The 72,089-nt window shown below is 39.9% G+C and overlaps 1 protein-coding gene and 1 long non-coding RNA gene across 9 annotated transcripts; both read left to right on the plus strand.

Annotated features, from left to right (window-relative positions):
- The first annotated feature begins 3,098 nt into the window (after positions 1 to 3,098).
- On the plus strand, positions 3,099 to 39,863 carry rgs14b (regulator of G protein signaling 14b). Of its 8 annotated transcripts, none has more exons than XM_057850512.1 (15): positions 3,099 to 3,297; positions 17,930 to 17,951; positions 18,081 to 18,232; positions 18,322 to 18,414; positions 22,232 to 22,375; positions 22,466 to 22,642; positions 22,757 to 22,835; positions 22,916 to 23,013; positions 27,999 to 28,217; positions 28,403 to 28,476; positions 32,193 to 32,319; positions 32,507 to 32,588; positions 37,806 to 37,861; positions 38,556 to 38,646; positions 38,995 to 39,862. In XM_057850512.1, the coding sequence occupies exons 1-15, from the start codon at positions 3,178 to 3,180 to the stop codon at positions 39,231 to 39,233; spliced, it is 1,773 nt and encodes a 590-aa protein (XP_057706495.1). In that variant the 5' UTR covers positions 3,099 to 3,177; the 3' UTR covers positions 39,234 to 39,862. The 8 variants fall into 8 exon arrangements, with proteins under 8 accessions (XP_057706495.1, XP_057706492.1, XP_057706497.1 ...); XM_057850509.1 differs by having other exon boundaries at positions 28,400 to 28,476; positions 38,995 to 39,861; XM_057850514.1 differs by having other exon boundaries at positions 28,400 to 28,476; positions 38,556 to 38,625; positions 38,995 to 39,861.
- A 4,146-nt stretch (positions 39,864 to 44,009) lies between these two features.
- LOC130924143 (uncharacterized) lies at positions 44,010 to 53,931 on the plus strand. Its single transcript, XR_009064833.1, has 5 exons — positions 44,010 to 44,152; positions 52,826 to 52,902; positions 52,986 to 53,063; positions 53,127 to 53,180; positions 53,254 to 53,931. It is a non-coding gene; the product is annotated as an uncharacterized LOC130924143 (long non-coding RNA).
- The last annotated feature ends 18,158 nt before the right edge of the window (positions 53,932 to 72,089 follow it).

Here is a 72,089-nt window from a genome sequence, read left to right on the forward strand (position 1 = left end):
ATTAAAGCCGATGTTCCGCCATTTAATGTTTTTAATGTTTAATAGCACCGCTGCGCACACCCATGTGACGTGTGCGAGTGCTTACGTCATCGAAGCGAAGGGGGTTTCCATTCATATGAATGCGCTGCGACCCCCCAAATCGAATTGTTCCACTTTGGAGGCAGGATTCGGAAATTTGCGTCTTTGCCCTCCGTCTTCGCTGACACCATATGCACCCGAGGCCATCCTGTAACTCAGTCATTGCGTCTTCGTGTCGCAGTTGCCATGTTAACTGCCCCTTAGATTGCCTTTTGTGTTGTTACATCTAGTGTGCCTCCGTCAGAAATGAATAAATGAAGCCAATTGAATTGGTTATATTCTTTGTTGATGAGCCATGACTAATTATGCTAATCAGTGTCTTAAGTGTCCGTTTGTATTGTGTTTTGGAGAAGCATATTCAAATGAGTTAGATAGTAAAGTTCTCATTTCTTTTTATAAAGAAACCACACACATAAACCCATTCATATAGCAGTTTTATATTCTCCTTTCAACGCAAACTCCTATTCAAACTGTTATTTGTCATACAAGAGAGTGTGCTTTGAAATTGGATTTGGATTGTATTTATGAACAACTGTTTGATAAAGAAAACTGATTCATGACAGTCTGCCTCCACCTTATTCAAAATGTTTTGTATAGTTTGTTTAAAGAAAATAAATGAATCTAAATACAATTTATATCAGCACTTTGTCTACAAGAAATGAAAAGTCAATCAGCAGCACTTTTTTATTTGAATGAAAAGGACTTTTACTGATTTGTGTACTAACATTTTTTTTTTTAATGTTTTATTCTCAGAACCTTTATTTAAAAAATTAAAAAGTTTTAAATACTTAAAACAATACAGTTGTAGACTACAGTTACAGTGGAGCACAGAGAGAACATGCAAAATCTACAAAGGACGCTGGAAGCTTGGGATTGAACCCTGGAGCTCAGAACTGTGAGGCAGACATGCGAAATACTCTAACATCGTGCTGTCTAAATGAACTTATGACAATAATTGGATTAGATTGGTTGTGAAAGGAACATTTTATCTTTGTTCTGCAATGTTTGTTTCAGCAGTGGAAATATTAATACCGTAATTTCCGGACTACAAGCCGCTACTTTTTTCCCTCATTTTGGGTCCTGCGGCATGTGCAATGATGCAGCCAATTTGTGTATTTTACTGACGGCTGCCAGGGGCGCTCGAGCATGGAATGTGGGAGTGAGACACGTGGAATATATGTGTCGAGGAAGACGCTAGTTTGCACTACTACCGGTAGTTTAACTTTGTGCGTTGTGCATGAATAGAGGTGGCAGACCCTCGTCTTTGTGCATGAGTAGAATTGGCAGACCTGCATCATGGAAAATGCTAGAAGAAATTAAATTGGCCATCCGAGTTGCATGGGAAGCTTTGATGACGAGCGGCGAGAGATCGTTTGCCAAGCCTCATGCGAAGAGCAGCTTTTGCACAGGTTTGCCGGGGGAGCCTGGCAGCGTGAAGCGCGAGGAGGACGGCACAGGCTGGGAGTGAATTTGCCTCATTATGGGAGACATTGAAGGCGACAGCGAAGTGAGAGACTGAGTAGGTGCGTGGCGAAGTGCATCTGAGCATCTTCATATCCGACACTGAGGGTGAAGGCTTCCATGGTTTGAATGCACAGGAGGAAGATGAAGATTGCTAACAAAGACTTTTATGTTTTTATTAACCAGCACAATTAGTGCTGCACCGCCATGCTGATGCTATGTAACTTCCATGCCGCTGCTATATAACTGCCGTGTTTGCCGGCGCTGTTTGGAACGAAAAGTTAAGGTGTGTTATTAAAATTTTGAAAACTGTGTATTTTTTTGTCAATGTCTCTTGTTACTAAGTGGGCACATGAGGCTTATAGGCAGGAGAGGCTTATGTAAGTACAAAATGGTTTTTCCTTTAAAAATGTACTGGGTGAGGCTTGTAATCAGGGGCGCCCAATAGTCCAGAAATTACGGTATAAATTTTGTAATATCCTTATAACTCTGGATTATTTCGCTGCTCCAGCAAGGAAGGGGGCCACTGCCATCCCCTCCAGGACCAGGGTGGGCCTCTGGACTTTCTGCGACCCCACTAACCAACCTTCAGGGAAGGGATCAGGGGACGCGCTACCGGTCCCCACACCCACCCCCCACCACCGCTGGCCTACCCAGCCCACCAAACCGACATGGCACACCGCGGGACCCCCCGCAGCCTGCTAAACCCGGAGCAGGACAGGATAACCACCCAGAGTGACCCACCAACACTCAGCCGGTGACCCGCGCCAGGGCCCAAGGTGGATACTCGGTAGAGAAGAGAGAGAAGGCAGAAGCAGGAGAGCACCGAGAAGCCGCTGTGGGGCTGTGCGGGACCATAGCCCCAACGCCCCACCCACCCCCATAACCGGCAGCCCAGGCCATAAAGAAAAGTGGGACCCACCTACCGCCCTATTACTGTGGCTGCCAGGTCCCCAACTGGCAGCCATTACCCAGCACCTCAATGGGATTGAGTGGTGAAGATAGTGCAGTGTATGCATTAAAATAAGAGAGCCCAGCTGAGAGCAGTGGGACCGCCGCAAGGAAGTTCTTCCCAGCCGCACATCCCACCGCCCAACGTCGAAGCTCCCCCGTGGAGTATGTATGCGCTGCGTTGAAAGAGGTGCAGTGATGAATGATCATGTTTCACTACGATTGCTAGACGTCCAATTGGACGTTTACTGCCGTCAATGGCAGCCAATGAGTTAATATTTAGTACATTTTGAAAACCTGTTTTTTTTTTTTTTTTTTTTTTTTTTTTTTTAAATCTGATTCCAATCATGTGTTTCATTATTAAAAAGTCCTTTATACTAGGTGTGTTCTGTCCCTTTAAGGAAATGCCTTCTAATACACTTTGGCTTAATGTCTTATATTTGATGTTACTAATAGTTTACTGTATCAGGACAGTAAATTTATAGGGAGATAAAGCCACCCCAGGCCACCTCATAGGGGCGCCAGTGCACTGCCTAACAAGCTATCCCACCTCACCTGCTGTGCATAGTGTGCAACACCCCAGTGCGCATGTCCAGTTTTAGTGACACCAAATACCAATCAGGAGAATCAAAAGCAGTCAATCAACTCCTTCGTGCTGGTTTCTAGCCAGTTCCACTCACATTGAACATGGTGGCTTTCAAAGGGCTTTATCGTCAGTTCTCTCGCGTGGCGAAAGTTCTGGCACACAAGCAGATAAGAAGATATGACAAGTGGCGAGATGTAGTGAGAGAAATGGCTAATGAAAAGGTAGGACAATTAATGATGTGGGCTGCAAGAATCTGTGATGTATTGAGTTGTGGTAGCATCAAACGAAAAATTCGGGACTTCTGACTATTTTTTAAATTGGCAGCACGGTACGCTCTAACCTTAAGAGCTGCAAGGAGGAATTTTCATAATATGTGCAATATAGCCTTAATGAGACAGACGGAGAAGTTAATTCCCCCCCCCCCCCCCCCCCCCCCGATATTGCCAATACATTTGTCAGCCAAAAAAAAAAAAAAAAAAATCAGTAATAAAAATAATTTAAAAAACAGTCACAGGTGTACACGCTGCACAGGTGTGTGGCTAGATGAAAAATTGTCCAAATTTCCCGATTAGGAGGAGCCTGGAAGCCTCATGTCGACTGTATTCGTGATTAGAATTGCCAAAATTCAAATGAAATACAACTAAAAAATATGTATACATAATCAGGTTCACGATTTAACTTTAAATGAATTTGCAAGGAATAGTTTTCAAGCATGGGATCAGTATTTTTTGTTTGCACCCTTTCACAGTTTTTCTCGATTGGTTTGGCTCATTTCATGAAACAGAAATGACATTCTCAAAACATGGACACCCCTCCAAAACCACTGGGCTCTTCTTTCATTTCAAATTCTCATTCCTTTCAAAAAATTGCAAATGTCTTTGCACACTTTGCAAATGATTAAATACAATTTTTTACATTTTGCACAAATTGTGACTGTCTGGCACATCTTTGCAAATGATTTTATATATATATATGTATATATATGTGTGTGTGTGTGTATATACAGGGGTGAAAGTGGCTAGAATTTCTTGCCAGAATTCCCCGATGTGAAGGTCACCACAGAGCCAGAAACTTTGTTTATTTATCAATTTTTTTTTTGGGGGGGGGGGGGGGGGGGGGGGTCAAACCTCCTAAAACTACTGAAATACACAGCTATTTCTATAACACATACAAAAACTGATTTTCGTTCAAAATTGTATTTTTTTCAATGATTTACAAAATAAAAGTTAACAAAAACAGCAACAACCCCAACTTCCATCTCCTAATTTTTATTTTCCCTCATTTCCTCACTTACTACATGCCAAATCTCAATTTTAACTACTTAAGAACATAGGATGTATATTAAAATTGAAGTTAATGTAAACATTTACTTTTGCTTTTGTAGCGCCTCTCTAGCGTGACAAACTATTATGAGAGGTGGCTAACCTGAGTTCTTTCCCTTTTTAGAAAAATCACAATTCAACTATCTTAATTCTTACAATCTGTTATATAGGCATTCACTGTGAATTTTGAAAATAAATATTTTCTATTAAATTATCAGTGTTCGATTTCTTTTACTTTTATTTCTCCAACTATTAATATAACATTTGTTTGAAAATACTGATGTATTTTTAACTATGTTACACTTTTTTTTTTTTTTTTCCCAATAATAAAGATATAAGTAACATACATTCAGAAAAATAAGTACAAATGACTTATATTATGCAGAGTGAAATGGACTATATTTTGAAGATCGCGCATTGACTTTTTTAAATCATAAGAAAATGAATAAGTAGCCTAGCATAAATGAACAAATATAAGTGCAAAGTGCACATTGACAGCTAAGATATTCTAAACCTCGCCATCAGAGCAAATAAAACTAAATATGATAAACAAGCCACCTCAACTCTTTCCTTGCTCTTAAAGATTTGATCCATTTTCTGTTGCATTGCCCTTTTTTTGTCGCATCAATTCACCAAACTTTTTTTTCTGTTCCAGAAAACATGCATATTTGAACCATTCAGAGCTAACTATCTCTGCTGATCTCATGTCAGTATGTCAGCTAATTGAACGGATAAATGAATCCAGTCGTTTTGCTTTGCAGCGTGCATTCGCACATTGACGTGACTCATCATCGTCAGACTCGGATAACTGCAGCAGCTGGGGAAACCTCCATGCCGCATGGAATAAAATAAATAACCAAAAGATATTAACCGGAAATGCTGTATTTGACAGAGGCATCATTAAGCCTGTCGCAATAGGCAATAATTCCATTTATCGCGCGATAAATAAAAATTAAGGCGATAATTTTCCCACTGCGATTTATCGCCTCGCGTGCACGTGCGTGTGCGCGTGCGGCAGACGTGCTGTTAAAAGTTCGACTTCCTCATTACCAACTGCGCAAAATGCATCTTCGTTTCAGGTCCGGCAAAAACTAGCGCTGGAGCCAATCGTTCTCATTATATCGTATTGCTCAACGTATACCGGCCGCATCAGTGCTCCGGAGTGACTGTGGACCATCTACGGCGCGCCAGTGTTGTTGACGTGTGGGCGCTCCCGTCAGGAGTGACATTTCACTCGGGGCGGCTATTTTTCGGCACAACGCCGGATATTTACAACGAAGTCCGCCAAAACATTGTTATTGACTTGGCTGCTACAAACAACCTCGCTTTGACAACGAACAGCTGGATGAAATTAAGAGCGCTGTGCTTCAAACTCGTCCTGTTTATGAAAGTTGATTTTCATATGCTGGTGTTATGTAGTAATGAGCAGACGTGACTTCAGCGGCAAGCGGCACTTGTTAACTTTTTCAATGCGCGCACACACTAGATATCATGAAATGGCAAACTAGATGTGCTACGTCCCATGCCAATGACTATGTGAGCCCAGAGTGTTTATGGGACACGTAGTCCATATACTACATCGATGAATTCTAAACTGTCATGACTGAATGGAAGTTAAGAAGGCCAAATCAATCCATACCAGTGACTATAGATAATGTTGCAAATATTGTTAATTCAGTACATGACACAGATGGATTCGGACCACAAATAGGATGTCTTGCTCATGTAGTAAACCTAGCTGCTAAGAGAGCTGTAGCAATCAACAGTGTGCCCTGCCTCACTTTACAAACAGTAAAGATTGTTCTCAGCACTTTTATACAATTTTTTTTTCAGATCAGTAAGAAGTTAGCACATAAATATTATGAACTAAAATGCATGTTTATATGAGGGCAAATTAATTTTGCTTGTTAGCAAACCCCTCCCCCCCATAAAAAACGAAACAAAAAATATAATTGTTTTTTTTTTTTTTACAGAGCATTAAACGTATTGAATTGGATCGAAAATCGTGTCCCCCGTGTCAACAATCGTACCGAACCGTGACTTAACTGTATCGTTGCATCCCTATGGAACAGCATTGCAGAAGCTATGGCGGGAAACGTTTTCATTTGCCTAAATGCTTGTTATTAATTGCAATTTTTTATTTATTTATTTTTTTAAACGCATTTTATTTATTCTCTGTTTCTGTGCGGTATCAATATTGTTTTTTTACCTAAGAGGCATGGTCTATTGTTTTTAGTTGTGATTTCTGAAGTATTTTTGAATTTAAGAGTAAAATCGCGTTTAAATGGGGGTACTTGATCTATTAATATATACTGTATTCTCACTGTTACTGTAAATTGGTTAAAAATAATTGGGGGGGGGCGCAATAATATCGCAATAATTTATGGGAATAATTATCGCACACTAAAATTTGTTATCGCGACAGGCCTAGGCATCATACGGCTGTCATCCAGTAAGACCAAATGAACCATGAAGCTTTGAACCAATTGGCTGCAAAGCTTCATTGCTTCAAGAAGCTTCATTTGGCCATCACAGCTCCTTGGGAGGGTGGAGGGGGACAGTCAACCTCTGCTGCTACCTGCTGTCAACACTGTTGTTGTCCAACATGCCTTCTACCATGCATTGTAGCGCTACAGATGCGCTACTATGTTCTGTGCTAATTATTTCTTCAGTTACTGTTCTAGTTGTTTCATTAATTGCTAGTTATGGTATTTGGTAATGCTTTATTTAACAGTGGCAACGTAAGACAGTCATTAGACAATCATAATTATGACATGACACTGTCATGAGTATTAAGGAATGCTTATAACTAGAGATGACTAGAGGTCCGATCACGTCATTTTCAAAGTATCGGAATCGGCAAAAAAATATCGGACATGCCTTTTTTAATATATATATATATATCTTTTTTTTTTAATCGTTTTCTAATCGTATTTAACGTTACAGACAAAATGTCTTACACTCATCCAGAGTCTTTAGTTTTGGCTTAAAGTGGGGCCTCTCTCAACGATCAGAAATATCGTGGGAAGCAATGTAGGGAAGAAAGGTAGTAGTTGATCTTTTTCTTAACACCCAATTTTAGTTCCCAACGCTAAGATATAACAATTGGTACCATTACGCACAGTCATGGTTGCACTTCCCATCATGCATTTGGGCAGAAGTTAAATGGCTGAATTATCATTTACTGAAAGCTTATAAAAATGCGCTAGATAGCAATATTTAGTCACAATATACAGTCACATTTGTCCTTTAAGAATTACAAGTCTTTCTATCCGTGGATCCCTCTCACAGAAAGAATGTTAATAATGTAACTGCCATCTTGAGGATTTATTGTCATAATAAACATCCATCCATCCATCCATTTTCCATGCCGCTTATTCCTCACGAGGGTCGCGGAGGTGCTGGAGCCTATCCCAGCTAACTTCGGGCAGTAGGCAGGGGACACCCCGAATTGGTTGCCAGCCAATCGCAGGGCACAAGGAGACACACAACCATTCACGCACACACTCACACCTACGGACAATTTAGAGTGTTCAGTCAGCCTACCATGCATGTTTTTGGGATGTGGCAGGAAACCGGAGTTCCTGGAGGAAACCCCACGCAGGCACGGGGAGAACATGCAAACTCCACACAGGAAGGCCGAAGCCTGGGATTGAACCCTTGATCTCAGAACTGTGAGGCAGACGTGCTAACCACTCAGCCACCGTGCCGCTCATAATAAACAAATACAGTACTTATGTACTGTATGTTGAATGTATATATTCGTCCGAGTTTTATTCATTTTTTTCTTAATGCATCGGCAGATACTCAAACTAAAACGATCGGGATCGGATCGGGAGCAAAAAAACATGATCGGAACAACCCTACTTATAACAGATAGTGTTATCCAGCCAATGATCTCACTTTTGAACGGATGTAAAAGACCCGAGCTGGACATAGAGTTAGTGATATAATTTGCTGGATGACACTTAATGACATCTGTCATAAGCATTCAGTAATGCCCATGTCATGTCATATTATGACTGTTTTATTACGCCGCTGTCAAATAAAGGGTTACATATCAACCCAAATAAATCAACAAATAAGCTACACTGGAGTATAAACCGCTGGTTTCAAATTGGAGGAAAAAAGTTGCCGCTTATAGTCCGAAAATTACGGTAGTCGGGAATATACCACGTATAACATCACATTACATCATATGAATATCTTTTGTTGATTGATTACTTGATTAAATTGAATTTTTTGATAAGAAAATAGCTTCGAACTCAATTTTGCTGCTTTGATTAATCATTTAATGGCGTACCGCGAGCAACACGTCACGTTCGCTCATTATTATTCATGACGTTATCAATTGTGGCTTGGTGGGTCAACTCCCGTTTGTCCCTAATAGTAAATGATTGGAAATAGTGTACGAACGAGATGTTTACTGAGCTAAACCTACCAATCCTGTCCAAAAATGATGTCCCTGGTGCAAAATTCACTTGGAAAGATTTGGAAGATCATACAAATGTTTAGTTAAAGAGATGGCTTGAGTGTCGAGGGCTGGAAAAAGAGAAGCCGACCTGATCCAGAGTTAGCTTATTTTCTTGTGTGGATTGCCTTACGCCACTGACAATGACATTCTTCTGTTTCAACAATCTATCCCTCAACACGATATGCCCTATCTTTCTTATATATTATATCCTCTGGTTGTCTTACGTCTCTGACCGTACTTTGGGGCAATTTTGAGTGCTATTTTTGTGTAGCTATTGCAAATGCTACTCAGTGACAATTAACCCCCTTAATTTATTAATTAATAACAAATCTTAATTCGATAATTACACGTCTCCCTTACTAAAGTTGTTTTTCTACAACAGAAAAAGTATCAGAGGCAGTCAGATACCATTTTAATTTTTTTCAGGTCATTCATTGTCAGACAGAAGCGGCAGGGCAAAACACCACGCTTAAAAATAAGTAAAAATATCAAAATGGCTTACCTTTTCGTTCTCTGAAGGACCATGGCCCCCAACAAAATGTTTACTGCATATAAAATGTAAATGGCTTCACCTTGCTGGCGTTACTGGTCTTTTGGACATCCTCGCAAGTTGATCCATTCTCCACATTTTTTCCTCCAAGTTTTTGTTTTCGGGAAACGTATAAGGGAAAAACCCTTCATGTGTCGTAATGTCGAGAGTCGTTCCTACAAGTTCCATAGCAGCAGTGTTTGATCGGCATGTTCTTTAATGAAAGATTACCGGAGAAAACAAGCAGAAATAATATGGTTTGTATGCGAGGGTGTGTCTATAATGTCCCACTTTCGTGTTATGCTAGTCACGGTCTAAAAATAACATTCGTGCGGTACCTTATTACAGTGGTGTTGCGTTTGTTTATAAAGTGTTGTACAGTATTTAGTTTAATGAATTTGGGAGGATACACTGCCCTCTGTAGGCAACTGTAAATATTACATAAGTCTTGTCTGGCTGAAGAACAGCTGCTTCCTGTTCAGGCCAACATAAGGCTGCAAGTTTTTGTTTGAGCTAATAGCTTAATGCATTCATAATTTTTGTCGAAAAGTATATTTGGCCGTTTTTGGTGGAAATATGTGTTCAGCTTTGTTGAGAGAATTGTTTAAAAAAAAAAAAAAGTTTTGCTATTCAAGTTTTTCAGTCCTAAATTTACATAGCAATTTGACTCATTAGTAAGGGTGTAACGGTACATGTATTTGTATTGAACCGTTTCGGTACGTGGTCCTCGGTTCGGTACGGAGGCGTTTCTGACGTAATGCAAAGTGCTGTCAAATTTAGCGCGTTAACGGGTGGTAATAATTTTTTGAATTAATCACGTTAAAATATTTGACGCATTTAACGCAAGCGCGGAATGCCCACTCATGCTTCCCATAATCCCACCGTTACGTCCCACGGACGGCTGCTAAGGGCGTAACATAAAACGCACCACGCACACAAGTTGCAAGTGGACACAAATTTATTCACACAAGTTGAACTCGCAATGAACAAAATATACAAAATGCGGAAGAAGCTGGCTTCATCGTAAGCCCAGGCCAAAACAACAAACAAAATTAAACTACACTTGTCTTGAACCCCGCCCGCCAAGTAAACCCTGATCGTAAAAAAGAAAAAACAATACAGCCCCTACCCTGGCTTCTACACTAAACAAAACGGGTTGAACGAAAACGGCAGTTTACCTCTACTGCTGCGGTGCTCTTATTTACAGTGGTGAACAAAAAGGATCCAATAACGAATGAACACAAAATACCTCACCGAAAAAGCGGGAGTGTGACAAAATAGCGATCAAATGCACAGGTGAATGAATGGCGAGCAAACAGCTGGCGAGGAGGTACGCGGCATGTATGCTGTCAAATGGGAATTTGCGAACTCTGAGTGTGGATTGTAAAATGACGAGCGGTCAGATGACTTTTGTTAACGCTGCCTTTATTTGGTTAACAAGACTCAGGCACAATGCAACACACACGCGGGTATGCAAGCTCAAACAACGGCCTAATAGTATTACCCAGAGCCGTATTACCGTGTATCGGATTAGCTGCCGAAAAGCAAGTGTCGTTATTGCCGCAAATGTAAACAAAGCGCTGCATAATGGATAAATGTCAGACAGCGGCTAGTTCAGGTGGCCCGTCAGCGGCGGTGACGTCGTCTGCCCGTCCGGCGTCAGAGTACGCCACGTTGGGAGGGGAGGCAGCCAGCTGGCGGACGCGGCGATCAGATGACTGACAGTCTCAAAAAAGATAACAGTTAAACGGCCAGGCCCGTCGCACCACTCATAAGTGCATTGAGCGGCGTGGATAACGGTTAAATGTTAACATGGAAGATGGTTAGCCCTCTGGGTGGGGAATTCAAATTGAAAAAGAATATAGATGGAACAACTCTTCACTTCAGTGTTGCAACTGTTCAGTTTTGCACATCAGATATTTATTTTGAAGAAAAAGTCTTAGCCAAAGTTATTTTTATTTTGTTTTTCATAATATCTACATTTCAGAATATTGCATTTTCTATTTTTGAGCAGAATTCTAGCTTTGTGTAGGCTATTGTTCCTATTGTTGAAAGCACAAAAGTGTGTAATGAACAACTAGCACATTTATATTTTGCATTTTGTTTTCTTACTGTACCGAAAATGAACCGAACCGTGACCTCAAAACCGAGGTACGTACTGAACAGAGATTTTTGTGTACCGTTGCACCCCTACTCATTAAATTATTTAACTTCAAATGTTTTGTGTTAAATCTTTTATTGTCAAAATGTGTCTTTTTGCTCATAGTTTTACATGTGTTTGTGTTACAGCTTGACAAAAAATTAATAATGATCACATTTAGTGAGGACAGAACAGGTGTATTGTCAATCACTGATAAGCATAAAAAGCAGCAAATCAATGCATGCTTGTTCTTAAATCCATTGCCAGAGTTTTCATTTAACTATTTCTTGTACTTGGATTCTCATTTATCTTTTTATATCGTTTAACCTGTCACACTGAGGAATTTTAATTTATTTTTAAATGCATTTATTGCTCTAGTGAAATGTAACTGCAATTCTATAGAGTTTGAAGAAACACTCAGGTATTATACATTGTATTTGCATTTAATGCTCTTTTGAAGTGCCATCCTGCTGCCAAAACTAAGTCCTTATTAATGTTATTGGATGCATAAACTTTATTTTACATCTCATGAAATTATTCTGCAAAGCATTTGTTTGATATCCATTTACTCGATTAGTTAAATAATCAATAGCTGCAGCCCTAATTGAGTTGGTGGAATCTAAGATCTCATCCCAGGAAAATGAGGTTTGGTAGGGCCTCACTTGTCAAAGTTTGTAGCAATGTGGGACAGTGTCATCTTCCACCATGGCCCGCTCATCAGGGACTGGTTCACTACCCACCCGTGACTGCTAATGGTGCTCCGAGCACCTTACTTCCCATTTCTCAATCCAATTAAGGAGTTTTTCCTCTGCTTGGAGTTGGGGGGGGGTTGTTATGAACATTAGGTTCAGAACCAGAGATCCCTGCTTGAAGCAATGGATGGTTGCTGTGAAAATGTCACAGCAGATCAGAGCAGGTGATGGTTGTGACATCATGAACGTAGATTATTGCCACACTGCATCGCAAAGGAGAATATCAGTAACTTGTGATGTGGATGAAAACTTGTGAACAAAAAAGACAGCAGAAAGAGGACGACCACAGAGCGCGGCTGAGGAGGAAGACCATTAGGTGGAGTTACTGGTGTGAACAACATTGCAAATAATTTCCCTTTTTTGATGTGTGCTGATGTGTTTACGCTGTATTTTAATGCAATGTTTGGCAGTTACTTTGTGAAGCATACAGTGACAGTTTGCATAACTGTATAGGTACATCATTTTTTCTAATTTGTGGTAGCTGTGCAAAAGGCATCAATTACAGTGTGTACCGTACTGAAAGCAAATTTCTGGGCTGAAAACAAATATTGGAAACCTTTGGCCGAAAAACCTAAGGCATTGGTTCTAGGAACCCGAAGACTCGGAAAATTTAGTTTGAAATGTGCGGATTCTAAAACCCCCATAGCAGGGTTCGGTTCTAGGATTTTTCTGAAACGGGGGGCGAAGTAGGGAAAGCCCAGTGCAACCCTCGGACTGTGATTGGTTCTCTCAGACTTTTTCCGGTTCAGCACGAAATCACCGCCATTGTAAAACATTATTTTTCTACACGCAAAAATGGACCAAGCCAACGGGAGTATCATCGAAGAGCAAGTCTCGTCAAGACATTATTATGATTGCCAAATGGCAAGGTCGGCGATTGGGGGGGGGGGTGGAAGAACCACCGAGACGTGTGTGTTCGGAATCGAGTGGCCACACAAAGCGGTGACCAAGTCAGCCAAAAACTGCCAACTTTTTATCACTTTATGTCGTATTTTGGGTTAGTGCACTTCATCATTTATTGTGGGTCCAACCCGTTACTAGCATGGTGTACCTAATAAAGTGGGCAGTGAGTGTATATTGCAATATCATTCAGGCCTATTTATATGTATATATGTATGTATATATATATATATATATATATACACACAATATATATACTTTTTCAGGGCTAAAAAGTAACAAACTAATCCAGAAATACCATGCCATTGCCCAAAAATATATGGCGGAAAACACTCAGGTGACTTAGTTCTGCTCTGAGACCCCCAATTTGGTCAAATTTCAAAATTGTCAGATATGAACGTGTGATACATCATTGGAAAGCTTAAAATCTCAATTTTCTGGGGGAAGAAAAAATTGATGAGGTGAGAGCATGAGAGCAGAATTAAAGACGCCACGATTTTAACGAGATATTATCGCGTACTTGTTTCGACCCAAAAACTCCATGTAGCATCTATCACCGAGTGTCAACACACAATGTGAGTGGCCACAGCCGGATTTTGGGGGGATTTTATGGGTGAACCATAGTAATATAATAAGGGTCGCGATGCAGAAATCGCAGACATCAAGGAGTGGTCGAGATGTTCTTATAAACTTTTTTTTTCTTTTCAATTTTTCCTTGTTTGGATCGATTATTTATCTAACATATCGGGGAAAATGCGACGGTAACAAAAAAAAAAAAAATTAAGCGAGACATTTTGAATAATCTTTTTATGGCTGGGTTGAAACTAAAGCGGTTGCGCGACATCTGTAAATGGGGATTTCTAGGGTAAAACGGAAATATAAAAAATAGTTCGGGGGCTTAATGCGCCACAAATCTGTTATGGCTTCATACTGACATATTGTTCAAACAAACACAACAGTTCTTTTGGCTTAAAATACAGCAGTTTATTTTAAAGAGGGGTGCAAGAGCAGAAACGTTTTATACTCTGCAACACTCCTGGAAAAACCGGAAGTACTGTAAAAAGTACAGTACTGTAACATGTTTGGAACTTTTGTTTAAAAAAAAAAAAAAAAAAAAAAAAAAAAAAAAATCCCTTTATCTGATTGGGAATCTGTATCTGCAGATTCTCAAAATGAGGTGAATCTGACTTGGTTGCATAAATATGCAATCGGGACATCACTAGTCTGGACCAAGATTGAAATGTGACAATTTTGACCAACAGTGCTTGCACAGTGCCAGAGAGACATTGCATTTTGGGGCCATTGACTATTTATATGACAAAGGGCTTAGTTTTGACCGACAGGTTTACTTTTTTGAGAGGTTTGCAGGTGAGCCATTGTTGTGGTTTGTGCTGAACCATCTAGGCCAGTGGTTCTTAACCTTGCTAAAGGTACCGAACCCCACAAGTTTAACATGTAGATTCACCAAACCATTCGGAATTGGATATTATTATTTTTTTTTTTCAATTCAATTCAAAACAAAGATATCTACACTAGCAAGCTAATAATTTAGCAAATTCCCGATCAAAATTCTTCTAAGTTTGACATAATGTTTTATATACAGGTCAAAATTTGAGACCACGCAGCCCAGTGGTTTGTTGTATTCCCTCATACCAAGTGCGAGTCAACGTTCCACTGAGCAAACCAGTTCCTCCTCTCATCAGATCAAAGGCTAGCAGTTAAAAGAAATTAATTTGGCCTGTAAATTGGGAGCAAACCAGTCCAAAACTTAGTCTAAAAAGACACTTTTCCAGATTTAATCAGCGTACGAAAATGAGCTCTGCGTTTCTTTACCTTTGCCGAACACCTTAGATTTACTCACTGAGCCCCTGGGGTTTGATCGAACCCAGGTTAAGAACCACTGATCTAGGCTATTTTGGCAAATGCATGTAGAGTTTGGAGAATTTTTTTGTGTTGAGAAATGAGCCAAAGCAAGTGTAAAGGAAACTTTTGTTGTCTGTTTGGGGCCCTTGACTATTTACTGTATATTAGAAAGGGACTTAGTTTGAAGCATGAGTTAACTGTTAGTCTGAGATCTAACCTTTTGTAGGGAAGCCATAGTTTTGTGTTGAACCATTGAACGATTTTGCCAAATACACTTAAAGCTTTGAGAATGCAATTTCAGTTTTAAGAAATGAGCCAAACCAATCGGGGAAAACAAAAACATTAAAGGAGACCCAAACACATTTTTAAAGAATACTCCGTGTGTTCCAGGACTAGCCAAAACACTGGACTTAAATTCTTATTTTTTTTCATGGAATATGAATCTTGAAGTAAAGTAATAGTTCACCAATTTTAGGCAGAAATTACCACCAGCTACCAACAGGAAGTGACATCAGAGGTGCCTTTAACTAACATCTAAAGAATTAAGTTATGAAATTAACTTAAATTTGGGTCTTATTTGACCAAACTGAATTATGCCAAAGTGGCCATACAACACTGGTTAGTTGCATCACTGCTGTTGATTATTCTAAGGTAAATCTAGTTTCACGTTTTAATTTTTCTAATGAGAAAGTTACTGAAATGGTGGAAGGTTTTAGGAATACACAACTTAAGTGGTTTTATGATTGGTTTGGCTGTGTCGAGGGATTTCACGCTTGATTAGAAGCACACTTTGCATGAATGTCTGTTTCTCAAGATGAGAACAGTGTGATGTGATCATAGTAAGTTTACTTCCTCTTTTGTGGCCTGTTGCTATGGTAAGACTTCCCGGCAGGAAGTGAGCGGGGAACCTAATAAGTTCTGAGGGTTTAGGTGGAGAACTTCATTGTGTCTTCGCGCAACGTGGACATCATTTTGTATTTGGACATTCGACTGTGGTCTCTTGGTTACCATGGCAAAAAATGTCAATTCTCGAGGAACTCCGGTTGGCAACATGGTGAGTTAGTATGACAGCTAACTGCTTTTTAGTTTGGTTTAAGATGTAGCTACGTACTGTAAGGAGTTGACTGGTCTCCATGTTGAAGGTTTCGATATTATTAGAATGGCTTAGGTGTTAATAACTTTATTTGATAAGACATCTGTTGAGCTCTCTTGCAACTAAAAATGGACAGCAAGAAAGTAAACCAGGCCTGTTTGCCAATCTGTCACGAGGAGGCTGTGTGACTGATGGTGTATTTATGCAATGTGTTCATTTTTACATGTATAGAAATGGTCATGCTACATCAATTTTTTCTGACGTGTATCTTCACATTGGCAGTGTGGTCTTGTTAGTTTTTGCTTTTATTTTTTAACTCATTCTTTTAACTTGTTTTGGTTTTTAAATTTATTTTTAAAAAGCTGTGTTTCCGCAGGGGTCTTAATAATATTCAGCTCAGGCTACACAATTTCAGTTGCAATTTTGGCCTGACAGACACGTCGTGGAGAAGTGTGGACTGTCGTGCCCGACGTCTTGATCTAGGGAGGGTTCCCAATGCCTTGTAGCAGCTACGCGTTGATTGCGCAGGCGCTCATCCTGAAGCATAACACTCGAAGTCCCAGGGTTTTTTTGGCCAGAAAAGCATCAAATGACCCCGATGCCAAACTGATTACTTGGATAGACCACACTCAAACAAGCAATCAAACAGACAACCCCCCTACACACTCCTGTGGAGTCGCTGCCTAGGTGTGTGTGTGTGTGTGTGTGTGTGTGTGGGGGGGTCACTCTGGATAGTTGCAATTGGCATCTTGAATATTTACAAATCCGGGGCTCCCTTGGCTTTCTCAAACACGGACGAAAACGGAAATGGCCAGTCGCCGTGTTTTACAATATGATTGACATAGCAGCACTGAATACATATGTGTTGTATCAGACATGCACCGGAAGGCAAGAGAGATGGGTGGACTTCTTTTTGGGTCTTGCAAAGGAATTGGCTCACTCTCATGTGGGCGCAAAGAAGGCGCAGAAAGAAAAATTCCTTCGGCAACAACCTCCAAGCCGTGTCACCACCTAAAAATGTTTTGTTTTTTATCACACCGTCCCTTGTACTGTAGGCAAACTGCAGCTTTTGGAATATGTAAAAAGGTTGTCCGCCCGATTGCCTGCGTGAGCGGTCCACTGTCCAACAAAGCCAACGCAGCCCTCCCCTGCAAATACTCAAGATGCTAATTGGAGCAGTCCAACTCTATGGTTTTGCAAATGTGAATGGGAATGACTAATGAGGACTTCAATGCTCACAAAAGATATGCTGATTAGGGTCAGGTGACCTTTCTCCTGATACAAAAGGGATTTGTATCAACCGATCCACCCTTGGTGGTTCTAGATAATCACCTGTGTTTTCCAAGACCGTGACTTCATGATACCATGTTTCGTAAACTGACACTGTGACCGTTGGGAACGACCAAAAAGATTGTGTTGTGGGAGTTCGGGAAAGTGACTCAGTCAATGTGAAGTTTATCCTCCATCTGAAGGAGTCTTCAGTTCCAAAAGCTGAAAATTGGCATCTGACTTCTGTTTGTTGCTATTGTAAATGAAATCAAGGTGTTTTGCACTTCCACATATAGTATGAGCATGAGATAATATCGCATCTTACGCTTACTGGTTAAATGTGGTTGAATTTGCATTTAGTATCATATGCCTCTAATGTCAAGCACAATATTACATTACCTTAGTCATTTTCCCATGGGTGAGATTAATTTTGCACATTTCACTGATTGTGTTCTGAAAAGCATACGGAACTTTAATTCCATCCCTGTCTTCTTTCACTTTCTCTTAACAGAATCTTGCAGCGTCAGACGGAGGTGAGCATGAAGTGTCTAATCGGAGAGTGGAACAAGTTGCTGCATGACACAAGATATCTGATTCAGCCTCATTCTTGGTTCCGCTTGTACTTTGTGGTAAATGGGTGTGTGTTTTGTGAATGTGTGCAGAGTTGAATATGTCCACACGGAGCTGCGCATACAACAGTTCTAGCCTCCCTGGGACCCCGGGCAGTGAGGCCTTCCCAGCTAATAATGTGCTAAGCTGGGCTGTCTCTTTTGAGAAGCTGCTAGAAGACCCCAATGGCGTCAACTACTTTACTGTGGGATGCAACACATACTAAGCACATTTATAATTACTCAAATCCAGGTATGTGAAAGCTTTCATTTTCTTGCGGATGTTTCTATGCAGGCCTTTCTAAAATCGGAGGTGAGTGAGGAGAACATATTATTCTGGCAAGCCTGTGAAAAGTTCAAGAAGATCCCAGCCACATCATTAGAGGAAGTAAGCCTGCTTTCCCTCCTTTTATTCTGATTCTTTTAATTATCAAGCTGCAGTAAACCAATTTGAAAAGTTTTGATTATGTAAAAGAAACTGTAGAAACTAAAGATGCACCGATACCGATACTAGTCTCGGCAGGGGGTGCCGATCCGGCCCGAAATGGTGGTATCGGTATCGGCGAGTACCAACAAAGACTGCGCCGATACCATTTACCCCTCCATTATTATAACATTTGACCGCAACCTTTTTTTCCTCCTGGCGCTCACTACATTGTCTCTGTGTTGTGTGATGACGCGTGAACACCAAGCAGCTATCGCTATTGGCCTGCTCCAGACCAATGAGAGCGGGCCAATAGCCACTCTGACCAACGACAAGGGCGCTTTTTCATATGGCGGGAAAGCAAACCAGGAGAAATGGCGGCAGTCGGGAAATATTTCCAAAATAGAAATCCCGTCGATTAAAATCAATGGCTGCATGCAAGATTTGTGGCCTGAAAGTTTTGAGATGTGGAGTTAAATCGGCCAGTTTCAATACCTCGAACTTGATAAAACATTTGAAGACGAAACATGAACGAACACGACGACTTTGAGCCTGGAAGAGCAGGACTGCTCTCCAGAGGAAGGGCGCTGGACCGGAGCAGCAATCTCTGGTCAGTTCACTACTTCTACTTTAATTTTATTGTCTTTTACTGAAAGAAATGCCGCAGTAATTTGGGAACTGTTTCCAAAGTAGGGTTGCCACCTTTCAGAAATTGAAATAAGGGACACCCCCCCCCCCCCCCCCCCCGAAAAAAGGAGGCTAATAGAGAGACGGGATGCTGTGGTCAATTATTAATACTTATAATTGTTAGCGTCCGCAAATGTGGAAACAAGGTTGAACCTCGAAGCAGACAACAAGCGGGGGGATACGTACAAGGGTTTAATGATTGCAAACAAAAAATAACACGATCGCGGGATAGTAGAGATAACAAAAGGAGTCCGTGACAGCAGGTCGACGGAGCTCAATGCTACAAACTCGAAGGTTACTTAGACGATAGGCAGCGAGCCAAAAAGCCAGAATAAAAACACTCAAATACCTGCATAGGGTAGAGGTTACAAACGAGAGCAGCACACTAACAGAAAAAACCCAATGCAGGGGCGTAACAAGCAAATGTAGCGAGACTATAGTGCGAGATGTCAAAATGCGATCAGCAAGGCAAATATCTCTGCAGTCTTCTCTGAGATCACCCGTGCTTAAATGCTGCGTTTATGAGCCTGCATTGGATTCAGGTGCGACGTCAGGAACGCCCCCACTAACAGCCCAGCAACAAAACACTCCAATTAGGTGCGCTGTGCTTGGAAGCCATGTTGCAAGTGACGTTACTTACGTCACAAAGTGACGTCACCACGTCAGTACGGAGCATGTGCAGAAAGAATGCAACCAGACACCATTCCGCTTCCCTGTTTACATGACATAATTTTACTTCTAATCGGTTTGGGAAAAGGAATATTCCACCCCTGTGAATCGGAATGAAAATCCATTCGGTTTGGGCCTGTTCATTCCGAATGAGGGGTTTATATGGAACACATTTATTCGGTTTGAACAAATATTCCGATTGTAATTGGAATATTTGGGTCCATGTAAACGTGGCAAATGTCATTGCTCATTATTTCAGTTAAAAAAAAAAAAAAAGTACATAAAGTGTATAAGTACAGTGGTACCTCAACAAACGATTGCTTCATCACACGATCTTTTCAACATCCGATGTAAAATTTGACTCGCCATTTGTTCCTACATCTGACGACATGCTCGAAATATGACGACATGACAGCGCCGCAGACGAGCGTACGGCGGATTTTCTTGTGAGGGAAATCAACACATGAAATGAAGATGGCAATGATAGAGAAATATGAGCTTGGGGTGCGCATCCATGAACTGGCTCACTAATACGGCCGTGGAATGTCTGATATGACGGTCCTCCTCCGACCTCCGTTCACCAGTCGCTATAAGTTAAGGTGACAATTGTGGTAAGATCGCCAGCTACGTCAGGTTTTTATCATTTATTTCAGAACTTGTACAACACAACACGCCTACTGTCGCAGTTGACGCTAACAATACATTAAAAGAGAAGGTAAAATCTCAACCGCTCCTTTCTCTCCCTGTGAGGTCAGCCACGCGGTGTGTTCAGGTACAGCATGCAAAACACGTCCACCACATTAGAACCTGATTCGTTACATTATTACAGGAATTTTATTATTCTGGTTTTCATTAATTATTTGCTTTGCAAAGTGTAATTGCCAGTTGTAATAGTACCAGCAGTATTTAATAAGGATTTAGTGTAGGTTTTTGGGCTGTTGAACGAATTATTGGAATAACTAGAATTTCGACTTACAAACAAGGTCCTAGAACGAATTAACTTCGTATGTAGAGCTACCACTGTACTATGAAGTGGTGACCATGTCAAAAAATTAAAATGACACACTTTTCTTTATGGCGTGGCTCCCGGTGTGGGACCTCTTCTTCGCCTGGACTGCCGGTGGGGGGAATTGGGGGTTGGGGCTCCAGGTCCCAGGCTTCTCAGCATTCTTCTGCTTCAGTCTTCCTTTCTCTTTTCTACCTGGGCATCCTCCCTGGGCCCTTGCATGGGTCACTGGCTGAGTGCGGGTGAGTCGGTGGGGTGTCACCTCCTCCAGGTGGGGATCCTGTCCTGCCCTGGGCTTGGTGGACCGTGGGGGTCTCGCGGTGCGACGTGTCGGTTGGGGGGATGTGGCTGGTGGGCCGTTTAATGGGAGCGCGGATGGTCTGGGGGTGGGCCGTGCTAGCTCATTCCCCCGATTGGCTGGGAAGATGCCGGTCCCTGGGTTGGCTCCTGCAGGACTATCACACGTCTTAGTGGATTCACGCATGACTGGGTGCAAATAGACAAACTCAAGTAGAGATTTTCAGTTCCAGGATTGGCGATCAGGCAGCATAAAATAGGATGCCAACATATCCACACTTACACATGATTCACATAATACTGGGTTCCACGCCGCATATTGCTGATTTGTGTACGCACCAACCTGCCTAATCACATCTCCATTGACTCACCCTCCCTCTTCTTACTCCTCGGTTATCAGGCCCCCCATATGGTATCCACGGGTAATACAATTGGCTAAAGATAGCACCACTATGTTCATTGGTAGCTGAACATCTTCTTTCTCTACTTCTATTTTTCTTTTTCTCCCATTACCCCTTCCTGCTCGCTGCTTTATCCTAATAATAAAACAAAATGAATAACCACAATGGGAGAATATCAAACTGTGATACATTAAAACTGCTCAGACCAGAAGGACACTCGGATTCCCATTCTCCGTGTCCAAGCAAAAAAAATGACTGCTCTAATGAATTTTACATGTTGATCTTTTTTTGCTATACCATTTCATAGTTATTCCACCCAAAATAATGCATCAGGGAACACTCACTTTTTCAGCAATAATTGTGAATTTACAACCATAATTGATGATCTTGTCTAAATTTGTAGTGCTGTGCTAGCAACTACCGTACATGTTGACAGAACGAAAACGCAATCACACTCAAAGGCAATTCATAGCATGCTAGCAGACTGCAAAAATCTACAGCTCTTTCTGAGTGTGACATCATTTTCTGTTTGCTGATGTTTTAGTGGTTGGGGCCAAGGCAGCTGAGAATGAAACTAATTAGGATCTAATTTAATTATTAAGCTTTCTATGTCAATTTTTTAGATGCATTTGTGTCAAAAATGTGGGCTGCTATCATTTTAAAGTCATTGCACCTTTAAATGTATTTTTCCGTCCCTTGGATGGATCTTCTGTATTGATAGCTGAAGGCAACGTCTCGCTCCATCTATGAAACGTACTTGTCTGAGAGTGCTCCTCACTCGATCAACATAGATGATACGGCCAAGAAAGAAGAAAAAGACTTGGAACAACCTACGCCTGATATGTTTAACAAAGCTCAAGCGCAGGTCTGTGTGTGCAACCTTACACAATTTTATGATACAAGTAGGATTTTGGTTAACTCTTTGTCCCGTTTTCCCTATGTCTCTTTGTGTTAGATATTTAAACTGATGAAGATGGACAGCTACAGACGCTTTGTGCGCTCTCCCCTCTACCAGACCTGCACTTTTGCAAGTGTAGAAGGCAAATGTTTACCTCAGCTCTCCACGGAACCTTTACGCACTGTATCCTGGGAGGATGTGACCACTCGAAGCCCGAACTTAATTGACAAAAAGGTAGCACCAGGCAGGGAAAGAAGATAAATCAAAAGTCAGTGAATTGGTTTGCAAAACTGATCCTGGATACGAGGTTCAGTGGTCTTGTAATTACATTATTAATGTGTCAAACAGAGCAAGAAGTCCGACGGCAGTACTTTATTCTCAGCTGCTAAGAGCGACAAGCAGCGACAGAAAAGGGGATCCTGGGGAGGTGGTGATCTTTTATTTTTTATCTAAATTAGATGTGAGTCATTCGCCTTTATCTTACTGTTTTCCTCTATGTGGTCCTAGATGCATCCCACAGCATTGTTTCACTTTCTCCCAGAGAGGATCAAGTAATCAAGAAGAGCAGTAGCGTGGAGCTCGACTCCCTCTACAGGCATGCAGAGGTCAGTGTGGTCTTTAAATCTGTGTTTCCCAATCATTTTTAACACAAATCCTATGTTAGAAAAATCTCACACAAAAACCACTAAACGTCACAAAACCTATATATTCTGTAATCTTATCTCAATGCGACATTTCTTGCTTTGTGTGAATTCTGTGCAATACATACTCTAGACTCTAGCAAAATACAGAAATGAAGAATGCATTGCTGTCATTCCAATAAATAGGGGTGTAGTCTCAAATTCTCAAACTCCCAATGTCAATGGAACCTATTCATGCCAGTGCATGGGGTGTATGAAAAGAAAAAAGAGGGGGATCGTATAAAGATTTAAAGTCTTCAGCCAGTCTGTTTCTGAAACTGGTTAATATTACACAAATAATGAATGTTGATGACTGCAATGGATGGAATATTTCATGAGGTGGAAGATGAAATGAACACCCAACAAGGTAAGGCTAATTCTTTCACCTAACTGAATATTCTATCCTTTGCATGAGTGAAAAAAACAATTGTTTTATCATGCCTGAAAACGGATAGCTCCATATAGGTACAGTAGCTAACTACAGTATATGGATGCTAGGCCTGCAAAACATTGCGATGGCACAGTAGTCCCATTACAGGACGTGCACTTTTTTTTTGTTTTTAATGTAAATTTTTTCTTTATAAATGCAGCAATTGCATCATCATTCACAGATAAACCACTTTAGCCTGGATTAAACAGAAAAATAGGAATACTTGGGATTTCCCGAGCGCATATTTATGCGTCGATGAGTCGAAGTCACCTGATTTTGAGAATCTGCTGATACAGAGTCCCAATACCTGAAATTTAAAAAAAAATCTTTGGCACTCAAGCTGCTGAGAACCGTCTCTCACTTACACAATGAATGAGTTGCCACTAAGCATTTGCCGGTATGAGATTTTCATAGTATGATAAACTTAAGCAAAAAAACACGCAGTTTCACGCTATTTCAATTATAACTCTAAAATGTCTTATTTTGAGATGCATGGGTTAAAAAAAAAAATAAAGGAAAAATCCATTAAACAGGATTTTTTAATTTTTCACACCATAATTGCAATTTGGAACATCGACGTGAAAATAATTTTAAAATAAATAGGTAACAAATATTTTAGATACAATTGAAATAATTAGAACCTACAGCCACAGCTCAAGTTGCAAAACAATAGAACAAAAAAAAAAAAATATATATATATATATATATATATATATATATACATTTTTTTTTTTTTTAAAAAACACTTCCTAATTAAATATCAGGCACTTTACTGACTTTAAAGCTCCATCTTGGCATTTTTAGAGACTTGCTCGTTGTCTACATATTTCTCTCTCAGTACAAGTTATGATGCAGGAATGTACTGTATGTCCACCTTTTCTGGGTTAACTTAATATTAGGGTTGTTCCGATCATGTTTTTTTGCTCCCGATCCGATCTCGATCGTTTTAGTTTGAGGATCTGCCGATCCCGATATTTCCCAATCAAATTGCTTTTTTTTGCTCCCGATTCAATTCCAATCATTCCCTATAATTTTTCCCGATCATATACATTTTGGCAATGCATTAAGAAAAAAATGAATAAAACTCAGACGAATATATACATTCAACATACAGTACATGAGTACTGTATTTGTTTATTATGACAATAAATCCTCAAGATGGCATTTACATTAACATTCTTTCGGTGAGAGGGATCCACGGATAGAAAGACTTGTGACTTTGTATATTGTGACTAAATATTGCCATCTAGTGTATTTGTTGAGCTTTCAGTAAATGATACTATAGCCATGCCCAAATGCATGATGGGAAGTGGAACCATGACTGTGCGTAGTGCTACCAATTGATATATCTTCTCTGCGTTGGGAAATAACATAAGGTGTTAAGAAAAAGATCATTTGCTACCTTGCTTCCCCACATTGCTTCCCATAATATTTCTAAGCGTAGGGAGAAGAATTGTAAGGCTTTAGCCATTAAAAAAAAGGCTCCAAAGGCTGCCAAAATTCACTCTACTCATTTTACGCTGCCTTTTATATATAGGTTATATAGGTAAAACGGTGCCATTACAGATAGAGCACGATAATGCGTGAGTGGGTCGTGCAGCGCATGCATTAATTGCGTTAAATATTTTAACGTGATATATTTTTTTAAAAATTAATTACAGTCGTTATCGGGATGAATTTGATAACCCTACCTTAAACCTAAACTACAGACTCTGGATGAGTGAAACATATAATGTCTGCAACGTTAAATGCAATTAAAAAATGATTTAATTAAAAAAGATATACATATTAGGGCTGTCAAAAGATTAAAATTTTTAATTGAGTTAATTACAGCTTAAAAATTAATTAATCGTAATTAATCACAATTAATCGCAATTCAAACCATCTATAAAATATGCCATATTTTTCTGTAAATTATTGTTGGAATGGAAAGATAAGACAAGATGGATAGATACATTCAACATATGGTACATAAGGACTGTATTTGTTTATTATAACAATAAATCAACAAGATGGCAATAACATTATTAACATTCTGTTAAAGTGATCCATGGATAGAAAGACTTGTAGTTCTTAAAAGATGAATATTAGTACAAGTTATAGAAATGTTATATTAAAACGCCTCTTAATGTTTTCGTTTTAATAAAATTTTCAATCAAAAAATAAACTAGTAGCCCTATTCTGTCCTCAGTGTGTGTGAGTACACAAATTGACAGATAGCGAACATAAGTTCCAAAAAGAAATCAGACAGTGTGGCAAAGTTGCATGGGCTTTACTGAAGTCATCTCTTTTTGACAGGAGCACGTTTCTTGTATTTTTGTAAAACTGAAAATAACAAGGCAATGTGTCAATAACTTGCATAAATCACAAAATAACAAAATGTACACACACGTGTCCATTTGAGCAGTAGCACAAGCCAATTAGCTCACAAGCATCTAACAATGTAACTGCATTTCACCATATATGTGAACAAATTCAAATACACATCATCAATAACTATCTAATGCTCATGAATATAAACAAAGGAGGAATATAACTCACAAGCGATGCATGTATTAGACACAAACAGTATGATGGGGCTATGAGAACTGCCACTGAATACTGGATGCGGACGTTAGCTGGTCTGAATAGCACTGTCTATTAGTGTGAGTTTGCGTCGACATATAATCACGTCAGAAAAGCGCGCCGAAACCCAAATAATCAGCTGCACTGAATCGCCAGCAGAGGGCGACATTACGCCACATAACATATGCAAGTCACACCCAAGCGCCAGCAGAGGGCGGAAAAACTCCATAAAACACAATTAACAAGTTGGCCTTTCACTGTACTGACATTTAAATCTGTCTGAGCGGGCCTAGTGCGTTAATTGCGTCAAATATTTTAACGTGATTAATTTAAAAAATTAATTAACGCCCGTTAACGCGATAATTTTGACAGCCCTAATACATATTAAAAAAAGGCATGGCCGATTATTTTTTTTGCTGATTCCGATACTTTGAAAATGACGTGATCGGACCCAATCGATCGGGACATCTCTACTTAATATACCACTACTGTACTACTATTAATATGAATTTAATAATAATGGAGAGTGAGTGTGTCACCAGAGAGAAAAAATAAAACACCGGCTGTATAATGAAAATGTTATTTTGGAACAGTTGTTTAAAATGGCAAAAGAATTAAGGTTGCCAACAGTCCCGAATTGTGCGGGGCAAGCTGCAATATAGGAAGTTCTGATTGGTACAGCCGCTGCCGACAGAACCAATCGGAACTTCCTTATTCCGGGTTGTCCCACACAATCCGGGAATGTTGGCAAGTTCCCTAGCGCGGAAGACTTTGTAAAAGTTGGCTAATGGTAGAAAGGAACCCGTATAGCCGTCTTGGCATGCTAACTAGCCTCATGAACTGCCTCGTTAATTGCCTCGTATTACTATTGCTAGACACACTAAACATGCTGGAGAGAACTCGTAGCTGGTGAAAAACGTAAATGACAGCGTTTACTTACCTTAAATTTTGTATAAAGAGACAGATGATGGTCACGTCAATGAGAAATCAAGTTTGAAGTGTTGCCCCCCTTCGCAGCCATCCTCTGCAAGCAAGTCTCGACGTCTGATGTCCTTAAGCCTTGGCTGTCTGCTTTGTTTCGAAATTACTACAAAATACTCCCATGCAAGTGTTTGGAGGTTTTTTGAAAAAGGTTTTTTTGAAAAAGCTCACCACCTTCAACCATTGTGTCAACTGTAGTCTGTAGCACAGAGTAGCGTCACTGACGGACAAAGCAACAAATGGAGGGAGAGGGGTGATAAATGGCTAATACCATACTACGGTATGACTGAAAATTTTAGTGTTTTTGAAATCGTGACGTTTTAATAACACGATAAACCTTGAAATTGGTAACTGGCACATGCCTAGTTGCCATAGCGCACTGCAGACTGTGTACCAAGCTTAACGATGATGAACGCAATTCTGGCCAGATCAAAGCTACAAACCTGTCACTCATCGTCAAGTACCAAACGTCAGCTGCACTGGTGACCAAAAAAATGTTTGGTCGCACTCCTTAGCAGGAGGGAGGGTGAGAGGCTGTACAAGCATTAAGCAGAAAAACATAAAACCAGATTCTTTTCACCAGATGACGAAAAATGGCGCAATCGGCCCGACTTCTGATCACGTGATTGGATCGGGACATCTCAAATGAGTACAATGTGGTCATAGTGAGTCATACAAAGTCTTCCCAAACAGAGCTATTCAAGTCATCTGGTGAAAATTCTTTTAGTTTTATTTAGGTTAAATGTGATTTGTGTTAAATCTGTATTAATCTATCAGATGCCCTTGAATCGAACATTTTAGTTTATATATAGGAGGTGAAGTTTTCTGTAAACACCTGATTACAACTATATGCTGTTTTACAGTGTTTAGGAATCACTGAAATTGAACGTGTAAATTATTGCAAGAAAATTGACAGATGCCCCCAAATCTTAAGAATAGCCAATCGAGTCCTCGCTCCCTGGAACAAACCGGCGTCTCCGGAGGACCCGCTGGGATGGAAGGCGGCTATTGCTGTGTCTACCTGCCTGATGGAAGCGCTTCCCTGGCTCCGACCCCTTCTGGGCTGCCCATAAGAGACATGCTGGCTGGTCTGTGTGAGAAAAGAGGCATCGCACTGAAAGATGTCATCATCTACCTACAGGGCAAGGAAAAGGTGAGGAAATGGCAACTCGTATGACTACTGTATATCCTTCTGAGGGAAGAAAATGTTTCACATCTCAAAATTGCACGAAATGAGATGATTACCATTTTGCATTGTCTTGCTTCATTACTTTTTTAACTTGCGTAAAAAATAACCATCTCCGATTGTAACGTCATTTTGTCCTTTTTTCATAGCAGCCATTATCATTGGACCAGGACTGCTCTGTACTGAGAGATCAGCAGGTTCTGCTTGAGCTTCGGGTGACGTTTATGTAAGTCGATGTTCTTGAGTCATTTCTGTGTTGTTGGATTTGGTCTTTATTACACATGTCAGCGTCCACTCGCACACTCCAGGAGGGCAAGTTCATGTTTCAACACTTTGACCTGTAATGATTTCTGTCACACTTGTCATTGTAAAGTTCGACTAGCTGCTGTGAATAAGAGCTCTTCAGCGACTGTCGCCTTCACTTTACTCTGTTCTAAAATCCTTTTGCTCTTAACCTGCCATGGTGGATGAAGTACTTTTTTTTTTTTTTTTTTACTTAAAAATACTTAGGTAAAAGTACAAAAGTATTTTCTCCTGATGCAAATATGTGATTATACATACATAAATACATATGCAGTTAGGAGCAGAACTTCCCTCCAAAATGTCATATGACTCGTTACAGGAGTGTTGTCGGCATTGCTGCAGAGATTGAAGAGGTGGGGGGTCAGCTTGTTAGTACTCAGACCATAGGCCGCACTCTACATCAAATTGGTGTGCATGGCTGTCACCCCAGGAGGAAGCCTCTTTTGAAGACTGTACACAAAAACGCCTGCAAACAGTTTGCTGAAGACATGTCAACAAAGCACATCGATTACTAGAACCATGTCCTATGGCCTAATGAGATGGGCGGGCTTTTTTTGTGTACAGTCTTCAGAAGAGCCTTCCTCCTGGGGTGACAGCCATGCACACCAATTTGATGTAGAGTGCGGCGTATGGTCTGAGCACTAGCGGGCTGACCCCACCAACTCTTCAATCTCTGCAGCAATGCTGACAGCACTCCTGTAACGAGTCACATGACATTTTGGAGGGAAAATGACAAGCAGTACTCAATTTGGACATTTAGGGATGTACGTAGTTTCAATGGGTTTACTAATTTTTAGTCATTAGACAAGAATATTGCAGTAACGAAGTACTATTACTTTGTTTACTTCGTCCCCTAGCAAAAAGTATGGAATCACGGGTCTCGGACGAGCACTCACTCAGACATGCTATCATGTAAAACTAACTCAGATAAAAAGCTTGAAAAAATAATGAATTAGTTCAAAAGTGCAGAAACACAAAAAGAAATGAATAAAAAACATTGTGGTGGTCAGTAAAGGTGACTTTTATAGAGCAAGTGCAGGGAGTATATATGGAATCAATCCATTCTGAGGAAAGAAATATGGAATCATGAGAAACAAACAAGAAAATAACATTTAAAACACATCTCTAGTATTTAGTAGCACCACCTCTGGCTTTTATGACAGCTTGCAGTCTCTGAGGCATGGACTTGATGAGTATTCTTCATCAATTTGGTGCCAACTCTCTTTGATTGCAGTTGCCAGATCATCCTTGCAGCCTTACGGTGGACCATTTTTTTTTTCCAATTTCCACCACAGTTTTCAATAGGGTTGAGATCTGGGCTATTTGCAGGCCATGACATTGACTGGATGAGTCTTTCTCCAAGGAATGCTTTAACAGTTTTAGCTCTGTGGCATGATGCATTGTCATCTTGAAAAATAACATATTTTCAATTGAAGGGATGAGAAAGCTAAAATTTCAATGTAAACTTGTCCATTTATTGAAGATTTAATCACAGTCATCGCTCCAGTGCCTTTGCCTGGCATGCAGCCCCATATTATCAAGGCCTGAGGGGAATTTTGAGGTTTTTTTTTCCAGGCAGTCATCTTTGTAAATCTCACTGGAACAGCACCAAAATAAGTTCTTTGATTCTCTTGATTCCATATTTTTTCCTCAGAATGGAGTGATTCCATTTGTTTCCTTGCACTTGCTCTATAAAAGTAACATTTACATTTCCAAGCTTTTTATCTGACTTTGTTCTACATGATAAAATGTCTGGGTGAGTGCTTGTCCGAGACTGGTGATTCCATACTTTTTGCTAGGGGTTGTAGTTTATTCATTCATTTTTCGAGCAGCCTATCCTCACTAGGGTCATAACTAGGGATGGGAATCGAAATCCGATTCCAGTTCGGAACTGGTTCCGAGTGTTTCGAGGCCTCGACATCACAATGAAAAAGCCTTAACGATCCCTTTAACGATCCCTAAAGACGCATATTGCGTCGTGACGTGTCTTGTTGTCCAGACGCATCAAACTAGCATGGCGCCAAGAACCACTCGCTCCAAAGTTTGGCTACACATCACCAGGAAAAAGGGTGAAAATGAAAGGTTACGATAGTTTAGCACGAGCATTGCCGCCGTAAACATAACAATGACAGCACGTAGGTTCGAACGCTCGAAAGTGTGTCTTCACTTCACGAGGAAAAATTACAACAAAGCGACTTGCAGTCATTGCGAGATGGAAATAACTGCATCGGGAGGGAATAGACTGCACTGTCCTCACCGAGACAATAAGACTCAGTCCTGGCTATACAGCTAGCTAAACTCCCAAATGACGATGCAGAAGACGTTGGTATAATTTGCTGACTTTATTCAACCATTTCTTGAAACTAAAAATAGAAATGAAACAAATCAATTTTGTCTCCAATAACAAACAGGTTTGCATCAACCTAAATCAGCGATGATTAGCTGCTAACACAGTAACAACAAACAGTTAGCATGCGTTCGCTAGCATTAGCACATCGTTTAAACCACTACACAACTGTATTTAAGTGTCCGATCGCGAGTGGAAACACACAACAACAACACAGAAGATGATACATACAGGCGTTGGCGCTGTAGATATTTTACAAACATTAACAAAGAACGTAGGCTTGTGGCAGTGTTTCCCTTTCTCACTAACTCGCTCACTCGCTTGGATGAGGCATTTCTTCTTCTTCGCGTGTAAGCGCGCTCTTCTTCGCGTGAGGAAGCGCAAGGGCGCCACCACTTGAGCGTGAAAGCACCATAAAAACTAAAAGGCATGCATTTCAATATACTGGTAAATAAAAACAGGGGTCCCCAAACTACGGCCCGCGGCTCCATATTTGATCCGGCCCCCTGAACAATTCCAGAGAGCATTTTGAATTTTTTTTTTTTTTCTCCCTCAGTAGTGTTATTTATTTCCTGGCCTTTTTCAGTGAATAACTCAGAGAGGGTTATTTGGTTATTATCTATTTAATTAATAGTGCTATTATTAATTATTATTATTATATTATATTATTATTTTTATTTTATTTACTTTTGTTCCGTGAAGAATCCACAGAGGATTATTTGATTGTGGCTTTCTGAAAAAAAATCATTTTTTTACATTTACGCACTCCTGCAATCGTCACACTTTTTCTGTTACAAACTGACCCCGGCCTCTCATCAGAGAAGGGAAAAGTTATTTGGCCCTCTCAGGAAAAAGTTTGGGGACATTGCCAAAGGCAGAGCAACAACCTATATGCCAAAATATACCAATATTTTTTATTTCTATTAGAAAAATGTTTCAATAAAATGTTATACATTCTTGTGCATTTGCCACTTATTGCCACAGTTAACATTGAGGCTTTGGGCCTCTTTTGACCTCGTTGTGAGTTTGTAAGGTTGTGACTTCTGATTAAACAAACTTGATGCCAATCAAAATGTTTGTTCTTCTTTTTCCCGAAATTATAATTGATAAGAGAATCGCTAAAGAATCGAATCGTTAAGCAATATCGATAATGGAATCGGAATCGTAAAAATCGTATCAATTCCCATCCCTCGTCATAACTACATATTAGATTTGACTTTATTTTTTGCCAGAGATGGCCAGAGTGGCTCTACCTGTTTCATTTATGCAGTATGTGCAATTGTGTTTTTCAGACTGGAAAATGCTCTTACAGGAAGGACTGGTGGTATCATGGCAAAGTCCAGTAAGACGCTACAGGAAGCCCTCTCCACGGTGTTACAGAAGCATAGTCTAAAGCCTAACGACGTCCAGGTTACCACTGTGAGTATTTTTATCAAATGAAGAACCTATTATTATTAAATGGCGTTTTTTGTACTTTCTGTTTTAGCCATATAATCATTTAAAATCCCCAGATATCCCCACTGAATCACGCCCTCACTCTGTCAAGCTGTTGCGGGAAGGCAGCAGATTGCTTATTAATATCATGTGTCATCACTGTATGTTTTAGGTTGGGAGTGACGAGGCAGTCACCATGAGCACTACTGTGTTCAGACTGGCCAATAAAATGCTGCGCCTTGACAAAGCCAGAGGTGGGAATGCATACTTAAACTATTATTTGGATGGTCCTGAAGTAAAGCAAATACTTTAAACTTTACTAAACTTTACGCTCATGTTAAATGTTTGACATGCCCCCACACGCACACACATCATTTCCTGTTCATTGACTAATTTCTTCAATGGTTCTTTGTCATTGCCACTATCCACGTGACTGACCTACTTTTTCTCCTGCTACGTCTGTTGTCATCTTTCTCTCACTTTGATATTCTATGTGTGCTTATTTTTCCAAAGCGGCAATGTCTTAGTTCATTTGGTTTGTTGAATGCTACGTCAAGTTTACTCCCGCTTTCACTTTGCCTAGTGCTCATTCACCAGATCAAATTTCAGATAGAATCAGTGTCACTTTCATCAACTTCAAAAACCTCATGTTCAAAGAGATGTACTGTATTAAAGGAAATGTTATATTGCCTCCAAACTTGTAATGAAAAGTGTCCTCTTAAAAAACTTCAAATGTTTCACCTTGATTTGAAAGCAATGCAAAATGCTGTACCGTATTTTTCGGACTACAAGTCACACCTGAGTATAAGTCGCACCAGCCATAAAATGCCCAACTAAGAGAAAAAAAAAAACATAAGTTGTACCGGAGTATAAGTCGCATTTTGGGGGACATTTACTTGATAAAATCCAACACATAGAACAGATCTGTCATCTTGAAAGGCGATTTAATATGAAAATACAATCGAGAAAAACATGCTGAATACTGTAAGTGTACAGTGCATGAACAACGAAATGCGAATATACTGTCCTCACCAGGACGCTACGGCTCGGTCCTGGCTATACAGCGAGCTAAATTCCCAAATGACGATGCTTGACGTCCGTATAATTTGCGGAATCAATTTCGTCCTAGTTACCAAACAGGTTCGCATCAACATAAATAAATGATAATTAGGTGCTGTTACAGCAATGACACAAACAGTTAGCATGCGTTCGCTAGCATTAGCACATCGTTCAAACAACCACACAACTGGCTTTAAGTGTCTGATTGTGGGTGGAAAACAGATAACAACAACAGAAATGATACACACAGGCGTTGCCTCTGTAGAGATATTTTACAAGCATAAACAATGAATGTAGGTTCGGAGCAGTGTTTCTGTCTTGCTAACTCACCAACTCACTTAAGCTGCGTAGCTGTCCGTCTTCTTCTGGCGTGTGAGCGGTCTTCTTCACGAGTGCCCCTCACGTGGGCGTGAAAGCGCCACAAACTAAAAGCATGTATTTCAATATAAAAAAGTCAATTATACAATTGAACACACATTGCCAAAGGCAGAACGGGAACGTGGCCATAGCTATTAAGAGTTATTCAGGTAACTATAGCATAAAGAACATGCTAACAAGTTTACCAAACCATCAGTATCACTCCAAAACACCAAAATAACATGTGAAATGATATCATAATGTGTTAATTATTTCACACATAAGTCGCTCCTGAGTATAAGTCGCATCCCCAGCCAAACTATGGAGAAAAAAAAAAAAAAAAAAAAAAAAACCCTGCAACTTACAGTCCGAAAAATACTGTACTTTCCAAATCTCCACATTTCAGATTTTGCAGTGACATTAGTTTTAAAAATGTCTTGGCAGTCTTAACATGATTAGGTGAAAAAGCACAAAAGTTCATCGGCTGCCCCTTTACTCCCTTGTAGACATGTGCCGGTTACTAGTTTCAAAGTATACTGTGGTATGAAAATGTCAGTTTCAAAACCGCAAGAATTTTTCGTCATACAGTCCCTAAAGTATTACCGTAATTTCCCGAATATAAGGCGCACCCGTGTATAATGCGCACCCCAAATTTACTTGTAAAATCTAGGGAAAATTATTGTACCCGTTTATAACGCGCACCCTAATTTTAGCACCAATAAATAGAAGAATAAAAGAAAACAGAGCTTGTGTACGGATACAGAAATGTCATTTTACTGACTGGTGAAACACAGCACAAGCACAGCACAGTGGTAGTTCAAAATATTACCATAAACTGACAATATTTATGGTAATAATATGATTTGACAACTTCTCCAACTTACCAGAATCTAGGAGAAAACAAAACAGATGTGACTTCTCTTTTAAAGGCTGTTGTATAACTTGCTCGTTTCATCATGATGAATAAATGTTTCTTCCATGGATTGATATGGTAAAATGAAAGTGAGAACGTAAGTCGTGAGAATCCGTGAGAGCTCATCGCTGTCAACACGATAGTAACAATAGGAACAATTATTTGGGTTTGTTTCTCGAGGGACAGATATAATTGACGGACACAGGAAGTCTGTGTGCTTACGCTTGTTATGGTCCGAGTTGCGGAGCTGCAATAAACGTTGACTCAAATAAGTTCAAGAAACTAAATTCTGTGCTTTATGAAGAGTGAAAAAATCAGAATTTAACACAGACGTAATCATTCGGCTGATTAGAGTGAAGTATTACCGAAACAAAATGGTGACGTCACGTACCGTAATGGTCGGCAACGGATCGCCGCATACGTTTCTTCAACACAACGTGGCCTTGTCAATAAAAAAAAAAATCGGTTTATAATATATATATATATATATATATATATATATATATATATATTTCTGTCTCCATCCATGTACCCGTTTATAATGCGCACCATGATTTTACAAGTTGATTTTGGGGAAAAAAAGTGCGTGTTATATTCGTGAAATTACGGTAGCTATTTTTTATGTCCAAAAATGCAGGGAAGAATCCCTCGCTTGCAGCTGCAAGGCTCAACCCTCCCCCACCCGTTGTTGCTCAGTGTCAGTGAGTCAGCTGTGCTACACGATGGCTGGAGGAGGTAAAACTCCTGAACTTTTCCCCCCATCGAGAAAACGAAGTCACTGGTATGGGAATACTTCGGCTACAGAAGCGTTACAGACGGCTGCAGCTTGGAGGAGGAGGGCCACCCGACATGTAAAACATGTTTGTGGAGGTTGGTTGCCGAGGAGGCAATTCGTACAAAATTAACGGCTAGTAAACACTGTCATGAATGTTTCCCACCAGCTACGAGAGTTAACTGCAGTGTGTTTAGTGTGTCTAGTGGTGGTAAAACATTTTTTTTTTCTCTCTGGAAACTGTCTGTGTTGAGAACGAGAGTATGTGTGTATAATGTAAACATGATATGAGTCATACACGTGCTTTTTATGGAAAATAATTCAATAATTTTTTACCTGATGGTGGTAATGTATAGCTGTGGGTTTTGGCTCACCTAAAGGACTGCATTTATTTTAATTAGAATATTTCAGTTATTTTTATGATTTTTGAAATACATTTTAACCGAACATTATACTTATGTTCCAATTTGCTAATGTGTTGAAAAATAAAAAAATCCTCTTCAGTGGAATTTTTTTCTTTATCTCAGAGTAACACATTTGAGCTGTTATTGCGATACTGTGAAACCGTGATATTTTGGCTTAATGTTATCATACTGTCAGAATCTCATACCGGCAAATGCCTACTCCCTTGTTCATCATCTACAGCTTTTGGTGCCTAGGAAGGCCATCATAAAAGATTATACACACCCAGCTTCCACCTTTTGAACCTGTTGCCCTCTGTTAGGCGCTACAGGGTCGTAACAGCCAAAACAGGCCGAGAGACGTTTTTTTTCCCCTTATGACCTGTCACCATACTCAAGTTTGTACTTAAATGTCTCAGTCATTGCACTGGTAATGCCCCAACATTGTCATATGCATCTCACCAAGGGTTGAATTTGTTGAATTTGTAATTCTACGGGTTTGGATGACACTTGTCAAGTTTCTTTAGTTTTCCTCAGGTCATAGCAATGGCAACGCAGATGATAAGTGTGTATTTACAGCTGCAGCTAATCAATATTGAACAACAAATGTTGCTAATACAATGTTGAAGTCTAGGCGACACAGAAGATGTTTGCGAATGTTTGAAAACGGTGGTGGTGTGCCGAACCAGAAACGACGTTCCGAGCGGACCAATCAGTCCTTTGACATCACGACGTGTTGACGTAATGCGTAATCAGGATTTTTTGGGAAGCACACGTCAGGCGTAGGGTCGTAAATCGGGTCTGCGTTAATGACGTAGGTACGCCATCACCGCAACGCAGTAGCATGAATCGGCCTTAAGTAAAATGTTCTCAGACATCTGTCTCAATCTGGGTACTGCATATGCAATACTTGCAGTTACATCAATATCTATGCACAAATTGTCATTTGCACCTTCATATCAAGTCAGCCACCTCCTAGTCTGAGTGCTGTACATTGTGATATATGCACTGTTATAGTACAACTACCTCACCACTTGCTGCTAGTCACATAGGCTAGGTTCATGCAGCAGGTCTTAATGCACAAATCCGAATTTTTTCCGTGTTTTTCCGACTCAAGTGAGGCATTAACTTGACTGTCTGAACGTGACAAGTCGCATAGAAGGGGACCATTTAAAATCCGATCTGGGTCACTTTCGTGTGTGGTTTAAATCTGATCTAGGCCACATTTTTCCAGAATTTAGCAGTGGTCTAAACTGTCAAGTGTCCCAATTCAGAATTCATGCAGCAATTAGGTCAGCAAAGAGTGAGAGGGCCAGGCAGGACGGCAGTGATGTAGATGTGCATTAGCGTTAGCACCTAGCTTGAACTCTGCTTTTACGCAGGCGGCGGTCATAAAAAAAAAAAATTAAAAAAGCCTGATAATGCTCAATTTTCTTTCTGTGCGCCAAATGAGCAATAATTCAGTGTTGCTTTCATGGTCGAGTCGGGGCAAGTTGACGCACACACATAAGGCTTATGTGCATGCGTCATGCATGCACAGTGTGTGTTTGGGTTCTATCAGTCCATGTAAACCTTCAATACAACACTAAATGGGGATTATTATTGTATGTTATTTGTGCCCTCTTTTTGGACATCAAAATATGATCACCCTGGAATGACATGCAGCCAGCATGTGTAGTTATTTGTTTTGATGCTTCCGTGCATGAGGGGTCAGTTTGCTCAGCGCGTGTCGGACTGCGAATTAGTGTTCATGCGTAATACTTGAAAGGGCTAAATGGACAAAAACTGGACGGCATGCCAAAAAAAAAACAATGACAAAACATTGGAACTGTGTATTAAGACCTGCAGTATGAACCTAGCCTTTCACTTTATTCTCAATCTGTGTACCCTGAGTTTTTATATATGTGTCATTGTACTTTTTTAGTACAAAATAGTTTTTTTCTATTCTGACTACATTTATTTGTTGAAGCAGGAAGAGACCAAAGCAACAATCCTCGAGCCAGTGGAACTGCTGCTGTAACACAGGCAAGGCCATTTTCATCATCATTTACAATTGTGGTTCCCAGCTATTGGCAGGGATTGGGCAATGACTGAGCCATGATTAATAAAAACCTGAAAAGAATTGATGCCTTAAAAAAAATACTAATGAAAAACAAATGGTAATTACCTTGAGATGCCTTAAGACGGCAGCAAAGCATTTCGTTTCCCTTAGCCTGACTAAATGAAGCAGCAGCCCTCATAAAGTATACAGTTTACTGTAGTTTCTTAGCTTTTATTTGATGGATTTTTATGAAGAAAAATCTTTTGTGTGCTAATGTAACACCTGGATCTTTCCCCTGGCGTCATGGAGAGATTATTCTTTTTTTATGTATTTCAAAGGACATACAGTACTTTAGCTTTGGTGTGAGTAATAAAATGGCAAATGTGTGAGGATTTTCAACTCCCAAGGAAGTTATGAGACGAAGCTTCCAATTAAACTTGCCTATTTGCAAATACCTAACTGCTAAAATGCAATGGTTCACTGCAGTGAATAGAACAGTTAAATTGGCTTGTTAAACAGCAGTAGACTCCATTACTTTTATCACACCAAAATGATCTGGGAATAATTCTTTCCCCAATAAAAGCTAAACCTGTTAGTTGCCGTGCAAATGTTTGTGTGTTGAATTGAAATCCAGTCATTTGTATAATGGCAAAATGTGTATCATCTGACTTGATCCAGGCTGGTTCAGGCGCTTCGGAGTCCCGGTTGTCACTTCAGATCGACAAAGTCAAGACACCACCAAAGCCCAGTAAGAACCCCGACATGGATGGTAGGACTCCTTAGGGTTAACGTAGCGTGCTGGGTGAATATAAGCAGGGGTGCACATGTGCTGTCAATCAACCAAAGTTCAGTGGGAGGTTGGAGACTAGTCCATTGGACATTTAGGTAGGTTTACTCTCACCCGGACTTAAACGTTCCACCTTTTAACTGGCATGTACAACTGCCCCTGGCTGCTTAAATACAGAACTAGACAGAAGTGCACCCCTGATTCATAGGAGTCTGCTAAATAGAAGCATCTTCGTGTATAATGCGGTTTCCAACTACGTATAAATGTTGTCTTAGATCTAACTCCAAGCGTAATTGGTGTCATTTGTGATTTTGTGCAATCTTATTTCAGGGCTACTGGACATCCTGACCAGGGCCCAGTGCTGCAGAGTTGAAGACCAGCGTGGGCTTCTAACCAAAGAACAGCTGGAAGTTCCTTTGTTCCTGCAGCTGCCACAGGAGCCCCAATCCCAAGAGTCCAGCACAGATGCAGATTCTACTGCTCATCCGGACAAGGTTACAACTGACAATGCCCCAACTTCTAGTCCGTCTGAACCTCAGCGGCAAGACCTGCGAGAAACTTCTGTATAAAAGACTGTGTGTAGGATGGAAAAACAAATCTAAAGAAAATCCTTAACACTTATACAGTCAAAGGTTTTTGCATGGCACTTTTTAGTCATTATTGACAAATAAGCTCACAGGTAGTGTTATACTACTACTTCTACTGAAGCTCAAGTTTGACCTTTTTGGGCAGAAGAAAATTAAGGCATGTTTGACAAACACTGCACTTTCCTGTGAGGAGAGTGTTTCAGATGAAATAATTTTATTGGACCAAAATGAAAGTGCCTTGCAGTTATGGAGTTGGCCCATGGTATTTTAATGAGAAAATATCACATTTATTCCTAAACAAGAAATGCACAAATTGCACTGTTTTTAAAAACATTAAATGTTTCAATTCAAGATAATTCAATGTTTTAAGGTGGATTAGAGTTCTTATAGGACATTGTTTTGTGGCTGCTTGTTTTCCCAGTTTGTATTTCTCCAGATTTAGTTTTGTTTGCTGTGATTGCACTTTGAAAAGTCCTGCTCTGTGTCCACCTGCCTTAAAATATACCTACAGTAAATCCTCACTTTTGTGTTGGAGGAATTCAATTAGTAGACATAACAGCTTAGGAAAGATATCCAAAAATTAAAAGCTTGTCAAACATGATTCTTGCTCTCCATTTCATATCACATCACATATTGTCATTTTGGAACTATAAATTGCTTACTGCAACTTTTTTTCAAACCTATAACCCCTTGGTTGATATGTGGATTTTTACATGCTAATACAGGGGGTTGGTTACCTTTAACAAGGAAGAAAGAAAAAAAAAACTACCCAGTTTCCATAGAAAACTCAAAGCTGCACGCTCATATTGATTCAGTCAATTAGAGTATATATGTTTGGTTTTATACATATAAATATGTTAGTGGAAAACACTCAGGTGACTTAAGTTCCGCTCAGAAAATTGTCCTGTATGCATGTGTGATACATCATTGGAAAGCTTAAAATCTCAATTTTCTGGTGTAGGAAAAAATTTGAACAGGATGGCATTAAAAAAAAAAAAACCCTATCTGGTGGTGAGAGCACGCGAGAGCAGAATTAAAGACGCATGACTTTAACGAGATTATCGCATATTTACTTTGTTTTGATCCAAAAACTCCTTGTGGCATGTACATTGTATCACTGAGTGTCAAGACACAACTGTGAATGACCACAGCTAGATTTTTCAAAAAAATTTATGGGTGAAACACAGTAATATAACAAGTGTCGCGATGCAGAAATCGCAAACATCAAGGAGTGGTCGAGATTTCCATATATTTACCCTTTCTAAACTTTTTTTTTTTTTCAATTTTTCTTCGTTTGGATCGATTATCATATATTGGAGAAAATGTGACAGTAACAAAAAAATGCAATGAAGCGATAGTAATGAGGTAGATATCCGTGACTTTTTTTACATACACCATTTTTTTCATTGTGACATCATTTGTTTAATATATGTGAGTGAATAATGTTTTTAAGTTTTAAGTTTTTTTTTTTTTTTTTTTTAAGACCTCAATGATTAAGCTAAAAATGACATTTTGAATAATAACCTTCATTTTATGGCTGCGTTGAAACAAAAGCGGTTGCGTGACGTCTGTAAATGTGGGTTTCCAGGGTAAAACAGACAAAAATAGTTCGGGGGCTTAATGCGCCACGTATCTGCTATAACAGCATATAGACATTGTTCTATCAAACAAAGTGTTTTGGCTTAAAATACGAAGATGATTATATTTATTATTCAAAATGTCTTTTTGAGCTTACAATCATTAATCAATGTCTAATTCTAAAAAAAAAGACTTTAAAAAATTATTCACTCGCATATTTTAAACCTTTTAAACAAATGACGTCACAATGAAAAAAATGGCGTCTGTAAAAAAAGTCAAGGATATCTACCTCATAACCATCGCTTAATTGTATTTTTTTTTTTGTTACTATCACATTTTCTCCGATATACAAGATGATAAATAATCGATCCCCCAAATTTTTTGAAAATGTTTAAAAGGGTAACTATATGAAAAAGAAAATCTCGACCACTCCTTGCGATTTCTGCATCGCGATCCTTGTTATATTACCATGTTTCACCCATAAAATCCCCAAAACATCTAGCTGTGGCCATTCACAGCTGTGTCTTGACACTGGATGATACATGCTACATGGAGTTTTTGGATCGAAACAAGGGAAGTACGCGACAATATCTCGTTAAAATCATGGCGTCTTAAATTCTGATCTCGTGTGCTCTTAACTCCAGTTAGGGTTTTGCTGTTAATTTTTTTTTTTTTAAACGCCCCCTTGTTTAAAAAATTTCTTCCCCCAGAAAATTTAGATTTTAAGCTTTTTAATCACACATGCATATCGGACAATTTTGAAAGTTGGCCAAATTGGGGGTCTCAGAGCGGCGCTTCAAGTCACCTGAGTGTTTTCCGCCATCGATATATATTAGACCACTGTTGTTAATAACACAGAGTATAACAGTGTTTCTAACATCATTTTTTCAGTAGTGAGTAATCTAATTACTTTTCCCATCTCTGTAACGCCGTTACTGAGGATGCGAAAGGGTGCATTACAACAATTTGGTTGAATGAGGCACAATTTGATTTTATCACAGCTGCCTGGGACACAATAGCGGGAGGTGGGAGGAAGAAAGGGGGTGGTGATACCGTTCAAACGCGATGATGATTGGCATAGGTGGCATAACATTCGCGTTCTTATTAGGATTTACGTGATGAGCGTCATCTTAAACTCTGGATTTTTTATTTTTTTTATTTTTTTTAAACAAACTGTTCGTGGTGTCCGGGTGGGTAGAATTAATTGAAACTGATGTAATATTTTCTGCTAAGTGTGCATTATCATCGTCAAGTTGCCGTTGTCCTTGTAAACGCTACAGTATTATAATTTTTGTTTTTATTATAACCAAAAAGTCACTTGCCTTAAACTTTTCTTGAATGACATATCCATGAACCTTTAATCAAAACAACCAGAGCAAATCTAGGAGAGGCAGGAGATTTAGAGCCTCACCTGCATTTTGAAAAACAGGAGCAGAAGTATTTGCACCCATTGTGATTTTGCAATCCCAAGAACGCCATCCCCACTGTGAAGTATGTGGGTGGAAACTTGATGCTTTGGGGCTGCTTTTCGGCAAGGGGGACTGGACTACTGTACTGTATAAAGCAGAGGATGAATGGTGAAAGGTATTGCCAAATTTTAAGCCACAACCTCCTTCCCTCAGTCAGAGACGTGAAGATGAGTCGAGGCTTGATCTTCCAACATGACAATGATCCGAAGCACACAGCCAAGCTGACCAAGGAGTGGTTGCGTAAAAAGCATATCAAGGTTCTGGTGTGGCTTGGCCAGTCTCCAGACGTCAATCCAATAGAAAATCTTAGGATGGAGCTGAAACTTCGTGTTTCTCACCAACAGCCCCTAAAACATGACCGATCTAGACTAGGGCGTAGGTTTGGTCTCAACATGGTAGGGACGATATTACTGTAATGCAAATAATGCAAACAATGACCCAAATAACGAACGACCAGCTTGACTTTTTTGTTCCTTGTAGAGGCTGGGATGACAGCAGTAGTTTTGCAGGTTAGCAAGTTGAATGTTATGCTAACTCTGATGCAGGTCAGACTTTCAGTAGCAAAATTAGCAGTGCTTCCCCCCACTTATAAAACTTGAAATCTTTTTACATGACTTACAGTTGCTGCTGCTGGCCCAAAAAAACCTAATATCCCACCTCTCTGAAGGGGGAGGCGGCATGTTGTTGGCATGAATCTGTTGGGTCTGTGTGAGTATGTGTGTGTGTGTGTCTTTGTAGCGGGACAGGAGCCTTCAAGTCATCAGCCAACAAAACGTTCGTTGCGGGGGCGGTGGACCGGCATATTCAGCAAGTAAAAAGGAACAAATGTAAGTCTGAACATAATGAAAATAATTCACTTAATAATGGTAGGGTCTATTCTATTATTACAACATATGGGAAGACAATCAAAATAACCTATATAACTGAACATTATATAATGCAAATGAGGTTGCTTAAAAGTTGGTGGGGACAATTTGAGCATCCTGAAAAGTTGGTAGTGTTATGTCCCTATCGTCCCTATGCAAACCTACGCCATTGGATCAAGATCTAGAGAAGATTTATGTGGAGGAATGGGCCAAAATCCCTGTGTCCATATGTGAAAACCTGGTGAACTATAGAAAGCGTCTGACCTCAGGGGTACAAATACTTATGAACCCCACTAAATTACAAGTAAATTATTGAAAAATCATATAATGATGAGTTCCACATTTTTTAGATTATATCTCTATAAGTGGAAATACATCTATGACTGGAATTTCAGACCTCTACCTATTTTCTAAGTGGGTGAACTTGCAAAATCACATGGGGTGCAAATATGTCTGCCCCTCACCGTATATAAAAAAAGGTTCATATAAAAAATGGTGCCTGACCACTACAATAGTGCATGTAAAATACCCTAGCTGTGCAATCCATTACACACACAATAGAAATAAAGTATATATCTTGTGCATGCTCATATATTTCCTGGTAGAAGGCATCTGCCTCACTTATTAAACTAATAGACAGCAGTAGAGAGCTTTAAAGAATCGATTTAAAAAAAAAAAGGAATCCATTAATCATTGTGCTTTTATACAGCTGTCATGTTCTCCATTTACTAAGATGCATACATTAGCAGACAGAATTGTGTTTGGCATACCAGGTGTCTGGTCTGGCATTATCGCTCTCTTTCCTAGTCTCTCTCTCCCCATCTGTGTGTGTGCCTGTCGCCATCCATCCATGCATGAATGGTGCGTCGGTGGACCGCTGAATGGGCAAAGGAAGAGGCGTGTGCTCACACAGACTTCATAGCAGCAGTGACACCAGGAGCATCTCCTCGGCTGGACGTCTGTATTGGGAGAAGACGACGATAAGCAGGTGTATGCTTTATTTTTTTCATCCACCCCATATAAGTATATATTTGCTTTACAGTGCTAACTCTCCTCTTTTCATCTAAAAGGCTGAAGATGTTGTTTCCCCATTTATGCTTTGTTCCATGCTGTAGCTCTAGATTATGGGGAGGATAACCATTTGTAAAGATTGCAGCACTTCTTTTTCCCTAACATAGTTTTGCAGATGTGTTATGTGTTTTAGGAAACTGATTGTATCAAATAACTGCATGAACATCAGCGTGCTTAATTGGCGAAACATTCAGTCTGCATGTGCTAGGTTCACAGGGACAATGAATGTGCGAGACAATATATGATAAAAGACGGACATGATGTCCTTATCCCGGGTGGGCATTTGAAGTTTTTTTCCCTAGGATTTTACTGTGTCATATGTGCACATGATCACCTTGGTTGTCCCTCAACCACTGCGTACACGTATGACTGTTCATGTTTTTATATAGAGTATATGAACTTCATACTAATAACTATGGGATTTGACTAATGTTAAAATGTTGTATTCACCATCTTCGTGATTGTATTTGACCTGAGAAAAGATATACTAGACACTTCTTGGTCCATTGCCCCCATTCAACACCTTTTGTTACTCGGAATTTTCTCCAGCAATCAGTCTAGCTTCAATCTTTTGATAACATCCCTTTGAGTTTAGTACTCTGATGAGTGCGTTGACATCTGGTAAATTACCTAATTAGTTTCATATTGGCAGGGTTCTGAAGTCTCACGTATTTCAGGCCATTCTCACGCCCGTTCACCACATGTCAACGGTGCTCTATTGGATTGAGATCTGGTGACTGTTGAGACTATTAGCGTAAAGGGAACTCATTGTCATCTTCAAGAAACAAGTCTGAAGCTAAATCTACACTAAGAGGGATAATGGCCTTAAATGTTCAAATTATTATACCGTATTGGCTCGAATATAAGACGACCCTGATTATAAGACGACCCCCTCCAGTCATTTCTAGACCGATGGATTGGAAGTGATGGGCCAATTCCTTGGCCGCCACGTTCACCAGATATCACTCCCCTGGACTTCTTTCTATGGGGCTATGTTAAAGATATCGCGTATCGAACAAAGATAAGGGACCTTACTGACCTCAAGTGAAGGATTACTGATGCCATTGCCACAATTGATGAGGCTATGCTACAGTGAACATGGCAAGAAATCGAGTACCATCTTGATGTGCTTCGTGCAACTAATGGTGGCCGTGTAGAAGTGTATTAAAAGAGGTAAAAGAAAACCTTAACAACGATAAACGCTGAATACAGTAGAACAAATTAGAATAAAATATCTAATCAATTGCATTTTTAATAAATTTTTGAAATGGTAGAGATACTTTATGGACACCCTGTATATTGGTGCATAGACGGAGTTTAACTTTTGTTGGAGGGGGGTCACGTTTATGACCCCGAAACGCAGTGATAGAAATAAAATTAATTTACAATATATAATATAAACTGTCATGGACGAAATTATTGGCACCCCTGAAATTAAAAAACAAAACAAAACAGCATTTCTCACAGAAATTAATGCAATTGCAAATGTTTTCAGTATGAATGTATTTATTTCCTGGATGTGCATTGGGAAAAAAAAGCTGAAGTGAAAAGCCAAAATGTACACAATTTTACACAGAATGCAAAAAATGGGCTGGACAAAAATGTTGGCACCCTCAACTCGATATTTGGTTGTGCATCCTTTAGAAGAATTAACAGAAAGCAATCGCTTCATATAACCATCAATAAGTTTCGTCCACCTCTCAGATGGAATTTTGGACCACTCTTCTTTTGCGAACCGTTCCAGGTCTCTCAGATTTGAAGGGTGCCTTCTTGCAACAGCAATCTTGAGATCTCTCCATAGTGTTTAATATGATTTAAATCCGGATTCATTGATGGCTACCTCAGAATCTCCAGCGCTTTGTCCCCAACCATTCTTTGGTGCTTTTTGAGGTATGTTTTGGGTCACTGTCCTGTTAGAACAACAATGACCTCTGATGCAAACACAATTTCCTGACAGGACACCCTACATTCTGACCCAAAACATTTGGATAGTCTCCATATTTCATGACTCCTTGCACACTGTCAAGGCACCCAATGTCAGAGGCAGCAAAGTAACCCCAAAACATCATTGGAGCTCCACCATGTTTGACTATAGGCACAGTGTTCTTTTCTTTGTAGGCCTCATTCATTTTCTCTGGCTCTGGTCTCCAACCATTTCTTGCTATTTGAGGTATGTTTTGGGTCAATGTCCTGTTGGAACACCCATGAGCTGTCCAAAACATTTTCGATAGTCTCCATATTTCATGATTCCTTGCACATTGTCAAGGCACCCAGTGTCTCTGAGGTGCTAGTTACATGATCTGTTCAAAAAATAATTCTGACCCACTATGAAATACTTTGCAGGGTTCTTGTTCATTTGTGACGTGGCTCAGTGGTAGTGTAGTCGTTCCCCAACCCAGAGGTTATGGGTTTGATTCTCCCCCCTGAACTTGTCTCAGTATCCTTGAGTAAGATACTGAACCCCACGTTGCTACTGGTGCAGCGTCACCAGTAGGTAGATGAGGAGACCGTGTAAAGTGCTTTGAGGGCCTTTAAGGTGGAAAGGCGCTACACAAGTGTAACACTATTTCCCATTCATTTTTGTTGTTTAAGTGCTTTACGTTTCTAGACAACATTTTAACGGCTAGGCTTTATTTTAAAGGGGAAGTTCTGAATTTTCGACATTAGGCTTAATCTTCAAGTATCCGGGGGTTTAATTAAAGGCTTAATCTTCGAGTATTTGGGGGTTTAATTAGTCGGTTGAGTTGATTTCAACAAATTCCGTGCAGTTTGTCAGTTATTTGTTAAGGCCGAGTTATACTTCCGCGTCAGACCTGCGCCGTCAAGGAAGACCTGATTTACGACCCTGTGCCGTAGCCTGATGCGGTCCTATTGATTTTTCAAACCCTAGCGTCAGCCTAGCGTCACATCAACGCATATGACGTGGGGGAAATGGACTTTGATTGGTTCGCTCAGACTGTTGTTTCTGGTTCAGCGCAAAATCACCGCCATTGTAAAACATTATTTTTCTAAGCGCAAACATGGAACAAGCCGACGGGAGTATAATCGAAGAGCAAGTCTCGTCAAGACATTATTATGATTGCAAAATGGCAAGGTCGGCGATTGAAAAAAAAAAATGGAAGAACCACCGAGATGTGTGTGTTCGTAATCGAGTGGCCACACGAAGCGGTGACCCAGTCGGCCAAAAACTGCCAACTTTTTATCACTTTATGTCGTATTTTTTGGCTGGTGCACTTCATCATTTATTGTGTACATATGTTTGCTGTGAGTCTGTGACTTAATTACGTGTCACACTTCAAGTATGTGAAGAATAAAGCACAGGTTTGGTGTCAAAAGAGTTGTTTTGATCTTTAATTTTCATTAACAGACAGTTCACACACGATACATCATCATTGATTGAGAGTGCCTCGGTGCTTTTTATGATAACGTTAAAATCAAGGCTCCCAACGCAGTTTGGGACGTTCCATAGACGCCAGAAATATGCTATGGCTTCCCACTGGCTGGTTGTAGGACATGGCAAACAAATCGGGCTGGAGGGCTTTGCAGACCTTGGACGCAGTGCTCGACGCCAGTTTGAAGCTAGCCGCCACATCAAAAGTCGGCCAGACTGCCTCGAAACCATCTTCTGCGTCACCTGCCCCTCAACATTTGTATGATCAACATTTATTCAGTGTTGATGAGCAGAAGATTTACATTCAAGCGTTCCATCTTGCACTGTTTATTTTCTTCTCCGTTAAACTTGACTAGCGGAAGTCAACAAGCATGCCCCAAAACAGTACAAACATAACACCACACCCTTCTAGTGGCTCGGCGATGAATTACAGAGTTCACTCACCGCAGAACTATCGAATCCTCATTGACGCCGTAATCACTTCGCCGTCACCGCAATGCAGGAGTATAACTCTTTAGTTTCAGGGCTCTGCAGTGGCTAAGCTAGTGCGAGTCAATGGTGCATGCTTAGCATGACAATAAAAAACGATTCTAACTGATCTAACATAGTCAAATAAATTCAAATGTAGGTCATTGTTCGAAATACCCATGCAGCCAAAACGACGTCACACCAGACTGCCGTAATTCATTTCATTCTGCAGGACTGAATATTTTTTTTAAATGTGTAATGCAACCACAATGGAGAGGAGTGCTTTGGCCAATCTTGCTCAGCCTGATGAGGAGTCCTTTTCATTCCTACAAAAAAATGGTGGTGAAAAATACAACGCAATATCACTCTGCCCTGCTTGCCTAGACAGCCTGTTTCCTACAGAGCTGCTGGATTACAAATGTTGCTGTCCATATTACAATTATCGACATACAGCGGCAAGTCTTAACAACTTTATCCTGAAAACATAGCTAACATTACTGATTGCATGGGTCATCGGTGATTCTCATGCATGCATATGTTGTTTTTTATTGGTATGCTAGGCAGGCACCATTGACTCGCGCTAGCTTAGCCACTCTGGAGCCCTGAAACTAACAAATAAAACTGCACGGAATTTATTGAAATCAACCCCACCAATTAATTAACGCCGCCACCAACTCGAAGATTAAGCATTGTGTCACAAATTCTGAACTTCCCCTTCAAATTAATTTATAGGAAAGTCAAGTACATGCAGTAACATTTTTCGGCCGTCGGGGTAGGTTCCAATCGCACAACCAAATACCGTATTTTTCGAACTAGAAGTCGCAGTTTTTTTCATAGTTTGGCCTGGGGTGCGACCTATACTCAGGAGCGACTTGTGTGTGAAATTATTAACACATTATGATATCATTTCACATGTTATTTTGGTGTTTTGGAGTGACACTGATGGTTTGGTAAACTTGTTAGCATGTTCTTTATGCTATACTGTAGTTATCTGAATAACTCTTAATAGTTGTGGCCACGTTCGTGTTCTGCCTTTGGCAATGTGTGTTCAATTGTATTATTGACTTTTTTATTTTGAAATGCATCCTTTTAGTTTGTGGCGCTTTTACACCCACGTGGGAGCGCACTCGCAGTTGTTTACGCAAAGAAGAGCACTCACACGCCAGAAGAAGACGGACAGCTACGCAGCATCTCTGAGCGAGTGGGCGAGAGAGAGAGAACCGGCTGCGAACCTACGTTCATTGTTTATGCTTGTAAAATATCTCTACATAGGCAATGCCTTAATCGTTTCTGTTGTTGTGTGTTTTCAACCCGCGGTCGGACACTTAGAGCCAGTTGTGTGGTTGTTTGAACGATGTGCTAATGCTAGCGAACACATGCTAACCGTTCGTATCATTACTGTAATAGCACCTAATTATCATTTATTTACGTTGATGCGAACCTGTTTGGTATCGAGGACGAACTTGATTCAGCAAATTATACGGACATCCAGCATCGTCATTTGGGACTTTAGCTCGCTTTATAGCCAGGACCGAGCTGTAGCGTCCTGGTGAGGAGAGTATATTCGCATTTCGTTGTTCATGCACTGTACACTGTACACTTATTCAGCATATTGTTCTCTATTGTATTTTTATATTAAATTGCCTTTCAAGATGACATATCTGTTCTATGTGTTAGATTTTTTTCAAGCAAAATTCCCCCAAAAATGTGACTTATACTCGGTGCGACTTATACATGTTTTTTTTTCCTCTTCGTTGGGCATTTAATGGCTGGTGCAACTTATACTCAGGTGCGACTTGTAGTCCGAAAAATACGGTAATACATATTTTTACAGTGAAACTTGGTGGTGGGAGCAGTCTTAATTTGATTCATGTTGATATATTACTCTTTCTCGAAATTCCAAAAACTAGGGATTTGAGCAGGGGTGTGTAGGTGTTATACTGTACATCAAGTGTGAATCATAATGGCACTTTAGTTGAGTGCTTTCTGCGGGGGCTATTTAACTTTCTCCAATGTCAATAATGATCATAGCTTTCTTTACATCTTCTTGAGAAGGTCACCATTCTGCTTTCTCTGGCCTTAACACCACAAAAGCTTCACTTGCCTGTGTAACTTTTACTGGAAACTTCTTGCCGGTTGCATTTTGCTGTCAACCAGCTTCGCTATCCGCTGCGAAATAGTCTTTCTCCTCAGCCCTGACTCTGCATTTTACTACTAATGCACTGTGATTTCCAATTCCATATTTTGCCTGCTCCTGCTGTATTCTACAGCCAAAAGTGATGATGGGTGGGAGTAAAGTATGCATACGACTGCAAGGCAACATTTTGTGTTTGCCCAGCCTTGCAGAAAGAGGCCTGCATTAGCTTTTAAGACTCACATCTGTTGCTTTTGTCATATTGTTTGCCCTTGTGCACGCTATTGTACGTGGACATGGACGTTTGTACATGCAAATAATACAAGCCTTCATCTTTGTAGTCGTCTCATCGATGTGAGGTCCTTTTTCACGACTTAGGAAGCACCGCATTTGGTGTTACTTGGTGAAACGTGTCAATATCTTACTGTTTTTTTCAATGAGCTTGTCACAGATTTACTAGGCCTTAATGCAGAAATCCTCCAAAACCTCATCGGTCTGTAGTGTACTTCTTTATGTTAAGTGCACTGACTTGAGTATGCCAAGTGAACCGGCTCGGCATGTCTGTAATGGACCTGGTGCATGAGAGCTGCAGGGAGTCTCCTTCTGGGTCATTCAGTGACTTCAATAGGCTGTACTGACACATTGACCTGGAAGCATCCAATTGACTTCCTGGCAACACAAATAGGTGGTGCTGTGACATCATGGATGAGAAAGAATGGATGAGTGATGGTGGTTGAACAGCATCCATTTACCCTTCTTGAGATGAATGGCTCTTTTACAAAGTGTTTTTGGCAATCCTTTGAATTTTCGTCTTAGGCCTTGTTCAGACTAGCAGCAAAAGTCCGATTTTTGCCCAGCTTATTTTAAAGTGGACGGCTCTTTTGTAGTCTGGACAGTTACATTACACAGAAATCTGATTTTCCCGAGATGGATTGAAACCACATAAGAGATACCTCATTTTCGGATATGGATAAGATGCTTCTCAGTCTGAACAGCTCAAATGAGTTCTGACTGTCCGTTATGTCAATCCATGCTGGACGACGCCTTTGTTGCCACAGCAACCTGCCAGGTGTGTCAATAATGTGGCCCAGTCTGAACAGGCTCAGATCTGATTTGGACACTTGCTCAAAATAGTGTAATAGTGTAGTGTAGCCCTAAAAATCAGATTTGAGGAGGGCTCTGAATCTGAATGCAGCCTAGTCTTTTGAACGCAGTGTTGTTTTTGGCAGACCTTTTTAATATTCATCTTAGTCTAGACGATAATACTTACTGGTCTTAGTCATACTTTAATGTCTCAAAATGTGACTAATTTAATGACTAATAAAATAGTGACTAATTTTGTCCAATTTTAGTCGACATTTAATAAAAATGTTTTCGTCTGTTAAATTAAAAAAAATAAAAATGACTTGGGTAATTTTTTTTTTCCTTTTTCAAAATGTGTTCACTACAGCGGGCATTGGAGAATTTGCCTAATATCCTCCTGATGACCAAATTTTCATATGTAGAGGTCTTTTTCAAATCTCAATATGACTAACAACTGAAATAACTACTGTAATTTCTGGACTATTGGTCGCCCTGATTACAAGCCTCACCCAGTACATTTTTAAAGGAAAAACCATTTTGTACCATAAGCCTCTCCTGTCTATAAGCCGCGTATGCCCACATCGTAACATGAGATATTTACAAAGAAATACACAGTTTTCAAAATTTTAACAACATACCTTAACTTTTTTTTCCAAACAGCGGTAGCAACACGGAAGTTGTATAACAGCCACACGGCAGTTACATAGCAGCAACACGGCAGTACAGCACTAACTGGGCTTGTTATTAGAAACATAAAAGTCTTTGTTAGCAATCTTGATCTTCCTCCTTGAAGTCTTCACCCTCAGAAATGAATAGGCTCAGATACACTTCACCACGCACCTAGTCAGTCTCTCCTTCGCTGTCGCCTTCAATGTTTCCCATAATGAAGCAAATTCACTCCTGAGCCCGTGCTGTCCTCCTCGTCACGCAGCAGACCAGCACCTCGAAACCCATTGGTAATGGCGGACTTCTTTCACGCTGCTCCACGCTGCCAGGACCCACCAGCAGACCCGTGCAAAAGCTACTGTTTGCATGCGACCAGTCTTAACAAACAATCTCTCACCACTGGTCATCCAAGCCTCCTATTCAACTTGGAGTGCCACTTTAATTTCTTCTAGCATTTTCAATGATGCGGGTCTGCCAATTTTACTCATGCACAAAAACAAGGGTCTGCCACCTCTATTCATGCACAAAATACAAAGTTAAACCACCGATAATAGTGCAAACTAGTGTCTTCCTCGACACATATATTCCACGTGTCTCACTCCCACATTTCATGCTCGAGCGCCCCTGGCGGCAGGAAGAAAAATGCACAAATTGGGAGGGGAAAAAAGTAGCGGCTTGTAGTCCGCAAATTACGGTACTTTTATTTTTGTACAATGCGTTTTCAAGGATTGAGCTAAATGTATTCAGGCATGTGAATGATTAGGTTTAACAACTTCATAAGGTTATAACAAAAGGATTGTGCTTATTGTTATTTTTACTAATATTCTTTTTTTTTTTTTCCTAAATAGATATCATCTCAAAGAAGTTTTTCAATTAAAATCATCCCTCATAGCAGAAGTAAGCCATGGAGCAAAAGACAAATGAGGTATATTACCACTGAAATATTTAATCATGAGTGCTTCAATGAAGGCAAAACAGCTTTTCTAATTTTCTGATATTTGTCTCAAGTGCTCTGCCAGCACCTCCCCTCAGAAACGGATGAAGAACCGCTCCAAGTCCATAGAGGAGTCGCAACAGTCCAAAAGAGTAAGAGCAGTGCTTCAAGTCCATAGTGTAAAAATAATGCAAACATCATGTCTTCCTTTACAGGCCTTTTCTTCACAGAAATCCCTTCCTGGAAGACCAGAGCTGGACAGAGTAAAGGTGAACAAAATACGTTTCTTTGCTTGTATTCTCTTGCAATGTGAATCTTACAGACGGTATTTGAATGTTGCAGGAGTGCCTTGAAGGTTCTGAGACGCCTTCATCCTCTACTGAAGAATTGAAAGGATAATCAAATTGTCATTAGACGCAAAGATGTACATGCCATATGATATATAGAACTAAAATAAGTGACACAACTGTAATGTAAAGCGATACGACTTAATTACTGCAACCTGCTACATATATACTGTACATTATAATGAGAACGCATGTTAAAAATAAAACCAAAAAAACATGTTTTTATTCTCCTGTTCTGTTATAACTATTACAAATTGTGAATTGAGAAAAGGTAATGACATTAGGTGTACTTATTACTTTGTTCTAAATACCAAGCCTATGCGAGGAAGAGTTTTTTTTTGTTTTTGTCTATGTTGTTTTTTCAAAATGTGATTTTTGTTGTTGTTGTTGCATGCTGTAGCCAATAAAAGAGAAGGAAAAAAAAGATTTAGTCTCCTAACCTATTTGCCTATTTTCAGCAGAATGTTGTTATGGCCGATGTGACAATTTTTGGTTTCATATTGTATATTGTATATTCTTTGTTGCAACAATTTTTTAAACACTTAATTTGTCCAAAATATCAGAAGCCACAGTCAGAATGTTGCTGTGCATATTTAAAGCATTTTTAATGTAGAGCAAACTCACAGTGCTTTTCAAAGGTGATCTTTTTTTCTGTTTTTAAATTTACTTCCTGTAATGGATTTCATCAATATTGTTAAAATTTAATAAAATCCTCTACAAAAAATGTGCTGCCATCTTTGTTACAGATGTGCTAGTTCAGTGCTTATATACCGATATACAGTGGGGCAAATAAGTATTTAGTCAACCACCAATTGTGCAAGTTATCCTACCTTGAAAGATTAGAGAGGTCTGTAATTGTCAACATGGGTAAACCTCAACCATGAGAGACAGAATGTGGAACTCCCCCACAGAAAATCACAATTGTTTGATTTTTAAAGAATTTATTTCCAAATTAGAGTGGAAAATAAGTATTTGGTCACCTACAAACAAGCAAGATTTCTGGCTGTCAAAGAGGTCTAACTTCTTCTAACGAGGCTCCACTCGTTACCTGTATTAATGGCACCTGTTTTAACTCATTATCGGTATAAAAGACACCTGTCCACAAACTCAGTCAGTCACACTCCAAACTCCACTATGGCCAAGACCAAAGAGCTGTCAAAGGACACCAGAGACAAAATTGTAGACCTGCACCAGGCTGGGAAGACTGACTCTGCAATAGGTAAAACGCTTGGTGTAAAGAAATCAACTGTGGGAGCAATTATTGGAAAATGGAAGACATACAAGACCACTGATAATCTCCCTCGATCTGGAGCTTCATGCAAGATCTCACCCTGTGGCTTCAAAATGATAACAAGAACGGTGAGCAAAAATCCCAGAACCACACTGGTTCTGGAACTATCGAATGACCTACAGAGAGCTGGGATCACAGTAACACAGGCTACTATCAGGAACACAATGCGCCACCAGGGACTCAAATCCTGCACTGCTAGACGTGTCCCCCTGCTGAAGCCAGTACACATCCAGGCCCGTCTGCGGTTAGCTGGAGAGCATTTGGATGACCCAGAAGAGGACTGGGAGAATGTGTTATGGTCAGATGAAACCAAAATATACCTTTTTGGTAGAAACACAGGTTCTCGTGATTGGAGGAGAAAGAATACTGAATTGCATCCGGAGAACACCATATCCAATGTGAAGCATGGGGGTGGAAACATCATGCTTTGGGGCTGTTTTTCTGCAAAGGGACCAGGACGACTGATCTGTGTAAAGGAAAGAATGAATGAGGCCATGTATCGAGAGATTTTGAGTGAAAATCTTCCATCAGCAAGGGCAATGAAGATGAGACGTGGCTGGGTCTTTCAGCATGACAATGATCCCAAACACACAGCCAGGGCAACAAAGGAGTGGCTTCGTAAGAAGCATTTCAAGGTCCTGGAGTGGCCTAGCCAGTGCCCAGATCTCAACCCCATAGAAAATTGAGTTGAAAGTCCTTGTTGCCCAACGACAGCCCCAAAACATCACTGCTCTAGAGGAGATCTGCATGAAGGAATGGGCCAAAATACCAGCAACAGTGTGTGAAAAGCTTGTGAAGAGTTACAGAAAACGTTTGGCCTCCGTTATTGCCATCAAAGGATACTTAACAAAGTATTGAGATGAACTTTTGGTATTGACCAAATACTTCTTTTCCACCATGATTTGCAAATAAATTCTTTAAAAATCAAACAATGTGATTTTCTGTTTTTTTTTTTTTTTTTTTTCACATTCTGTCTCTCATGGTTGAGGTTTACCCATGTTGACAATTACAGGCCTCTCTAATATTTTCAAGAGGGAAAACCTGCACAATTAATGGTTGACTAAATACTTATTTGCTCCACTGTACACTGAATCAACCTTTTTTTAACAGCGGCCTATCCTAAAACTTGCCGACAAATATCCATGGTCACACGCATAATGAGTTCTTCTCCAATAGTGAAAGGATTCTTAACTTTAGCAATATGGTTCGCAATGAGGTATGATGCTCTCAGTGCATTCGCTTTTGTTGCCTCGTTTGCTAACTTTTAGCCACATATTATGCAGAATGGACTTGATTGTAGGCTCCTTTTCTGGCTCAGCAGGTGGCCTTTTCCCCGTAAAAAAGCTGTCCAAAGATGTGGCAGACCGCAGCACACAGTCAACAGCAGCTAAAATTACTGTTCACATTGAGTGGCACTGAGCTGCTCTAGGTGTGCAAACACCCTAGTAATTGCGACCAACCACTAGATGACCTATACAAATCTTTACATGGATTTCTTTTCGCCATAAATATATATGCCGGAAAACACAAAGGTGATTTGAAGTTCCGCTCTGAGACCCCCAATTTGGCCAAATTTCAAAATTGTGCTATATGCATATGTGATACATCACTGGAACGCTTAAAATCTCAATTTTCTGGGGGAACAAACATTTTGAACAGAAGGGCATTTAAAAAAAAAATTTTTTTTTAATTCAAACAGCAAAACCGTAACTGGAGGCGAGAGCACGCGAGAGCAGAATTAAAGACGCCACGGTTTTAAGGAGATATTACCGCGTACTTACCTTGTTTTGATCCTATAACTCCATGTAGCATGTATCACCGAGTGTCAAGACACAGCTGTGAATGGCCACAGCCGGATTTTTTTATTTTATGGGTGAAACATGTTGATATAACAAGGGTCGTGATGCAGAAATTGCAGACAACAAGGAGTGGTTGAGATTTTCTTTTTCATATAGTTACCCTTAACCCACGTTATTTTTCATTTTTTCTTTTTTTGGATCGATTATCATCTAACATATCGGGAAAATGCGACAGTAACAAAGAAAAATAAATAAATAGATAAATAAATACAATTAAGCGATAGTTATGAGGTAGATATCCGTGACTTTTTTACAGACGCCAAATTTTTCATCGCGATGTAATTTGTTTAAAAGTTTAAAATATGTGAGTGAATATTTTTTTAAAGTCGTTTTTTTCTTAAAAACTAAATTTTAGACATCAATTAAGGATTTTAAGCTAAAAATGACAGAAATTTTGAATAATAAATATAATTACTTACCTTCTTTTTATGGCTAGATTGAAACAAAAGTGGTTGCGCGACATCTGTAAACATGGGTTTTCAGGGTAAAACGGACGAATTAAAAATAGTTCGGAGGCTTAGTGCGCCATGTATCTGCTATGGCAGCATATAGACATATTGTTCTATCAAACACAACAGTTCTTTTGGCTTACAATACCGCAGTTTATTTTAAAGAGGGGTGCAAGAGCAGAAACTGCTTTTTCAGTCTTGTCTGTTTTCCACCATATATATATACATATATATATATATTTTTTTAAAAAAAATCTCTATTTATTTAAATGATATATATTGAAATCTGTCATAACCATTCATTCTGGTGCCGAGGTTGGCGTTGGGGCAGCGTAGGGTCGGTTGCCAACGGGTTTACACTCACAAGGGATTCACACGATTACTGGGTTCTAGATCACAATACTGATTTGTATTCACTCTACCCCTCCCAATAACTTAGCTTACAGTCTCCCCCACCCCTCTCCCCTTCTTTCCCTGGACAACAGGCCCACCCACATGGTGTCAACCGGAAATACATCTAGCTGACGATAGCACCAACATATTAATAGTTAATGTACACCTTCAATGTCTTTCTTGTTGTAGCCGTTCTTTCGTTTTTTTCTTGTGTTTCTTTTTTTCTGTTCCCCCATAACCCCTTCCTGTTCGCTGCTTTGTCATAATAAGTGAGGTATGTTGAATGATCACAATGGGAGTATGTCATTGTTAGGTTTTGTGTTGGTTTCTCCTAGTATGACTTGTCCCTGTGATTACCCATTGCTCTCACCTGTGTGTGTTTTCCCAGTGTATCCTGCAATCTGCAACCACCTGTGTTACCCAGCTGTTCCTCGTCTCGTTACCCCTTGTCTGCGTATATAATGACCCAGTTTCTTGTCACTCCTTGTTGCGTCATTGTCTATGTCAATGTCAGCGTCCATGTCCGTGTAAAAGCCAAGATCCTGTCCAAGCCCTCGTGTATCCGTCCCTCCGATTTAAGTAAGTTTTGTTTGAATCTTGCCCTTTTGATCCCCAGTGGTTTTGGTTGTACTTTGTGTTTTTGTTAGATATCATTAAAACGTTTTTTGAGTTCATCGCCATCCGCCTCCTGCCTTGCATTTTTGTTTCCCTGCATTTGGGTCCATACAACCTGCCTGCCCGTGCATTCCCTGACATGTCATACTCTCAATGTGAAACATTAAAACTGTTCAGACCAACCAGACACTTAGACTTCCATTCTCCGTGTGAGATAGCTGAACAGGACAGGTTAAAAAAAACAACAACAACAAAGAAAAACAAGCATTCATTAATGCTCATGACAGTGTCAGGTCATTATTATGACGGTCCTATGACAGTCTTATGAACCCATTGTTAAATAAATTGCTACCATTAAAAAAAAAACAATAATAAACTGAACAATAAAAAATTATATGTTATTATATATTGCTATAGTACATTCAATATTATAAATAGATACATATTTTTATACTTATTTAAATGATACTAATAGAGAGAGAGAAAGAGAGAGAGAGAGAGAGAGAGAGAGAGAGAGAGAGAGAGAGAGAGAGAGAGAGAGAGAGAGAGAGAGAGAGAGAGAAGGTGTCATGAGCATTAATGAATACTTAAGAACTTAAGATAGATGTCAATAAGTGTCATCCTGGAAATTATGTGATTTTTGAATGGATGTAAAAGATGCGGACTGCACCGTCATGATTATGACATGACAGTGTCATGAGCATAAATCAATATTTATGACAGATGTCATTAAATGTCATCCGGCAAATTATTTCACTAACTCCATTTATGTCCAGTCTGCCATAAGCATTCATTAATTCTCATGACACCTATTTTCTGTCTATATAAATATGATATAAATAAATATACAGTCATAATCATTTATTTGTGCTCATGACACTGTCATGTCATACTTTTAATTACGAAGGTGTTGTAACAGTGTTATGAACCCATTGTCAAATAAAGTGTTACCCAAAGGAAAAAAAAAGACATGAACATATTATGTATTTCATTGATTTATTTGCTTATTTTTATTTTTTCATTGTTTTTTTTTTTTTTTTCAGCTAACACACCAACACACTTTTGGTCCGTCCATCGCAGCTGCTGGGCACCAAATGAATATTGCAAAATTTATATTGAGCCGAGTGTATAGGGAAAACCTCAAACTGTCAATGTTATAAGGATCAATACTATTGATGTAATAGTTTGTGCGTGTATGGGCTGTTGAGTGGGAGACTTTGGGAAGTTGTTCAACAGTAATTTTACCGATGCAGCATTATCTTCACCTTCACTTTAGCTGTGTGTGGAGCTTTTGTCTCTCAGAGTCCCAGCTCTCATCACAGCTAGGAAAACAATTTGTTGGAGGGAAGTGGGAGTTATTAAGTTGTATTTCTCTGAGGTCCACATGTTAAGCTTATAGTATGTTGGATAGCTCTGCTGATATGACTAAACGGACAATAGACCAATTAACAGACACCCTTTTATACAGTTTGTGTGGAACATATTGCCTGTCTTGTGTGCTTGATACTTGAGTTCTAGCTTGCAAAACATTCATGTACAGTACAAACTATGGTACATAAGAGCAGCATTGTATTGGAATAGTGGATTGTGCCAAAGTAAGTCTTTCTTTCACACTCCAAAAAACAGGGATATTTGGCTCTGAAAATTGACAAGAAGTGTGAATGTGAGTGTAAATGCTTGTGCCTTTCTGCTATTGGCTGGTGACCAGTCCAGACTCCAGCAACTTGCGTCTTGGCCAAAGTCGGCTTTGGCTCACAGGCGACCCCAATAAGGATGAAATTGATGGACAGACGATTCACTATCGTGGTCTCAATCTAATTAACTGTAAAATATGATAAGACGTACATTTCCACTAGATGGCAGTCTCCCACTTCTGCCATAAACCATACCATTAGACCAGACCCATTAGTTTACAAATGATTTTTTTTTTTTTTAAACAACATTCCTCATCAATTTTCATAATCAGCCCCTGAATAAGAAATTACAGCCAAGTAATTATTCATCACTTGGTGCAAAACACACTTTAACAATGTACATGCATCATGTATGCAGGACTGTTAATGATTAACAATGGGATCAAGTTGATGATAAATATGGATGATGTGAATCCTCTATGCTTCACTTCAATTATTTTACTCAAATATTGCCTGCACGCAATAAACTCAAATCGTGTGCCCACTTCCTTTTTTCCTGCTAAATGAATGCCTTTTTTTCATTTAGGCAAAAAAAACTGTCAACCACCCTCTGATCCCCACCATAATTCCTTCTCTATATAAATTTAGCAATAGTTGTATATTTAAATATTTTGTTAACATTATTCAATTAAATTTGTGACAATAAATCAATCAATAAAATGTAGAGATAATTGGGTATAATCTGAGTTTAATCTATTTCGTTTTGTGATACATATACTTTCAGTTTTACAGCATATTAGGTCACAGTTTGGTATGTACCTTGGTACGGGGTCATGGTTCAGTATCGGTTTGGCTTTTTTTGTTCCTTTTCTATCACAGATAGTGATAAAAAAAAAGTGAAAGTTAAAAGTTCGTCCTACTGGCTAAAACTAAAAAGCAGCTATTGTCAATTGCAAAATAAATAGAACATCAACATTTTCAATTTGTGTTTTTATTCTCCTGACATTCTTTAATTCACTCTTTATGTGCAAAAACAAACAACACACCCTTTTTAAGTCAGGTAGCACTCTCCAGCTGGTAACCTCAGTAACTTTTTTTAGAAAAATAACATGCTACAATTTTCACTGTTGGATTACACACACATAACTGTGAACAATTATCAGTGAAGATACACGCCCACATAAGATGTATTTTTACATTGGCTAAAATTAACAAGTGCAAATAATTTTAAAGTGCCTGTGACACGAAAAAGCATGTTTATTTCATAATACACGCTGTATTTTATGCTCCTGAATGAAATGGACTGCTTGGATGTGTGTGGAAGCGATCGCTATATTTATTTAGTTTTTTTAATCCCGCACCATGAAAATGAGTGACTTCCGGCAACAGTCTCGAGTTGAGAAAGAGGGCGCTGTGACGTGTACGGAGGAAGGAGTCCTCTTCACTATACAGCCGTACAGTTGTATGAGAAGGACTAAGGATTCAGCTGATTTTGCGGTTTAATACGTTTATTTTTCGCATCACGCTGCAATGGCAAACGGCTGCAGAAAAATCTTGCTGTACGAGGGAGAGGCGTGTGCGCCTTTTTGGGGTTTCAAAAGGTTCCCATTCACCGGTGGATATTGGCCAAAACAAGCCCTACTACTGTTGGACCATGGGACTTACGAGGAAGTGTGTAAACATCATGTTTTGTATTATGTCAAATACTGTGATCATTTTAATATGTAAGTGGCTTGCATTTTGCAGCTGACATGCTCCTTGTCCCCTTGGCCGACGACCGGCGGCTTGTCGCACATCCCCCCGCCGGGAGAGCACTATACTCGGCTTATTGCTCTCTTCATGTGCTTGGTGTTCTGTCAAATTTTCCGCCCGATCAGAAATCGCAACTTTGTGTTAAAACACTACAAACACTACAAACTTGATGTCTACTACTTACGTTTGATCATGGATGGGCATATAAAAAGCTCTCCTCATACACATTAGCTGCACTTGTTAGCTGCACAACAACAGCAGCCGCTCTCGTATGACTCTCTGTTTCAGTCTTCGCCGTGTAGTAAAGCATTGTTTTGCCATATTCGTGTTGACCACTTGGCAGCTACACACTCTTCCGACGTCGGCCGGTTTGTTCGGCGGTCATTGTCCAGCTGCTTCCCCGGCAAGCTCTCCTGTCCGTAGTAGCAGGGCAACGAGCTGGAAATTGCTCTCCGCCGGGCGGGTTGGCGATCGGCGAAGACAATTGATTACACAGTCGTCATGTGAAATGATCAGAGCTAGTGATGTGTGATTTTCCACTTCGAAGACTTTGAAACATCACTCGTTTCGGGTTAGCATGTCGGCTAGGTGTAACGCCTCTTGGTTTTTTTACATTCTCCGAAGCTGGGGAAGGGAAATGACATAAACCCGATCTAGGTGGCAAAAAATATCGTTCGGGAGGTGCGACAGTAAAGGTGAAGTCGACAGTTTTGACCATTATGGAGTAATTTTGCCATGTCGTCTTGAATAAATACATTTTTATTATTTCATATTACATTTAGCACAAGACTGTTATTTGTCATGACCATGCCATTTATTTAGCTGTTGGGGAAAAATATCAAGGGACAGAAACAATGACATTTTGCATCGCTCTTCGTCGCGTTTTCCTCGTTGGGAATAATTCCCCCTCAATGGGCTGCATACTAAATCAGATGAAATCATGATTCCACTGACGTTGCCCACCTGTTGGGGACGCTAGAGCCCTATAATGGTAGGCGTGGCTAACCTGCAGATTAAAAGACTAATTTCTCGTCAACTGCGCTTTGCTAAAATGTTGTATATAGTCGAATCGTCTCAAAATATAATTCTAATTCACATAATAATCCTATTTAAGACTTTTTTTTCTCCTGTCATACGCACTTTAAAACAGAAAAAGCATCTTTTGATATAGGGCAAGAAATAGATTTTTCCCCCTTTTTTTAATTTTATTTATTTTTTTCTTTTTCTTTTACTCAAACGTATTCGCCATTGGTCAAGCCATAACAGAAAAGAAAAAAAAAAAAAAAAAAAACATATACCGTAAGTCGCAACGGAGTATAATTCACATTTTATATAAGGAATTTTATTCATCAAGATCCAACGCCACGAACAGACAATTCATCTTGGGGGCAATTTAACATAATATGGCAAGTGACATAAGGCACAAAGTATAGACACACTTGCCACGTGACTACAAGAAACAGCTCGCTATTGACTTATCCAAGTAGACATTTGTGGGTGTCGCCCTCTTGCGGTGGCCATCATAGCTGGAGTGTTAACAGACCTTAGTAGCAGCCCAGCATTAATCAGTGCAGAGGCTTAATTTCTGCAAAGAAACTTGAAGCACATGATGACAATCTGCAGAAAATTATTGAATCAAACATATACGATGTGAAGTACAGTATGTTAATGGATAGTACACCCTTAAAAAAACAAAACCTGGATTAGGCTGCTATTATGAAGTCCAAATTGCAATGCATTGTGCTAACAAAACAAATTGTAAATTCCTTGTATGGATCCCAAATGTATAGGTTATCATAGATGTGCCATACAGTCAGAAGTGGACTGAAGATCACATCTGCCATCTGAAGAAGGATTACTTTGAGCATCTGCTACCAGCAATTGCAACCAGAATATCAAATGAAGTCATGATAGTGTGCGGACTCAAGTGAAGTACCAGTCTCGACTTTAATTTACGGTAATTAAAAAAAAAAATCAGGTTAAAGTGTTAATTTATTTGATGCTGTTAACTGTTGAAACATTTATTACATGTCATTAAAGAAAAGTAATTTTTTTTTCATTTCATGTTTGATTACTCAAATCTCTGCCATATCCTCCAAATATGCATCACCTTATTGCTCATGAATTTCCATTTCCGATTCGCCTCCTTCAGTTTCCTCCCGGATTAACTGAGGTTGCAAATTACAAAACCCTGCACAAACATCTACGATCTCATCAACATGTTGTATTCAGTGCTTAATTTGTAAATCATAAAGTGCCGTAACGCAAAGAACGTATGAAAGCGCAGGGATTACGAGACGGGTACAGGTCCCGAAACGCAAGCAGAAACTGGTGCTGAAAACAACACGCAAATGCCCACTTGCTATGCTATGGGGCTTACAAGTCTCAATTTCAGATAATATCCGCGGTGTAAATGTAAACAAAATGTAAACAATTTACAATTGCCCACATAACCACAGTCAGCAATTAGTTTCTCAACAGGTCTAACTTGTAAAACATAAAAAAACAAAACAAAAGAAAACAAAAAACAAATTACAATAAATAACACAAACCCATTCTTTCACGAGTTTCATCCCTCCTGTCTTCTCTGGCTCCAAAGTTCCCACTGCCTTACAAATTGTGCAGCCCAAACCTGAATTTCCGATAAGGGTATTGACCTGTTGCTTCAGCTGTTGGTGGTCCACCTGGCTGACTGCTGGCGCTGTAGCTGGCCCCCACTCCGGGTGTCGTTTAACCTGACCAGCTGTTGCCACGGTAGCAGCCTCCTGCCCCGGTTTGCTGGCTGTCTGTGAACCTGGCTAGCTGCTGCGGCGCTAGCCTCCTGCTGCACCCGGTTCTAACCGTTAGCATGATCGCTGTAGCTGCCCTCATCGCCAGTTGTTGCTTCTCTGACTCGTTTTGAACCATCTTCCTTCTTTTTGAAAAAATACAGTAAATGCAAATGTCTTTTTGGCATGTTGAAATACCGTTTTATCCTGGCTGCTCGCTCCCCAGATGCTGCAATTGTTTTTTTTTTTTTTTAATGTTAGGGGCATGGTTTGTTGTCCAGCTTGTTAGTGTATGAACAAATCTCCGACTCTTTCAAATGACGTTAAATCTTTATAAACAACATGCAATTCTTGGGATTTGGTCTGTAAATGAATTTATTTATTTATTTTAAACACGTTTTTATATTACGAATATGTTCTTTACGCGAGACGTGCCGGATCTGCCCAAATAAGTCCTGGAACACAGGGACGCCAAAATCAAGAGGTGCCAGACCTTGTTCTGGCACAAATTAACCCCTGGTTGTAACCTACTAGCGATTACATTACTCAAAAACAAAAAAAAAGTAAATCTCCTAATAGTTCTTGCCACATGAATTCTGACATTTGATAAGCGATGCATTTGTGCAACTTCATGCACAGAAGGTTCTTTACCAGCTTTACAGGCAAACAGTTGTGGTCTGCGAGACCTGGCCACTGAATGCTGGTATCACACTTCTACAGATGAATATTTTCCACGTAGTTGATATCCTCTTCTGCATGAGTAGATTCAGTAGCACAACTGTTAACCTTCGAGCCGTTGACTGTGTAGAGTGCGAGACATCTTCGTTTGTGTGGACCATGGGCAGATGTCATAGCTCCTGTGTAAAGAGACAGAAGAAAAAAATATGACATTCTTTTTGAAATAGCCATACTTGCTTCTTGCCCATCCTGCAACCCCTAGCAAAAAGTATGGAATCACCAGTCTCTGACGAGCACTCACTCAGACATTTTATCATTTAGAGGAAACTCAGATAAAAAGCTTGAACACTTTAGCATTCAGAAACACTAAAAGAAATGAATAAAAAACATTGTGGTGGTCAGTAAATGTTACTTTTATAGAGCAAGTGCAGAGAAATCAGTATTGAATCCTTCCATTCTGAGGAAAAAAACATGGAATCATTAGAAACAAACAAAGAAATAATGATCGAAACACATCTCTAGTATTTAGTAGCACCACCTCTAGCTTTTATGACAGCTTGCAGACTCTGAGACATGGACTCGATGAGTATTTTTCATCATTTGGTGCGAACTCTCTTTGATTGGCATTGCCAGATCATCCTTGCTGTGGACCATTTTTTATCAATTTCCACCACAGGTTTTCAATAGGTTTGAGATCTGGGCTATTTGCAGGCCATGACATTGACTGGGTAAGTGTTTCTCCAAGGAATGCTTTAACGCAGGGGTCCCCAACCTATTCCACTAAGGCACACTGTGGGTGCAGGATTTCATTCTTACCAAACAAGATGACAACACTTTTTCCCCAATCTGGTGTTTTACAAGTGCAATCAGTTGATTGCAGTCAGGTGTGGCTTGTTTTAGCAGAAGCCTCATTGGTTCAACTGTCTCTGCTGGATCGGCTGGAACAAAAACCAGGACCCACAGTGTGCCTTGAGGACTGGGTTGAAAACCCCTGCTTTAACGGTTTTAGCTCCGTGGCATGATGCATTGTCATCTTGGAATATGACTAACATATTTTCAATTGGAGGGATAAGAAAGCTGTCTAAAATGTAAATGTAAACTTGTAAACAGTCATTTCAGCATCATCACCTTGTCAAGAGTCAAGAATCTGCATTGGACAAGGTGGCAAGAGTCAAGAATTTCCATTGGACAAGGTGATGATGCTGGAACTTTGGTTTGGTGCTGTTCCAGTGAGATTTACAAAGATGACTGCCTGGGAAAAAAACCCCTCAAAATTCCCTCAGTCCTTGATGATATGGGGCTGCATGTCAGGCAAAGGCACTGGGGATATGGCTGTGGTTAAATCTTCAATAAATGCACAAGTTTACATCTAAATTTTAGACACCTTTCTTATCCCTTCAATTGAAAATATGTTTGTCATTTTCCAAGATGACAATGCATCATGCCACAAAGCTAAAACTGTTAAAGAATTACATGGAGAAAGACTCATGCAGTCAATGTCATGGCCTGCAGATAGCCCAGATCTCAACCTGATTGAAAAACTGTGGTGGAAATTGAAAAAAATGGTCCACAGCAAGGCTCCAATCTGCAAGGATGCTCTGGCAACTGCAATCAAAGAGAGTTGGCACCAAATTGATGAAGAATACTCATCGAGTCCAAGCCTCAGAGACTGCAAACTGTCATAAAAGCCAGAGGTGGTGCTACTAAATACTAGAGATGTGTTTCGATTGTTATTTCTTTGTTTGTTTCTAATGATTCTACATTTTTTTCCTCAGAATGGAAGGATTCCATATAGATTTCTCTGCACTTGCCCTATAAAAGTAACATTTACTGACCACCACAATGTTTTTTATTCATTTCTTTTAGTGTTTCTGAATGCTACAGAGTTGCACTTTTGAACTAATTCATTATTTCTTCAAGCTTTTTGTCTGAGTTTTCTCTACATGATAAAATGTCTGAGTGAGTGCTCGTCCGAGACTTGTGATTCCATACTTTTTGCTAGGGGTTGTACAATGTTCCTTGCCCCACTGCCCGAGATAGGAATGTGCCAGGAAAAGGAATACAACATACAAAATGATGTTTATATCCCAGATGCAATACTGGGTATATGGTGCCCTTTAGTTTGTCTGCCATCAGTATTCCACACACCTTGAACAGAAAATAATAATTAAATCAGTAAATACAGTAAGTGAAACCAACAATACACCATTAAATGCCCACTGGCCCAGATAAAATAATGATGAAAAGTGAAAAACCTCTCTATGTCAAGATATTTTTCCCCATTTAAAGGCTTTCTAGGTAACCAGCTAAGTTCCCAGCAAGCAGAATAGCCCAACTAGCTGGCTAATGACATTAGCCTGTATGTTAGATGCACATATTGAGAAATACAATTTTTAGCGTTAGGCATTTATGAGATTCAGTGTTGTACAACATATAAACATATGCACATGCATCGTCTCAGTTAGTATTCATTCGATTAAATATGAAGCACACAGTAGCCACGTTTACAACTACTGCTGGTGTGCTTGATGATAAAGAACACTCAATGAGATGATCAAACTGCAACGAGATTCAATTTTATCCACCAAAACTACAAATCAAAACAAAGTCCTTTCTGTTGATATTTTTCACCCACTTTTTCCTAATTTGTTGGTCCTCTGCGTGTCCAGAAAATCGATGCGAACTTTATGGCAACATACACGCGCAGTCTTGATGCAGTGAACACTTTGTTCTTCCATTGCAGGATTTTCATGCTATTGTTGAAACAGTTGATGACGAAACATATATGTTCACTCGATATCATGAAAATATACTGTATGTACAGTGACCCCTCGTTTTTCACGGTTAATGGGGACCAGAACCCACCGCGATAAGTGAAAAACCGCGAAGTAGCTACCCCCCCCCAAAAGAAAAAAAAATATTGAGCTGCTTGGATACAGGAGAATTTTATTTTATTTATATTACATTCTTTATATATTTTTTTGTCTTACAGTACACTAGTTTGAAACGTAAATGCAATATTAATACTGTATCCAATAACATGCATATGATGAATAAAATGTACTCACCACACTGATGATCTTGATAAATTTGATAAATTAAGAAAAAACTCCAGAACAATAGATATGAAGATAAAGATGATTTACTGAGAAGCTTCTGCAGGAGGTGTCCTGCGCACAAGGAACATCGTGATGGGGAGTTGTGACAGTTGTTTTTCTGGATGGCATCCTCTTCCAAAAAAGGCCAGTCTCGTCCATGTTAAACACCTGCTCCGGGGAATAGCCACCCTCTTCAATTTATTTGGGAAATTGTTCCTCGACGTAACGAACAGCTGCGTCATGGTCCGCCGAGGAGCCCTCCCCATGCAACATAACGCTGCGAAGTCCAAACCTCTTTTTGAATTTTTCGAACCAGCCCTTGCTGACAACAAAACCACAATTTTCTTCACTTGTGCTAGGCTGTGGTTTATCTTCGTCATTGTCGGTAAAACCGCCACCTTCATTCAACTCTCCTTCAGGAATGAGGCTATCATACAGCGCTTTGGCTTTTGCCCGTATCATGTTTGTGTCGAGACTCGCCTTCTTTTCCCGACAGTCCGATATCCACACTGTTAGTGCATTTTCCATTTTTACAATTGTCTTGTTGCGAGGAGTCAAGCTCACTTAGTGTCCCTGGAAAACGACACTGAAGCGGTCTTTCGGGTTTTCGCCTCGTCTTTTTTTATGTAACAAACGGTTGATTCGTTTAGTCCGTAATGGCATGCAACAGACACATAGCTGTGACCAATTTTAAACATGTCCAATAATTGAACTTTCTCGTGCACCGTCATCATTTTTCTTTTCTTCTTGGGTTCGTTAGAGGATTGAGCAGACAGAGGACGCGTTAGAGCCATTTTCCTTCGATTGCAACAAGGTAAAACCTCTTGGCCAATCAGCTTGCAATATTCCCGAGTGATGCTGGCCAGCGAATCAGAGCGGCCGAATATGAGTTGGGCGGGCTCTCCTTGCCTTCTGTATGGGAACGGGCAGATTTTATATCCTATTTTCTCCATTATTTTAATTTTTTATGCATGTATATATATTTTTTTGACTGAAACAAAATCCGTGATAGACCGAAACCGCGAAATTCGAAGCGTGAAGTAGCGATGGATCATTGTATACACAAAAAGAAAATTAGTCTAATTCCGCAAACCGTAAAGTAGGCTGCTGTTAGCTGTGGGCGGGGCGGCGGCACACTCCTACGATGGCGGACGGGGTACCTCCAGTGTTGTGCCGCACCGCGTGAAAGGTCCCCCCTGACGGGAGCGCTTATTTATAACGCTTTACAAGAGTTCGCTGTTAGACAACACAAAAAAACCTTGCTGTAAAACTTACCAAAAGGCAGAATACTGTCTGAGCGGGACATGTGCGTTAATTGCGTCAAATATTTTAACGTGATTAATTAAAAAAACTAATTACCGCGCGTTCACGCGATAATTTTGACAGCCCTAATTTATAGATATGGACGTAAAACAGTCTCAATTCTTGGTTAAAAGCAAAGAAACAGGCAGTTAGCATTTATTGTACGTAAATGTTGCTAATTATGACGTCATTGCCGTAACAGTTAATTTCTCCCATTGATTTTTTTTCACAACCTTTCAAAATGCATGCATGGTACGAAAAATATAATAATTACCTTGGGGTGGCGTGGCTCAGTGGTAGAGTAATTCTCCCCCCAACCCAGAGGTTGTGGGTTCAGACACTGAACCCCACGTTGCTCCAGGTGCTGCGTCACCAGTAGGTGGATGGTGAGATAGTGTAAAGCGCTTTGAGCACCTTAAAAGGTGGAAAAGCGCTATATAAGTGTGACACCATTTACCTTGAATCCTCAAACAAATCACTCCTGAAAAAAATCCTTTACTGTTTGCATACGGTACAGCTTTCATACTTTTTCAATCTAAATCCGGCGTTGGATCGCTGCATATGTGTGAGAATAACTGCAATCGACTTCGACCAACTGAAGTGGAGTGTGGGACAACGGCCCCCTACTTAAAGGCGTTGCGCAGTGTCTGGGGAATGTGTCGCATCAATATCATTATGAAGTCTATGCTCAAACAATGATTAACATTGTGAGTAACTGATTTTTCTTCCCCCCCCCCAAAAAAAAAAAAACAATGGTATGTTTTTTCTCAGCATAACTTCATCAATATGAATTGTTATTATTATACTGTACTATAAATATTACATGACCACACTGAGCCCCCCAAAAAATCCTCGAATTCAGACTAGAACAACACAATGAAACATCACCCGTCCAAAGAACAGAAGTGCCCTCTAGTGGAGAAAAAAACATTGTTACCTCTGATTGGTATAATGGAGTCATATGGTTATTGTTGCGATGTCTCATCGGTGAAACTGATACAACCACTGTCGGCATGTCGGGCAAAAATAAAGTCAATATGTACAATGAAGAGGAAAATGTAACGACTCTAGTGTAGCCCAAAGTAGGAGTAGTGTTTCTTCTTCACAAATCTACTCAAGTAAAAAGTATTGCATGGTTAACTACTCTAAGAAGTATATTTTTCTCAAAAAGTTACTCAGGTAAATGTAACAGAATAAATGTAATGCGTTACTACCTATCTCTGACCAGCAATGCATCTTAGTTCTTTAAATCACAAGCAGTGTACACTTGAGAGGTTATTCAGTTTTTCAGGTATGCCCAAGAAATATTAATTTTCAATAGAAACTTGTGACAGAAAGAGGCAGGCATTGCAGGTACAGTAGGTTGGACGACATAACACCCACGTAAAAGTGACTAAAGTTGACAGGTATGGCACAGCTACAGTGTATGCTGTCAGCGCCTGTGTGCAGCCTCCACCAGGATGCCACATAGGGTGATAATGATGCCGCTGCAAGTAATTACTGTAATTCCGGCTGCTGTAATGATTCAACTCACTTGCATCCTCTTTGCTTTTGAGAGACATGTTAGCGCCTCCTCCTCGGCTGGGGGCGCCGAAGTGGCAGAGATGAAAAGGGGCAGAAATGGCTCTTTTTTTCCCCAGCCATCAGCCTTTGAATGGAGTTGCTTCTCCGAAGATGGTAAAGTCTGTCCCTGAAAGAGCTTGACTGGCTCGCCGCAGCTGCAGGAAACGGCTTATAAGAGGAGACGTTAAAAGGCCTCCGATGTTTCCTCATTGCGGCTGACTGGGTGTTTACTGGTGGAGAGGCTCAGCGGTGCCTAGCGGTGTATGTAATTTAAAAGCGAGAACCAGCGTGTGTTGCTTTTGTCCTCATGTGATTCATAGTGCACATCTTTTCCTGCTCCAGGAGGCTGATCACTATGTTCATTTATATCTACAGGCTCCCTCTGCTCTTTAGTGTCATCCTGACTTTTTCTCCAGAATACTCCATCCTGCACAAATAATTCTCAAACTTTTCATGGGCATGGGACATGTTTTCAAATACCTTACCCATAAACCTGATGTGGTTTAAAACACTGATAACAATGATGGCTGATTAAAACACTCATGAGCATTAATGAATGCTTATGACAGATATCTTTAAGTGTTACGGTGGTATGAAAATGTATCTGAACCTTTTGGAATTTCTCACATATTCTGGGTAAAATCACCATCAAATGTGATCTGATCATTGTCAAAATCACACAGATGAAAAAACAGTGTCTGTTTTAACTAAAACCACCCAAACATTTATAGGTTTTTATATTTTAATGAGGATTGTATGAAAACAATGACAGAAGGGGGAAAAATAATTAAGTGAACCATCAAATTTAATATTTTGTCCAACAGCAATAACATCAACCAGATGCTTCGCTTAGCTGCAGATCAGTCTGGCACATCGATCAGGACTAATCTTGGCCCATTCTTCTCTACAAAACTGCTGTAGTTCAGTCTGAATCCTGGGATGTCTGGCATGAATCGCTGTCTTTAGATCATGCCACAGCATCTCAATGGGGTTCAAGTCTGAACTTTGACTTGGTCACTCCAGAATGTGTGTTTTGTTCTTCTGAAACCATTCTTAAGTTTATTTACCTCTGTCTTTTGATCATTGTCTTGTTGCAGCATCCATGCTCTTTATAGCTTCAACTGTCTGACAGACAGTTTTCCTGTAAAACATCCTGATAAGCCTTTGAATTCATTCTTCCATTAGTTATTGCAAGTCGTCCAGGCCCTGAGGGAGCATAACAGCCCCAAAACATGATGCTCCCTCCACCATGCTTCACGGTGGGGATGAAGTGTTAATGTTGGTGAGCTGTTCCATTTTTTTCTCCACACATGACGTTGTGTGTTACTCCCAAACAATTCAACTTTGGTTACACAACATATCTTGACAAAACTTCTGTGGAGTGCCCAAGTGCCTTTTTGCGAACATTAAACGAGCAACAATGTTTTTT

The sequence above is a fragment of the Corythoichthys intestinalis genome, chromosome 11, assembly GCF_030265065.1.
Source record: "Corythoichthys intestinalis isolate RoL2023-P3 chromosome 11, ASM3026506v1, whole genome shotgun sequence".
In the NCBI taxonomy this organism is placed as follows: Eukaryota; Metazoa; Chordata; class Actinopteri; order Syngnathiformes; family Syngnathidae; genus Corythoichthys; species Corythoichthys intestinalis.

Bases quoted from the DNA above. Each gene is read 5' to 3' on its own strand.
- rgs14b (XM_057850509.1), top strand. From the start codon at position 3,178: ATGGTGGCTTTCAAAGGGCTTTATCGTCAGTTCTCTCGCGTGGCGAAA. The intron at 28,218-28,399 runs GTGAGGAAATGG...CTTTTTTCATAG, and splicing joins ACCTACAGGGCAAGGAAAAG to CAGCCATTATCATTGGACCA. The intron at 32,589-37,805 runs GTGGGAATGCAT...TATTTGTTGAAG, and splicing joins GCGCCTTGACAAAGCCAGAG to CAGGAAGAGACCAAAGCAAC.